Here is a 72,089-nt window from a genome sequence, read left to right on the forward strand (position 1 = left end):
GGGCTAACCTCGGTTGGACAATTTCCATTTAAGGAACAGTAAAAACTTTTACTTATATTTTCATGCTATTGGAGATCAGCCAAATCATCATTAATTCAGCAATTAATTCATACTGCCCAAAGCTAGCCAGTGGCTTCCAGGCCAGATGCAAAAAGGAATGTGAAGGGGTAGTTGTAAATATCACTGGTCAAGAGGATAGCACATAATTTATACAAAGGGAGTCTGAATCTAGAACTATGTTATCCAGATTTTTTTTTTAAAGAGAACAGCAGTTTGTTTTTGTTTTTGTTTTTTTTAATTTGATTTATATGCCGCCCTTCTCCAGAGACTCAGGGCTGCTTACAATGCGTTAAGCAATAGCCTTCATACTTTTGTATATTTATACAAAGTCAGCTTATTGCCCCCACAAACTGGGTCCTCATTTCACCTACCTTAGAAAGGATGGAAGGCTGAGTCAACCTTGAGCCTTGGAGAGATTCGAACCAGCAGTAAATTGCAGGCAGCTGTGTTAATAACAGGGTGCGTAGACCACTGTACTATCAAGGCTCTTAGTTGATGAAAAGTCATGCTTGATACGTTGGAATGTAATTACTTGTGGTTTTTGGACCTTTGAGTCTGAAGTGTAAGACTCCAATAATATAGTAATAACAATAGCAACAATAATTAGTAACTTCTTCAGAATATTGATTGATGTGCTATCAAGTCAACATCAACTCTTAGCAGCCATATACATTTTCTCCATGATGATCTGTCCCCAACCTGATCCTTCAGTTCTTCCAGTGTTTTATTCTTCTCCTTCCTTTCCACTTTTCCCAGCCTTCTCCAGATCTTTGCATAATGTGTCCATAGTTGGATAATTTGAGCCTGGCAATTTGTGCCTTGAGTGAGAACACTGGGTTGATCTCTGCAATGATCAATTAATTTGGTTCCTTAGCTGTTCATACTATTTTCAGGAGTTTTCAAATTTCAAAAATGTCAATACTCTTTCTATTTTGCTTCTGCAAGATCCAATTTTCGCTTCTGTAATGTGTCAAAGAGGACAGTACTGCCTGCACAATTCTGATCTTTGTAAATATGGACACATCATGTCATCTAAATATCTTTTCCAAGACTTTCATGCCTGCTAACTTGTCAGTATTTCTTGACTGTTTACTCCTTTACTATTGATGGTTGGTCCTAAAAGGCAGAAGATATCTACCACTTTAGTATCTTCACTGTCAATGTTAAGGTTGGTTGTTGCAAATGTTGTTGTTACTTTATGTTTAATCTAGACTGTGCTCCTTAACTTTTATTACTAGAACTTGCAGATCCTTTACATTTTTAGCTATTAGAGTACAGGCAGTCTTCATTTAGTGACCACAACTGGGACTGGTAACTTAGTTTTAAAGTGAAGCCAAAGCTATGCTTATGATCTTATTTCAGCTTTCCTTTCATTACAGATTTCTGAAGATTGTAAATGGGAGCATTAGTTATCAAGATACTTTCTCATCACTGTCCTAACAGCAAATTAGGTTGCTAAATGAGCCCTACCTGTAGTATCATTAGCAGGTTGTTGATGCTTCTTCCTCTGATTTAAAGCCATATTCAAATCTAGCTTATTTTAATATAAATTCAGCACACAGAATGAATAAATAAGGAGAAAATATGTAGCCTTATAACGCTATTTTGCTAAGATGGAACCAATCTGTTTTGTCATGTTCTGTGTTGTACTATAGCTTTTTGAGCTGTTTATAGAGTTCTTGTGATAATGAGATGTTCTGGGATTCCCATTTTCATAAGCACGTTCCTCAGTTTGACATGATCAACACAGTCATAGGCCTTTTTATAATCAATAAAGCACATAACTACAAAATTTTAATATTCTTTGGCTTTCTGAATTTTCCAGCCTGCATCAGAAATAATGCCTAGTGTTTCTCAGCCTTTTTAAAATCCAGTTTGAACACCTGGCCATTTTTCCATGTAGGGCTATAATCTTTGTTGGATAGTATTAAGCATTATTTTGCTCAGTTTGAAATCTATTGTACAATAGATTGTATACTTTGTTAAGACTCCATTTTTGGTATCAGAATATTGATTGATCTCTTCCAATCTGTTCTAGTAAGTTCTCCAGATTTGCTGGCACAGTTTGGCTACAACCTGTATTTCTTCCTTTGCTTGCCATATATTCTATTAATTCTTATAGTCCTCTAACTTGATACTGACCAGAGTGCTGATCTAACTTTATCTTCTAGTACTAAAAGGTTTGGTAATATCTTCTAAGATATCTTGGATGTTAACATTTCAACTGTTCATTATTTCAACATACTCCTTTCATCTTCTCTGAATCAGCTATTACCTGTCCAGAGGCATTCTTTTAACATATGATTTCAAAGTTTGAAACTCCTGAATTCAGAGATCTTTTTGGAAGGTTCTCATTGTTTTTCCATGTTTCATTCTATCTTCAGTGCTTTTGTAGCTGATGTGTAATATTGTGTCTTGTCTGTTCTAATAGCTTTCTGAAAGTCTTTTTAAGTTCCTTCCTGAGATGTTTCTTGGCTTTGGATTCTCTTCTCTTCTGGGCAATCCTCACGGTTTGTTTGACATCCAATTTGTTTTCATCTATTTCTTCATCTTTCACAGTGATGTTCACCTTTAACAACTTCTTTAAGTTCATTCCACAATTCCTCTGGGTTGTTTTTTTTTTATCGAAGAGATTCAGGACTTCAAAGCAATTTCTGAAAATTTCATTATCTGCCCTGTCTCTGGTCATATAGCCACAAAAACACAAAGAAGTGGTTGCAAACTTTACTGAGAAGTTTTTGAAGCAAATAGATATAAGTGCAAATTCACACACACACACACACACACACACACACACACACACACACACTGGACAAGTCAAGTCCCCAAACCTCCAGCAAGCTTGTGTTGAGAGAGTTCCAAATCCAAAACAGGAACAAATGAATGTTCAAATGAAATCCAAGGTGCAAGCATTGTAGAAGAGCCATCAGCTGCTTCAGGTGCAGAGTTAGTCACAAGATTTCAAGTCAGGAAGCAAAACATATGGAGTCCTAAGAATAACCTAAATGTATATATCATTTGTCAATACTAGTGGAACTCCATGTATTATTCAACAGTGTCAGGCTGTTAACGCTATTCCCTGTGCAACCCTTTTACTGTTTTCAGTTTAAACACCTATATGTCAGTTATTAGTATTAGAAGTTATTCCTATTAATGTACTGATATAAATGCTAGATTTCACCATAGGAGTGAGGAAGATTATGGTTTTTTTTGTTTTGTTTTAATATGCTGTAATACTGAAATGTTTCAATCTATAAAATGAAATTTCAGTTGAAACTTTTAGCACAAATAATTTCAGTATAACTTGTACAATAATCCTTGGAAAGGAATTAATTTTTTTTTGTATCTATATATAATTTAGTTAGATAAATAAATAAGATCATGTATTAAACTAAGCTGTGCTTTGATATTTTGAAGTCAGTCTTCTATTAATGGATTTCCTATTTTTTTTCTGCAGGAACAATTTTTAGAGCTATTTTAAGCTACTGCTCTTTGGCTTTAATAAAAATAATTTAATTCAGTTCTTCAGCATTGTATTGTTCTTGGCATTGATCTGAGTTTTAAGACATTACTGAATTTACAGAAGAAGAAAAACAAATATATTTCTTAAAGTTATATAGTGCAATGAAGGCTGGGTTGTACTTATTGTACAATTTCCTTCCATATGTTAAAAAGCAATTGCTGAGAAACTCAGCTATAAATTTAAAGCAAATGAAGGTTCCTAGATCCTGGATCTAATGCTCTGATAGCGGCTTTGGGGAAACTGCAGGACTGCCACTATATTTCTTTCACAATATATATTATCCATCAACATTATTTCACTCTTCCTTCTGCTAGTCTGCTTCATTTTATCTGAGACTTGTTATTCTATACCAGGGCTGTCAAATTCACAGCCCACGAGTCAGATGTGTCACGCACTGGCCATGCCCACACCCGGTTTAGTGAAGGGGAAAAAAGTTACGATGTGTCATGTGACTATGCCAGTTTGACACCCTGTTCTATGCTGTGACTGTACTATTCTCCGAAGGGAAGAAACTCCAGTCAGGCTGGGGTATCGGCTCCTTTATCCAGTGTGGACCGGGTCTGCACTAATTTAAATAGCTCCGCCCTCTTGCCCCAGTGTTTCGACTCGGTCCTCGCTGGATGGTCGTGTCTTCCAGTCTCTCTCAGCATTTGGCTAGATTTTACAATTATTTGGCTCATTTACTCTCCTGAATTAGTTCTGGTCCTTTGTTGGAGGCTCACTAATCAACGCCAGCCGGGGCTCCGGCTGGGAGTCTGTCGGCCGACAGATTCCCTCATCGACGGCGTTTTGCCTCCTCCTACGCAAGGCGCTGCGTTTCAAAGGCGATAAGCCCAGCAGCCGTTTTGGGACGATCGGCCGGCTCCCCTCTCTAACTGATCGCGGTAATAGCCTCGAGCTAGCGATCGCGTCAAATTGATCATTGGAGCACTGCCGCTGAGGAATTCAACGGAGCGGAGCTTTGGAGCCTCGTAAGTCTCGGGAGCGTTTTATTTTGGCGCGTTTGGGACGGCGGCCATTTTAAGGGGCGATTTCATTAGTCGGCCTATGGCTGAAAACAATAAGGGCCGTAAACGCCCCCACAAAGCTTCAGTATCCGGCCAGGATCGTTCCATCTCCGATCCTTTAGAAGGCACTTCTGGCTTGCACAAGCCAGCCAAGACAAAAAAGGGCAGGATGGCGTCTTCCTCTTCTCAGACGGCCTCAGCTCCTTCCAGAGAGGAACAAAGGCGCCACAGGGCCATGGAACGGGCCTTTAACAAGGCTTCCTCCGCTGCAAGGCCCGTCTCTCCTGAGCACCACTCTACAATACCTGCTACTCTCGACGAAGCCCGTAGCGTGAGAAGCTTATCTCCAGACCGCCCAGCCCCGTTGGGTCCTGCCCCTCCCCCAGGCAAGGAGCCTCTCTTTCAAACAGAGGCTGGATCAGTTTCTTCGCCCAGCTCCATTCCTCCAGCTCGGCCTCCTGCTCAGGTGGTTGCTCCACCCCCTCAGGACTCTATCCCTCCACTTCCAGAGGCATTTGAGGCCCTCCTTACCAGAGCCATGCGCCAGGGGTTTGCCCAATGCCTTCAACAAGCAGGTCTTCACCCTCCTCCAGCTCCAGCTCCCTCCAATACCGGAGAGCTCCGCCACCTCTCTTTTACGGATCAGTCTTCAGATATTGATCAAGACGAATTGGAATTGGCCGCGGAACAGGCTGCTGCCTCTGAACCGGACGATGCCCTTGACTCCGCCCTATCCGAGGATGAAGGTTTGAGTCCAGACCAATCTCCTTTCATAGGCCTCTTCCGCCCGCAGATGTTCCGCTCCCTACTGTTCAAGGCCATTGCCACCACCCGTTTAGGAGAGGTCCCCCCTCCGGAGGTTTCCCCGACTACTTCTGACCCAGCTTCAGTCTTGTTTGCCGAGCCAACAGTTGCCCCCGAAACTATACCAGCTCCCAAGCTGTTTCTCGATGTCCTTCGTCGTCAATGGTCTCTGCCTGGGGCTGGTCCAAGCCCAAATAATCTTGACAGACGCCTCTACAATGCAGCACCGGCTATGTCCGACCTCCTTCAGCCTCCTACCGTCGATGCCCCAATCGTGGCATTGGCCAACCCCTCGCATCCCACAGGACCTCCAGAGGATGCCCTCCGCCCTGAGGACAAACGTGCAGAGAAAACGTTAATCAAGGGTCATCTCGCCGCTGCCTGGTCTATCAAATCGTCGTCTGCTGCCTCATTCTTCAACAGAGCGGCCCTACTCTGGCTCAAACAGCTCCAAGACCACTTACCTCACCCGGATTCCAGGGTTCAGCAGGACATCAACAAAATTACGGCTGCCCTGGAGTACTCAGCAGATGCAACTCTCAATGCTACCCGGTTCGCAGCCAGAGCCCTCGGTTCCTCCGTTACCTCTCGCCGCCTTCTGTGGCTCAGGGGTTGGCAGGCCGACATGCGCAGCAAGTGGCAGTTGGCTTCTTCTCCCTACACTCCCGGCAATCTTTTTGGCTCGCCTTTAGAACCCCTGCTGGTCGAGACGAGGGATCGGCGCAAGATTCTCCCTTCTCAGCACAGACGCTCCGACACTCGCTACTCACCTTATCCACGGTTTCAGTCCTTTCGGTCATCGGACACCTCCTTCCAAACCCGCTACCAGCGCTCTTCTCAACCACGCTCCTCTCAGCCCGACTCTCAGGTCAGATCGGGGGGTCGGTACCCGCCTAGGCGGCCCTTTCGAGGGGGGCGGGGTCATTTCCCCCGGAGAGGTAGATAGGCCCAACTGGGAGCCTCCCATTGGAGGCCGCCTCTCTCTTTTTTATGATCAATGGCGGTCTTCAATTACTGACGCTTGGGTTTTGTCCTCCATTAGGTCAGGCCTTCTGTTGGAGTTTTCTTCCCCTCCTCCCTCGGTTTTTCTTTCCTGTCCCCTCTCCAAAGATCCTGTTAAGCAAGCTCTAGTTTCCGCTGCTATAGCTCATCTCTTATCTATCAGGGCTATTCAGCCTGTTCCCCCGGATCAAAGGGGTCGGGGTTTTTACTCCCGCCTCTTCATAGTAAAGAAAGCCTCGGGGGGTTGGCGGGCCATTTTAGATCTCAAGGCCTTGAACCGGTACGTAATCTACCGCCGGTTCAAGATGCACACATTGTTTTCTATTTTAGAATGCCTCAGGCCCGGTGACTTCCTATCCTCCATCGACCTAACAGAGGCTTACCTCCATATCCTTATCCATCCCTCCCACCGCCAATTCCTTCGTTTCAACTACAAGGGATCCCATTTCCAATACCGCGCCCTACCCTTTGGTCTGTCCTCAGCCCCTAGGGTTTTTACAAAAATTATGGCCTCCTTGATAGGCCACATTCGATCTATTCCTATTCGTTTACAATTTTATTTGGACGACATCTTAGTGATGTCCCCTTCTCTCCCATCGGCGCACGGTGACCTCTCCACTGTGCTAACCCTCTTACAAAGTCATGGATTCTCCATAAATTGGGCTAAGAGCCACCTCTCCCCTTCTAATAGTATAATCCACCTTGGGGCCTCCATTGACACAATTTCCTCCCAGGTATACCTCTCCCCCGACCGCCAGGCCAGTCTCAAAGCCTTGGCCAAACAGTGCCTTACGCAGGGTTCGGCTTCTCTGTTACAATTATCCTGCCTCCTTGGCAAAATGGTCTCCACATTTGGGATTGTTCCATGGGCCCGATTACATAGCAGAGAACTCCAGTGGCTCCTCCTTCCCCATCAACGATCGGGTCGCAGTTCCTCACTGTCTCGTGTCCTCCTGCCTCGATCGGTCATTTCTTCCCTCAGATGGTGGACTTCGGACGCTATCTCCAAAGGTACCTGTTTCAGGGAGCCGTCCCGACTAGTCCTCACAACCGACGCTAGCTTGACGGGTTGGGGTGCCCACCTCCTTCATCACATGGCTCAGGGCCAGTGGTCCCAGCAGGAAAGACATCACAACATCAATTACCTGGAGCTACGCGCAGTACGATTGGCTCTACTCCGATTCCAAGCTCTGGTGGAGGGCAAAGACATTCTGGTCTTAACCGACAATATGACCACAAAGGCACATATAAACAAGATGGGGGGCACCCATTCCAGAGGTCTTCTGACGGAGACGGTCCTCCTTGGCCGGTGGGCCGAAGCGCATCTCACGTCACTAAGGGCAGATCACATTTCGGGGACAACCAACCTTCAAGCGGATGCCCTCAGCCGCGCCCGGCTGGATCACGGGGAATGGAGTCTCCCCGTTCATCTTTTTCAGGATATCACAAACCGATTTGGCCTTCCAGTGGTCGATCTTTTTGCCTCGAGCCAGAACAACAAGCTCCCCAGATATTTCTCCCACTTTCCGGACCCTCAGGCCGAAGCCACGGATGCTCTCCGCAATCCATGGCCACCAGGTCTCCTGTACGCCTTTCCCCCCCTGCCTCTCATCCCACGCGTTCTCAGGAAGATGCTGGAGGAACAGGCAGAACTCATCCTCATCGCACCTCTCTGGGCACGCAGACCCTGGTATGCGGATCTGCTTTCTCTTTCGATAGCTCCCCACTGGCGCATTCCAGACTCCAAGATAGCTCTCACTCAAGGGGCTCTTCATCACCCAGACCCCGCTTGGCTCCATCTAACCGCGGGGAGGCTGAGCGGTTCCTCCTGATGGAGGCCAGAGTTCCCACCAAGGTGATTTCCACAATGCAGGCGGCTCGCCGGCCTTCTACTTCCCGCATTTATGAAGCCATGTGGCAATCTTTCTCTAAGTGGTGTCGACGTTCCGCCATCGATCCTCTGTCGGCCTCCGTCCTGCAAGTTCTTTCCTTTCTTCAAGACGGCTTTGACTTGGGTTTGACTCCGAACACCCTACGCCGCCAAGTCGCAGCTATCGCCTCTATACTCTCCTGCAATTCTCCGGACTCTATTGCTCGTCACCCTCACATACGCATTTTCCTTCGGGGGGCAGTCAACCTTCGCCCTCCCCCTATTCATCGCTACCCCACCTGGAACCTCAATAAAGTCCTGAACGCCTTAACTCTGTCCCCATTCGAACCTCTCCGTCAGGTGTCCCTCCGTTTTTTATCTTTCAAGGTGGCATTTCTCGTGGCCATAACCTCAGCCCGTAGAATATCTGAACTGGCGTCCCTCTCAGTCCGCAGGGACCTCTGTATTTTTCATAATGATAGGGTGGTCCTCCGCCTTGATCCAGCATTCCTCCCCAAGATCAACTCTAGATTTCATCGGGCTCAAGAGTTAGTCCTCCCGGACTTCTGTCCTCACCCAGTTCATCGATTAGAGCGATCTTGGCATCTTCTCGACGTCCGTCGAGCGCTGAAGATTTACATTTCTCGGACAGCTCCTCTTCGCAAAACGGAGGCCCTATTCATATCCTTTCAGCCTGCTTCCATCGGCGCCAGAGTATCGAGTGTCACTCTCGGTCGCTGGATTAGGGCTACCATTGCCACTGCCTATCAACAACAGCATCTTCCGGTTCCACCCCGCATCACGGCACACTCGACGAGGAGCGCTGCCACATCGGCAGCTTGGGCTACCCAAGCTACCCTAGAAGAAGTTTGCAAAGCGGCTACGTGGACGTCGATCTCCCCGTTCATTCGCCATTACCGGGTGGACTCTTTCGCTTCCTCGGATGCAGCATTTGGTCGGAGAGTCCTACAGGAGGTTCTTCGCCGTTAGAACCGTTGGGCCGGAGTTTTCCCTCCCTGGCGACATCTAGCTTTGGTATGTCCCCAGCCTGACTGGAGTTTCTTCCCTTCGGAGAATGGACGTTGGTCTTACCTGATACGTCCGTTCTCGAGTAGTAAGAAACTCCAGTCAGCCCCACCCCGTTTCCGGCCCTCCGGGTTGATTGGGCGGGGGGGGTCTGGATATTAATTCTCTCTCATTTCAGGTTGACACGACGGTCTGCGCTATGGCCCTCGCCGAAACACTGGGGCAAGAGGGCGGAGCTATTTAAATTAGTGCAGACCCGGTCCACGCTGGATAAAGGAGCCGATACCCCAGCCTGACTGGAGTTTCTTACTACTCGAGAACGGACGTATCAGGTAAGACCAACGTCCATTCTATATCTTCCCTGAACTCTTAATTGTCACTATGCTATTCCTCATACTACACACACACATCACATACATGAATAACAAAATAATGTTCAAATCAGAAAAGCCAGCAGTAAAAAAAAAGAGAGAGAGATACTTTAGAGATATCTATGGGTTAAAAGGATCACACTTTAATTTTGAAGGAAAGGAAAAAGATCCTCACAACAATAACAGTTTGTCACAGGTGGCAGCTAAAATGTTAGCTTCAGGAAATATTATTCAGACAGCTTAAAGCAATAAAAATATATGCAATAAAAATTGTACAAAATGCAGTTATCAATGAAAAATAGATGAAAAACAAATGCCCTTAATATCACATTTCAGGCTAACTTTGTTAGTGATTCTCTGAACATATGTCATATAGTTATTCTTAGCCATTTATACTATAAAATGTATTTATATGTGAATATGTATCTATGCACAAATATATGACATATCTATATATGAACATATTAACACTGAATTAATGTCAGAACAAGCAAATGATAGTTGGAAGATGGAGGGTTTATTAACAGTTAAGATTCTGAGTTAGAAAACCTGAAACTCATCTCTTCATCCTCACCTCCCACATCTGGTTCCCTTTAGTTCGGTACTTCCTCCAGAAATTGAACTGGGAGGAACTCCCAATGTGACCATATTTGAGTGACAGTTTTGATACCCAATCATTATCGAGAGATGGAACAGGATGGAGATTCTTGGTACACTGACAGCACACATCTCTGCCACGTTACCCCTACAACACATTGTTTTATCAAGCTCTTGTCTGTCTCAATGAGATAAAATGGAATTTGCAAAGATTGATTTTTCTCTCATTCAATAGTCTGATGCCAGCAACAGTTCTGGTAATCTTCTACACACCTTCTGCTTTGGTAATCTCCTTTGAAATGAATGGAACAGATTGTGATATTTGACGAATGTTTCCTCTTTTCTGACTGAACGTTTCCAAGTGCTTAGCAGAGGAGAAGGAACAGAATATTTTCCATAGCAACCCCACGATTTATTGATTTGCTTCTTGTTATGAACTCTGCAAAAAAAAATTATTTCACTAAAAAAAGGCCTTTAAAACTTGGCTGCCAGCGGTTGTGTTGCAAAATCCTTATGGAGATATTTATATGTCATCTGGAATGAAGTGCATAATACCTGGATTCTGATAAACAAAGCTGATTTTTTTTTTACTTTATTCAAATGAGTCACTATTTAAATGACATCTTAATGGTGAGATAGCAAAGTTCTCCACTACTGAGAACTTTTAGATCTTCTTCACTTTTATGATGTATTCCCTATTGATTTCAGTGTACATGATGTTGCCAGCTTGAAGGATACTCAGCATGTTTTTTCTGTTATTTTTAGGGACTTGATTATCCAACCACGTGGCACAGAATCAAATGCCTTCTTATCAATCCAAGCTAAATTCAAGTTGGTCTTTCTTCTCTTGCAGTTTTCCAGAATCATCTTGTTAATTGTTCCTCTACTGATTGGGCAGTTTCCTTTCCACCTAGGTAGAAAGAGCTTGTTTTCAACTAGATGATGTTGGATTGCATGAGCTACAACATCAGTTAGCAGTTTGAAAGTTGTTGGTAAGCAGGGAATTGGCCTGTAGCTGCCCGCTGCTGCCTCCTTTGTTGGATCTCTCATTATCAGGTAGGTTTTGCCAGATGTTAACCTATTTTCAGTTTCATTTCCTTGCAGTATGCTGCGGCAATGAGTAGGTGGAGACCAATCAGATGCAATTCATCTTCCCCTGCTACTGACCAATTCTTGATCTTGCCCCTTTCTTCACCATTTCTCTAGTTATTATAAATTCTTTCGACTTCTTTTTATCTGTATCCAAGTTGCATTTTGTCAGGCTTCCAAGTAACACCCCCAAACAATGACGATTCCAAGGCCAGCAGTTCCTCAAAGTTCTATTTTATTAGAGATGTCATATTGGCACATCTGGGAAAACCTGAATCTGAAAGCTCCCAGGTTTTCCCCACCTGAAGGAAAGTCAATGTCCCTTCCCCTGCACCTACATGTCCACCACTTGGTCCAATCAATCCACCGTCCAAACTGGAGATGCCTCCCAGTCATACCATTCTAGGTGCAGGCTGAACGTCCTTGACTCCCACAGAAAAAAAGGTTGTTATGGCTAAATACTTCTACCAACTCCATGCAACCCCCTCTCCCAGTTTCCCACAGACTAAGCGTGGCAGCCCTGAAGATCCAAAAGAAAAGATGGCCTCCAGGGCTGACACATTTTGTTGTATTTCTTTGGGTTGCCCCATATCTGCACCCAGAACTGCACTGTTTCTTCTTTCTCAGGTGTTGATTTGTTTATTGTAACCTATACACTGGTGGTGACAATGATGATGCCTTCAAGCCAGGGGTATTGTTACCTTGATTCCTGGAGATTCCTGAATTAGTTCCCGGACATACATACATACATACATACATACATACATTCATTCATTCATTCATTCATTCATTCATTCATTCATTTATTTATTAGTTCAATTTATATGCCACCCTCCTCCGAAGACTCAGGGTGGCTTACAATGCACTTATAGCAATAGCCTTCATTCTTTTGTATATACCTGCTTATTAGGGCTTTTGGCCCCCCATAAGCGGTGTTTCTACAAAGTCAGCTTATTGCCCCCACAATCCGGGTCCTCAATTTACCTACCTCGGAAGGATGGAAGGCTGAGTCAACCTTGAGCCTGGTGAGATTTGAACTCGCACTAATTGCAGCCAACTGGCAGCTAAATGCTACATAACAGCACTTAGTCCGCTGCACGACCAAGGCTCTTGGCAAAGTTTTTCAGAAGTGGTTTGCCCTTACCTGCATACCAGTATTTAATTTCGTTATTATGCTAGAGGGAGAAAGGAAGATGTGCAAATATGCCAAACCACCCAGAGTCAGTTGGAGCTGAGTGGTGTCTAAAATGAAATAAATACAAAATCATTCAAAAAAATATATAAAATATGGATTAGCAGTGAGATTGAATGCAATAATTGCTTTTCCTTTTTGCCCTGGTTATGTTGACTCACTCCATACATTTGATTCTACAATAAGGGATTTAAAAAACAGCTTAAACTGATCTTTCCAGTAATTATTGCAGCCACTTCAATCGTTCATATATCAACCATCTGGGAATGTGTTCATGTCAACAGTACAGATCTTGCCATTTCCTCTGAAATTAATGCACAATGCACTTGGGATTCAGTTATAAGGAGAGGCAAGTGGGTGAATTAAATTTGTAATGACAACATCTGCACATTAAGATCTATTACCAAAGTGTGGTGCACAAATAACACACCCCATTCAGAAGAAATTAACATTTCTTTCATAATGTTAAAGATACAGAATGTATTCAAAATCGTATTTCTTTGTTGGTTTCAAAAAATACCCATTTCTGTTCCCTGATTTAATAATGTATATTTGGGGTGAAGGATATTCAAAAATGTTGATCAGCTAATTCTTTCTTCTCTTATTTGCATCATTAATGGAGGCCAGTTTATTTGAGTATTATATTCAGTATTTTCTCTTATGTCACAGCAAGTTATATTTCGGCAGACCTTGTATATTTACTACAATGAAGATCTATTTCTATTTCCCTGTTATCCTGAGAGACACATATAAACACTCTTGGTTTTCTTGACCTCTTCTTTAGGTCTTCCATATTTTTTATTTCTCTCTCACCGGGAGGTATACCTTCCACTTTAAATTAAAATGTTATGAAGCTTCAGTGTTCTATACATGTCAACCAGTGATGGGTTGCCCCCAGTTCGCACCGGTTCTATAGAACTGGTAGTAAAACCGGCGGGAGGCTCCGCCCACCAACCCCAATGTCATCAAAACGCTTCTGCGCAAGCGAAGTAAGCATGCGTGCAGGGTCCTGCTACAAACCGGTAGTAAAGGCAAGTAGAACCCACCCCTGATGCCAACTGGAAGAATACTTATGGAAGAAAGAAGTAAAAGGTTTTCAATGTCTATGGAGATTCTCAGTCATCCAGGTCATGGTTGTCTCAAAGGTGCTTTTTTTTCAAGAGGCAACTGGACTTTCTGGTTTTTCTTTGAAGACGTTTCGCTTCTCATCCAAGAAGCTTCTTCAGCTCTGACTGGATTCCATTTTCCACCACCCAGTCAGAGCTGAAGAAACTTCTTGGATGAGAAGCGAAATGTCTTCAAAGAAAAACCAGAAAGTCCAGTTGCTTCTTGGGGAAAAAAAAAAAAAAGCACCTTTGGGAGAAAAGGTGTTCATTTGTTCACTTGTATATCACCATATCAGAACCAACTTGATGCAGTGGTTAAGGCACAAGGCCGGAAAGTGAGAGACTGATTTTTTTTTAAAAAAAATGATTTATATGCCGCCCTTCTCCGGAGACTCAGGGCGGCTTACAATGCGTTAAGCAATGTGTTAAGCAAAAAGACTGTGAGTTCTAGTTCAACCTTAGGGACAAAGTCAGTTTCTCTCAGACCTAGGAAACAGGCAATGGCTAACCACTCCCCAAACAACCCTGCCAAAAAAACTGCAGGGACTTGTTCAGGCGGTTAGTCATCAGGAATCAAAAACTGACTCAAAGAACATGCACACAAGTACATCCATATATCATCATATCCTACAGCTGTGATGGCGAATCTATGGCACGCATGCCACAGGTGGCACGCAGAGCTGTATCTGAGGGCACGCAAACGTTACCTTAGCTCAGCACCAGTGTGCATGCGTACGCCGGCCATCTGATTTTCAGGCCTTCTGAGCCCACCGGAAGTTGGGAAACAGCCTCCGGAGGGCCTCGGGGGGGGAGGCCGTTTGCACCCTCCCCTGGCTCCAAGAAAGAGCCTGGGGAGGGCAAAAAACGAGCCTACTGGGCCCACCGGTAATCTTTTTGCTGTCGCGTGCCAAAAGTGGGAGGAGCGCAGGGGGGGCACGTGCACATGCACGGGGGGGGCAGGGAATGGGGGGCCTTGAATTATGGGTGCGGGCACGTGTGCCTGCAACCCACCCCCACACTTCCCCCGCTTTTGGCATGTGACGGCAAAAAGGTTAGCCTATAGGATTGTCTCTCCTATAGTGTCTTACACTGTACTGTCTGTCCTATGCTGTACTGTCCTATAGGATTCCCCACAGTCATTAACAATATAAAACAGAACAATGTGTGTTTGAATCCTGCATGGTATGGCTTCAAACTATAAAACTCTAGTTCATATCATTGCAAATGTCAGCACTTTTTTGTCCACGAAAGATTTATAACTGCAGGCATTACCTATAGGGATAAATTTGGTTTTATAATAAAGCAGACCCCCAAGCAGACATAAATGTAATATGAAGACAGATTTTTTTTAAAACCCCTTCCAAAAAGGTACTTATTAAAAGTTATAGGAATAGAAAATGACAGAGATCATTTACTTAAGGAGGAAAACATCTTTTTTTTTTCTCTCTGCCCCAGTATTTCTTTTGATAGAGGCAGCTACTGTATATACATTTAACAAATATATACTTAGCTAGTCAGTAAGTCCTTTAACATCTTGAAAAATGACAAAAGTTCAAATACCATACATTTTAGTGTTGTCTACCCATATACTGTATTTAATTTGGAAAAAAAAATCTGAGCAGTTCCTGGCTTCAAAGACATTGATCATCATTTACACTTAAAAGACACATAAAAGTTGTGATGATGAAATGATAGCATAATGGCAATTTTTGCAGCCAGGTGCTTCCCCTGTATCTGTACTCATGATTAAAAAGTGATAAGACAGAAATAGTTTGAAATGCCTGTGCAAAGATAAAGGAACAGGATGTTGATGATGTGTATGGAATGGGAAAGAAAGAAAGAGGAAAATATATATAGAGATGCTTTGAATCCAAGAGGCAGAATAAGGCAACAACTCACATCAGTAGAATCTACCCACCAGCTTACTGGGGCAAAATATGCAGTGATAACTGTTTCAAATTGGCTAGTAAAGAGCCAGAAATATGTTTACTGAGATCTCTAAACCGGTTGATATTGAGAGATAGCAATAGCAATAGCACTTAGACTTATATACGGCTTCACAGTGCTTTTATAGCCCTCTCTAGCGGTTTACAGAGTCAGCCTATTGCCCCCAACAATCTGGGTCCTCATTTTACCGATCTCGGAAAGATGGAAGACTGAGTCAACCTTGAGCCTGGTGAGATTCGAACTGCCAAATTGCAGTCAGCTGGCAGTCAGCAGAAGTAGCCTGTAGTACTGCACTCTAACCCCTGCGCCACCGCAGCTCTTAGATCAGGGAGAGGTACAGTATACTGCGTATAGAGATCCATACTTTAGTTAAAAGCATTGCTATGTATTACTATGTTTAATATTACTATGTTTAATAATAAAACATTTTTACTCCCAATTTCCTTCTTACAGATTAACCAATTGGACTAACACTGGAGGGACACAGATTCAATACAAGTAGTCCTCAATTTACAACCATAACTGAGCGAAACAAGGCAGTTGTTAAGTGACTTCTGCCTCATTTTACAACCTTTTTTTGCCTTTTTTAAAATAAATCACTGCCGTTGTCAAGTGAATCATGCAGTTGTTAAGAGAACCTGGCTTCCCCCATTGACTTTGCTTGTTGGAAGACAGCTGGGAAGGTTACAAAGGGTGATCCCTCAAATTTTGATCATGTGACCATGGGGATGCTGAAAAGGTTGTAAGCGCGAAAAACGGTCATAAGTCACTTTTAAGTTACAGTGCTGTTGTAACTTTGAAGAGTCACTGAATGAACTGTTGTATGTCAAGAACTACCTGTATCTCCTTTCAGCCAGTAATTGTATATGACTGATGCATTCACGCTTACTCTGTCTACCTAACTCACAGGGTGGGTGAGTGTCAGGGTTCCGACCGATGCCCCAATTCTGCTGAACAGGACAAATTGGAGGAGGGAATGTTGCATACAGTGACCTGAGCTCTTATAGAAAAGTCAGGATGTATATTTGACACCAAAATAAGTAAATTAACTTTTTTGGAACACTTGGAAAAGCAGTTTTTTAAAAGTATGCTTAAGTAACCATTTGTGAATATATATATAATAATCCAGCAACTAGATTCCATTTTCTATCTCCATCATTTCAGAACTAAAGTATTGTCTATTTTTTTATTTTGATGTGCTGCAATTAGATTAGCTACGGCTATTGGATCCAAGCTACAGCTTTCTGGACATGCACTAATTGGCAGGATAAAGTTTGAGTTTTCTATGCCTCTTTGCTACCTTGTAGTACAGTCGGAATGTTTTGCAGACTGACTCATGAAGTCTTAACATTAGTACTACTCTCTGTCATAGCCATCTTCTTGCTTTTTTAAATTTATTTACCGCTTATCTCTTTTCAGATTTGTCCTCACAAAATTTGTCATAAGATCCATTTCTGCACAAGTGCATTAACTAAAATCAAAGTCTAAAAGTTAATTTTAAAATATTAACTTTTAGACAAAGTCATGCTTAAGAAAAGATTTAGAATTAGAACATGTCCAATTAAGTAATTTCTCCCCAAAAAAGAACTAAAATAGTTTTTTTTAGGAATTACTCTTTAGAAATCCTTCCGCTTGAGGCCTATATCTTTATACAGAAACTCAAGAGAATCTTATATGCATCTGAAAACACATGGATAAAAAATACAGGACAGTAATAATTTAATTTAAAAGATATATAATTTGGTAATTACCTAACAATATAAGCATTCAAATAGAAGGGAATATCTGTAGCTCAGGGTTGAACTGTGGAGTCCTGAGCTGCAGATGCTTCACATTATCAGTGTTTTATCATTGAGTATTAGTGATGTTACCTAATCGGGTAATGAAACATCTGCAAGAAACAACCAAGCTCAGAGAGTGCCAAGAACATTAATAGCATTTTACTCTTCCCTGGCAGCTTCCTAGGGAATGATTAAAAATCTTGCATATTGAACATGCTGAGAGGCAGCAGTTTAGAAGGCTGATAAAGGCTGATGCAAGCAATATCACTTCAGACGTATAGAATTTACTTTTTAATATTAGAATCAATAGAGATTATAATGCTAAATTCTGAATTCTTGTAACACTTTACTTCATCTTCTAAATATATATGCCAGACATAAGCATTTCTAATCATTACACATGGCTGTTATAAGAATCTTTATTTAATGGTGATGTTTTCATTTACATGAGCCTCTGTCTGAAACTGCTGATACAGTTTGGGCACTGATTTTCTTGACTGGGGTGGGAGGTGGAGAGAACCAAGTAAAATTTGTATAGTCATTCCTATATCTAAAATAGATATTTAATTTTTTAAGATGTTTATCCAGAATGATGTCTTAGCCTGCAGCTATTTTCCAGGTTCCTCCATAGACAAGTAATCTCCAGTCCTTGCTTGGCAGTTTACTGAACCCCCTTTACTGATGTATCTACACTTCAAAAAAGTAAAAATGGGAACCACAAAGGTATGATTAAACCTCTACAGATTAAAAAAACAAGCAAAATTTCAATCACACCATTGCAGCTTCCATCTTGCCTTTTGTGACCATATCAGTGATGAAATCCAATTTTTTTTATTACCAGTTCTGTGGGCATGGCTTGGTGGGTGTGGTGTGGCTTGGTGGGTGTGGCAGGGGAAGGATATTGCAAAATCTCCATTCCCACCCCACTCTGTGATCAGCCAGAGGTGGTATTTGCTGGTTCTCCGAACTGCTCAAAATTTCCGCTACTGGTTCTCCAGAACCTGTCAGAACCTGCTGGATTTCACCCCTGGTAGATATCCCTGGCCCCTTGATTAGGTGCACCAAACACTGTGACTCAATTTCCCAACATTCTGAGACAGGAAACTGTAAAAGCATTCTAGACAATATATTCCAAGACATATTTTAAAAACAAGAGGCTCAAAAATATAAAAATAAAAGTGTAGGAAAACAGTGAAAATCCGGTTTCAACCACTGGATTAGGGACCCCAATTTACTTTATGTCAGATCTTGCCCTCCACCATCCAGAATTGTTAAATGTGGCTTTCAGTCATCAAAAAATTACCCAGTTCTGCATTCTAGGTCTTTATCTGCAAAATAAATATTTCTGAAAATTAATTTACAGTAATTATAAAACTGTCAATTTTGTTAACAAAAATCTGTAACTTGTTTCCCTATCTTTAAGATGAAAAGATGTCCAATTATCTATATCTGTATCTGTATCTGTATCTGTATCTGTATCTGTATCTGTATCTGTATCTGTATCTGTATATGTATCTGTATCTGTATCTGTATATGTATCTGTATATGTATATGTATATGTATATCAGGGGTGGGTTCTACTTATCTTTACTACCAGTTCACAACGGGGCCGTGCTCTTCTGCACATGCGCAGAAGAGTTCTGATGACATCGGGGGTGGGGGCGGGGGGTGGAGCCTCCCACCGGTTTTATTACCGGTTCTATAGAACGGTCCAAACCGGGGGAAACCCACCACTGATGTATACGTATATGTATATATGTATATGTATCAATAACCATACATTTACCCATTGATTTAATTCTTATTCATGATAATAAAAGCATCATGGAGAAAAAAATAATAATAATGTATGTATCAGATTGATCTGACATACAGTCTCAAGTCTTAGCCAGGAGAGTTGTGGTACACACTGAACTTGTATCATTAAAACAGTTGTGATTATCTGTCAGCAAAAACTATTAAGAATCCTTGCAAGAATTAGTAACTGAACAGAAAACAGATTCTTCTTAATCCTCATCAAAGAAAAAATCCTTAATAAATATAACAGACATGAGATAAGAAGAAAGGTTCCTTGGGGAATGAAAAATTAGATAAAAGCCAGGAATTAATGGATGCCATCACAATGTAAATTGGATATTTCAAAGCTCTATCTTGGAATTGATACAGTGGTGGGTTTCAATTTTTTTTTACCACCAGTTCTGTGGGTGTGGCTTGATGGGCTTGGTGGGTGTGGCATGGCTTGGGGGCATGGCTTGGGGGGCATGGCAGGGGAAGGATACTGTAAAATCTCCATTCCCATCCCACTCCAGGGGAAGGATACTGTAACATTTCCATTTCCACCCCACTCCTGGGGAAGGATACTGTAAAATCTTCATTTTCTCCCCAATCCAGGGGAAGGTTACTGCAAAATCCCCATTTCCTCCCGATCAGCTGGGACTTGGAAGGCGGGGCCAGTCAGAGTTTTTCCAACCAGTTCTCCGAACTACTCAAAACTTCGGCTACCAATTCTCCAGAACTGGTCAGAACCTGCTGAAACCCACCTCTGAATTGATACTACGGATAAACTAGCTTAAATCCAATTATTCAAAGAGTGAGGAATTGTGAAGAATCTTGGAAAAGAATGAAGAGAAGACCTAAATAAGCAATAGGTTGAAGGCAAGTCTATAGGCAGTTTTTCTCAAAAAGGACAGCTCAATTTATAAACCAAGAAACCTGGGAAGAAATGTTTCAAATAATTCAAAGTTCTCTGGCAAAATAAATGAAGGTGAAAAAAATCCTCTAAATTAGTGTTTCTCAATCTTGGCAACTTTAAGATGTATCGATTTCAATTCCCAGAATTCCCCAAACACTGGATGGGGCATTCTGGAGCTGAAGCCCACATATCTTAAAGTTTCTGAGGTTGAGAAACATTGTTCTGTTTCCAAGATTCTCTTTTTACTCCCAGAAATATCATTATAGATACCTAACTGAAATACGTATAGTTCTAGATTTCTTCATCTTGTTCAAATATATGAGGCTTGATGGATAGAAACAAAGACTACAACCAGCTTCCAGTTTGATGGATAGGCAACAAAATGGCAAAAGATGGACAGCAGAGAGTCTGTCACAAATATATATTAAAAAACAAGACAGATTTCTTTCTAGAATCCCACTCTCTTATTCTTGTTTCTGAATTCCACTATGCTGGGGCACAAATGTTTTCCAAGATGACTTATAGTCAATAGTCAGTCATTAATTAAGTTGCCACCACTTGTTTTTGATGGAGGCATGTTCACTTTAACCTAGAATCCAGAAAACAAGAACGTAGGATTATGTTTTTAAATAAATGGTTCCAATTCCTCCCTTCTACCGGTGTTAAGGTGAGCAAGTCTAATGGTTTTGGAAAATGAGAGGCTAGTACAAACCCATGGGAGTTTGCAAGGGGAACAAATGAAGGCATTTGTATGAATGGCATTTGCATTTGCATCATATCAATGCCATATCTTATCTATCTGCATCTGACGTCATGACCCAAAACTATAATTGCAGCATTTGTGTGCTTGATATCATTATATATGCATCCCCCATTTTGAAGCCACTAGTTATGGATGCCTCTGGGTACAACTAAACACACATCTGACAACAAATAAATAATTTTAATAAATGCATAAGGTGAATGTTTGAGGCATAAAATAGCTACAGCAAGCTACAGGAGATCTAGATCTAAAAACATGTGTTGACAAAAACACTGATCAGCAAAGAGACAGAAAACAAGTAGAGGAACAGCAGATATAGACAAATATAAAAACACAAAAAATGTATGTCTGTGTTTGTGTAATTACTTGTTTTATTATTTATTTCCTTCAAGTCACTGTTGACTCCCAGCAACTGCCTGGGCTAATCTCAGTAGATTTCTTGGCAAGGTTTTTTACAAGTGGTTTGCCCTGGCCTCCCTCCTAGGCAAGTGACTGGGCCAAGATCAATCATCTGGCTTCATGCCTAAGGCAGGACTAAAACTCATGGTCTCCTGACTTCTAGGCTGTGCCTTAACCACTGCAGCAAACTGGTTCTCTATAACTTTTATACCAGCTCCATTTTACCCATACAGTACTTGAGTATTTGTTCCAGAAGTACTAAGTCTCAGCGTTCCAGAAAGTCCCCAACTCCAAGTAAAACTCCAAGGCAGGCATTTCTCAAAGTTCCATTTATTAGAGAAGGTAAACTGGCACATCTGGGAAAACCTGAAACTGAGAATGTCACTGCATTTTTTTATTTACCAGCAGAGCTCATTATTTCTGGACTGTCAGACTTTCTGTAGTTTGCCAACTTTTGTTATCAGTAACTGATATTACGTGTATCCGCATTCCTTTCTTCGACTTCACTCTTTCCTTTGTTCTCTTGCCAGAAAGGTCCGGCTGAGAAATAGCCGGCATGAACTTTTTCAAAATGTAACTAATTAGATCAGTTAGTTGTTTTATTTTCTTTATAACAAATAAATGAGTTTTCTTAGAATATATCTTCGGGTTTTGTTTTCTTAAAGTATACTTGCAAGGAAAAGGTCTCGATCCACCCCTCGTAATCAAGGTGCGATTATCCCAAAAGGAGAATGGGATTAATCAGCGCCCTGACAGAGAATTCTGGTTTTCCCTCAGTAAATCAAAACCCCAAATCCAGCCTCTGCATCAGTGGTGGGTTGCCCCCGGTTCAAACCCGTTCGCAAGAACTGGTAGTAAAACCGGCGGGAGGCTCTGCCCACCAACCCAGACATCATCATAGGTGAACTGCGCATGTGCAGAAGCGTGTGCGCGTGCACTGCGAACCAGTAGTAAAGGTAAGTAGAACCACCCCTGCCCTGCACCCATCACGTCACATGGCCCAATCACCATCCATCCCAACTAGAGCCATCCCTGCAACCACTCCTCCTCTAGATGCATAACCACTATGACCCTGACCGAAGAGAAGAATGCTATTATGTCTAACTACAGTCACTCCTCTAAATCCCCCCTCCCACTTTCCCAAGCACAAGAAGTTGGCAGCGGGGAAGCATCTGGTGCTAATATGGCTTCCAAAGCTGATACTAAGACTTCTGAAATTTATTATATTCATATCTAGAATATGTAGCTATATTCCCAGGGGAGGGATGTGTGTGTGCAAGAGAAGCATATAACCTCAGTTCCTTTTTTTTTTAATCCATTACTAGAAGCTTCTATTTAGTAATATACAGGTAGTCCTCAACTTACGACTAGAATATTCAAAATTTCTGTTGTTAAGTGAGACATTTGTTAAGTGAGTTTTGATCCACTGTAAGACCTTACTTGCCTCATTTGTTACGTGAATCATTAAAGATAAATTAGTAAGTCAGTTGTTGACCTTGCTTGTTAGAAGGCAAAGGTCATAAATATGAATCATCTGCCAAGCGTCCAAATTTTGATCACATATTCATGAGGATGCAAAGGTTGTAACTGTGAAAAGGTGGTAACTGAAAAATGGTGATAGGTCATTTTTTTTCTAAACAGTTCATTTCTAAATGAAGTGTTGTAAGTCAAGGACTACTTGTATAGTTGTAGACTGGCAATATGCCTGAAATTTTGTCTTTAAAAACAAACTATAAGGAAATCCCTTGATGCAATAATTTTAAACAAATGAAAGTTTAAAACTTTCTGCAAATTCATAGAAGCAGAACCCTTGAAATAAGACTTGATTTAAGTGGGAGGACATTTATTTATGAGCTGCACACATCCTGCTGTCAACTTTCACACGTAATCAGCATCTAACACATCACACACACACACACACACACAGAGAGAGAGAGAGAGAGAGAGAGAGAGAGAGAGAGAGAGAGAGAGAGATCTTGTGTCTGTATGTGCTCACGCATATTGTATATAACTTCTAAATAATATGGGTTTTTGAAGGTCTCAAATTCCATAATTCATAATAACCAAAATTATTTAAAAATGCATTTATAGAAACTCGAGCTGTTAAACACATAAAAAATAAACGTCTCTGTATATTTTCTAAAAATTCTTGCCTCACACAGTCATTGATCTGACTGAGTCACTACAGTCATAAAACATTTCCCAATTAAGAAAAGATGAAAACGTCCTATGCTTCTTACTCAGTCTAGTTTTTCAGATGTCAGCCCTAGCTTCCAGAGCCAACTAGGTGGACTGAGGGAGCTGTGGACAAAAGCATCTGGAATAGGCTAGATGTCCATCGACCATTCTAAATTTCAGAAAGCAATAACATATTCTGGAACAACCTTCTACAATATTAACATTTTGTAGCCTGAAGTTCTTCAAAGACATAACTACTAGCAGAGCTGATTAGGACCTCTGCAGTGTATCATCTCAACATCTGGAGGGCACCAATTAAGCAAGACCCTTCTAGAGAATCAGAGTGTGAAGAGCACAGAAATATATTATAATACTTATCTTGGAGTACACTTTCACTGCTGCTTGGCAGTCAGTCACTTTTATAGGAAAAAATGCTGAAGCACATTTTAAAGACATTATTGGGTTGCATCTGAACCTCTATCATCCTATCAGAACATCACTTCACTGAGGTTCACAGCTATCAGTTTCACTTGTGACAGAAACATGACACATTCTGCTCATTGACAGCTCTAACTAAAATTTAAAGAAAAATGAACCCAAAACATTATTATGATTCACAAAGCCATCACAATAAGCTAGTTGTCACAAAAAGAAGTAATTTAATGAATCCTATGTGAACCTATTAAACTAATTAGACCCAATTAAAAGCTTTGCAAAACTGATACTTCCATTCTGGTCTTTTTCTCAATCCAAAGTTTTGAAAAAGAAACATTTTTTTCCATTTCCCAATCATTTACAAATGGTTAACTATAAATAACTAAACAGCATTAGTTTTCATTAATTTTTGTTTTAATAAGACAGCTACCTTGCTTACAAAAGGCAATTTAAATATATCAGAAGTAAAACAGTTGTTTTATTTATATCTTTTTAATCAAAGAAAATATCATTTTCAGTTCTCTGATTCTCTTCCCAATTCAACTGTAGCTTAGCAAAAATCAAATTTTAGTTTCTATAGATTTTTTTTAGCAATTTAGAAAGGCAGTATATTTAATATAGGGGGTGTGTACACATAAGTTGTTTTCCTCAGTGCTACCATCTTATAGCTCTGCTCAAAATCATATTTAAAAATCCATTTGTTATGCATTCTTTACTGTTTATACCACTTATACACCGGTAAGTCAAAACTGGGAAGCAAGAAGAAGGATTGAGTTTACTTTAATATTTTCCAAGCCAAGTTATAAATTGCTTTTCAATCCCCAGAGAGGCATCTTTAATATATCAAGTCTGAATTCCATTTCTATTGTCTTAGTTACTCATTCTACTGCACCACCACCCCCCACCCATGGCATGCTTTGTATAATTGTGTAATTTAATTTGAATGCCAAGTACTGTTTAACCTAACATGTAGTCTGGCATGGGCAACATCACGGTCGACTCCTGGAGTTTACTACTTTTAAAGCCTGGGTGCATTAACCCTGTGAAAGTCTCCCTTCAGTTATGACATCTCTGGCACCATAACACTGTCAACACTGTTTTCGTACCAGCTATGCATATTTCCAGAGCCTGCGCTATGAGAGGGACCGATTGACCAAGAGGGCACTGAGCTTCAGGGAAAAAAAAACACAGCATTATTCTGACACCTGCAGAAAGAACCAGGAGACCAGCTGAAGACCCACTACAAATTTATGCTGCAGGTATCTAAGACACCTTCCTTTCTTCCAGAGAGGACCCTGAATGTAGAATGGGGGAAGAGAGTCAATACTTTTCTCTTATTCATTCACAAAAGCTGGAATTTCCCCGAGAGGAAGCAAAGCATGGATGTGCCACGGGAGAGGAAGATCTCCGGCTGATGCTCTCCTGCCACAAGGCTTTCCAGACACCACCAGCTGGTCACCAGCCCAACAAGCAGCATGGGGTTGGCAAGGTAGAGCCATTGACCCCATAAATGCTAATCTAAAGCACCCCCATCTCCCACCCACCCACCCCGGGCACAGAAGCTGTGCCATCCCAACCGGGCTCCCAATCTTTAACGCTTAGGTGGGCATGGCTGTCCTAAGGCAAGGGGGTCTACTTAACTAACTACACCATCCGGCCCCAGATCTCTAGCTGCTGCATTTCATGCAAGGAAGGAAGTCCAAAGGCCCCCCTCCCTTCCTCCGGGCGAACGAAATTGCTTTTTCTTGGTGTTTGTTTGTTTCTCTCTCTCTCTCTCTCTCTCCAAAAATGGGTCAGGAGTCGTAGGCTTTAAGGCTTCGGGTACTGCGGTTTGCGCAAGCGGCCGGCCGCGTTAATCCACTCAGCCCGGGTCACTGGCGTAAAACTCCCGAGCGCCATTCTCCATAGCCGAGCGCCGGGCGAGAGAAGTCGGGAAAAGCCAACTCGCCACTGCCGTTGGATGCGCGGGGGACGAGGTGGAGGGGTGTCTTCTTTTTCCCTCCACCAGCAGCACCCGACCCCCTTTCCACGCCGGACACTCTCGCGTGGAATTGCCCAAGCGCTTTTGAAGCTTCGAGTTCAGTCGTTCCCCCACCTTCTCTTCTCTGCCCGGCCCCTGCCGGTTATTTTAACCTTTTCTGACAGCCCCGCAAAAAAACAAAAACAAACACCTTATCCTATACCCCCGTTATTCCCCCCCCCACTCTTTCTCCACACGGCCGACCTTCGCTTCTTCCCTTCCGATCCCCTCCTTCCAGAAAAATCAGCAAAGTGGCCGGAGAACCGAAATTGGGCACGCGGGCGCACCGGAGAAGCCGGAGCCGGAGCTCCGCGCGTCAACGGAATATTAGTAAACCCTCCAGCCTGAGGCGGAGGGAGGGAGGGAAGTAAAAGCCCAAGAACATGGCGATACGGTGGCCAGCGAGCCTCCCGAGAGGACTCTCTCTCTCTCTCTCCAAGCTGAGGAAACTATCCCGACCGGGTTAGGAAACCGGAGCCCCGCGCGCGCGCGCGACGAGTCCCTTCGCTTTGTCTCCAGCCCCGTCGAGCGGACAGCTCCCTTGCTTGCTAAGCCCTTTCGAGCTTCTGCTAAAACGCCTGGAAGCTTTGGCTGCTTTGGGGTAACCGCTACGGACAACCCCCCCCCCCCCCCGCTTCCTTCCCCGCCCCTGCGACTTCAGGGACCGAGAGGAAGACGGAGGGGAGGCGGTATAGAAAGCCGAGAAAAAACTTACTTGTGCCGTGGAGGCGCCGGCGGTGGAGAAGAGCGGGAGGGTGGGGTGGGGGGCGCGTTCGTCCGCTTGACTGCTTCCTCGCAGAAGCTCGCTCAGCTCAGCCCCGGCAGCCAGTCAGAACGAGCGAGCGCGTGCGCCACGGCCCTCTTCCCAGTTGAATGGGATTAGCCGAGCGCGCATCCCGGCCTCTTGGAGCCGCCGAGCCAACGTTCGGGCATGCTCAGTCGGCTGACCTTCCCCGTGTAGAAAGTACCATTGAAGTGGAGGGAGGGAAAACGGGACGGGCGGGGGGAGGGGGGACGCAAGAAGGAAAGAAATGGATGCTACCATCAAGAGGCGAGCTAAAAATAGACGAGGAGGAAGGAAGGGGGGAATTGCTGGAAGTTAAAGAGACAGGAGCCGAGCTGAGGACTCTCTCTCTCTCTCTCTCTCTCTCTCTCTCTCTCTCTCTCTCTCTCTCTCCTCTGATGTCAGGTTCAAGCCTGGCGTGGACCAATGTAGCAGAAGAGCAGGATGTTCTCCTCACTATAAACACTATATGAGCACATCTAGAATGGTGGTAAGGAATGGTCATTAAGGAGAGAAAATCCTATGGTTGTATTAAAACTTATATGAAGCATTTGTATGTGAATAGAATAGAATAGAATAGAATAGAATAGAATAGAATAGAATAGAATAGAATAGAATAGAATAGAATAGAATAGAATTCTTTATTGGCCAAGTTTGATTGGACACACAAGGAATTTGTCTTTGGTGCATATGCTCTCAATGTACATAAAAAGACAGGATACATTCATCAAGAATCATAAGGCTCAACAATTAATTATGGTCATAGGGTACAAATAAGCAATCAAATCATACAAGGAAACAATATAAATCACAAGGATACAAGCAACAAAGTTACAGTCATAAGTGGGAAGAGATGGGTGATAAGAAGGATGAGAAGACTAATAGTAAAATGCAGATTTAGTAAATAGTTAGAGGGAATTACCGTATTTTTCGGAGTATAAGATGTACCTTTTTCCCACTAAAAAGGGGTGAAAATGTAGGTGCGTTTTATACACCGAATGTAGCCCTACCACCCACTGGTCCCCACCCTTTGGCCTCTGCCTCGCAGCAGTTACCGCTTTGCAAGCAAACAGCAAGAAAAAAACAGCTCCTTTCAGCTTCAGCACAGTCTAATTAGCACAAGTTGATTGGATTGGCCTCCTGACTCTCAGCTGATTTGCTCTCAGCTGTTTTGTATAGGGCTCTGCTGCTTGCTGCAAGGAGGTAAATTGCTGGAGCAGATTTTTTTTTCCTTGTGCTAGTCAAGCTATGCTGAAAACGAAAATGAAAGTAAAGCAGGCTGTTTGCTGCAACAAGGCAAAATTGTGCAGAGGCAGAGGGAAATTTCTTTTTCTTCTTTTCCTCACCAAAAAAGGTAGGTGCGTCTTATATTCCAGTGCATCTTATACTCCGAAAAATATGGTAGTTGTTTAGCAGAGTGATGGCGTTTGGGGAAAAAATTGTTCTTGTGTCTAGTTGTTTTGGTGTGCAGTGCTCTATAGCGTCGTTTTGAGGATAGGATGTACTGCAACTTTTATTGTACACAAAATGGCAAAGCAAGCCTCTGGTAACACATGCCATGCAAAAAAATACATGTAGGTAAGTATCTTCTCTTTCAATTTTCTGAAAGAGAATTTGGCTTCACAAGTAACATTTTTTTATTTATTTGGCATTGAGTTAGCAGTCCAAGGTAATTGTCCTGCATTTCATTAATCCTGGATGTCCTATAGAAGCCACAATGACCCTACAGGAGACATGATGCCATTGTATTAGTGTTATATAGCAGGTAATATTATGCAAATTGCATGATTTATTTAATTTGCATCATGATAATTGACATATGATGTTGTTGGCCCCTTGCAGATGCCAAATGATTAATTAATGGTCTTTCTCTCTAGATTTCTATGCTTCAATTAAATCACAAATAAAGACATTATGGCAGAATTTGTGTCAGGCAGAAGGAAAATGTGCAAATTCAGGCAAAGTTAACTTGCTAGAAAGTTGTACAACAGAAAATGGCACCCGGTCTATCTCTTTAAGAATAATAAACATTAAAAACACCATGAAGAAAAATATCAAAGAAGTTGCAGGCATAAGGTAAAAAAAAAAATATGAAGCAACTATGTAAGGGAGCTAATATTAGCTCAATTGAACTTTGGTATAGATGGACAGCGTATGGTTTGTCAAATTGCATAATCTGTTCTCATAGATCAAGTTTATGCTACCAAAATTCAATGAAAATAATAATCCTTGATTTTCCCATTGTATATTTATGAATAAGAACTTAAAGAGAAACATTAGACTTGTGACAGGATTAATGCATTCATTTTGAGCAAAAACACTTGACCTTTTCCTTCCAAGTTCATAGCCATCATACTTCCCCTTAGACACCAATATAAATAAATTAAGTTTGACTCCTATCTAGAAGAAAATTGTCTATCTTTCAGTGTTGTTTCATAAATAGAGAAGATCATTCATTCTTGATCCAGTCTGGTATACCCAAGTGATTCTAATGATATAAGCAGTCATAACTAAAATATAGTCGTATTTTAATATTTTACAATTTCCTGGATGAATGTAGGTTCCAATATGTTTCATAAGCCCTGAAATCTATATAATTTTTTTTCTTGGAGACAACATCTGTTAGAGCACAGCGGTGTCAGAGATTGACCTTTGTTTGTGAAACTCTTCTTGGGACAATCATTTCTATATGGCTCCCTTTGTTCTCCATATTCTAGAGAAAATGCAGTGCGCACTTTAATGATGTATTTAGCAGTCATGAATAAGAGGAATGCTTAATTTTGTGAATTCTATTTGTAGCCAAGTTTGTCCTGGTTTAATTGCAGTGCTTAAGAGTTTGGTTTTATTTATTTATCCATTGTTCTGCTTTTTAAAATAATTATTTTTAATACCCCTAAAAATAAAAGAATAAATTATTTGCATTGGGAGCATGGACAGATGAGTAAAACACATTTGTATTCAACAGGAAGTGATTTCATTGTGTGCAAATCAGAGGTGGGTTTCAGCAGGTTCTGATCAGTTCTGGAGAACCGGTAGCATAAATTTTGAGTAGTTCAGAGAATCGGTAGTAAAAATTCTGACTGACCTTGCCCTCATCTATTCTCTGCCTTCCAAGTCCCAGGTGATCTGGAGGAAATGGGGATTTTGCAGTAACCTTCCCCTGGATTGGGGAGGGAATGAAGATTTTACAGTATCCTTCCCCTGTCATGCCCACCAAGCTACGCCCACCAAGCCATGCCACACCCATCAAGCCACACCCACAGAACCAGTAGTAAAAAAATTTGAAACCCACCAGTGGTACAAATAGTGTGTTCTATAGCAGCTCTAATAAATGGTATACAGAAGGCAATTCAGGTTCAACTTCTGCAGTTAGAAGAATCAAGTTATGGAGAAAAAACGTGGTTGAGGAATAGTAACATTATCAAGCACAAATCTGGACTGTTGGAAGAAATATCCATCTGGTTCAGCTCCAAGTCAGGAGAAAGACGCTGGAAACATGGAGGCCGATTGGAAAGATGATTTAATGATGAACAGAACCACCAAGCACATGGTTCTGGTGCAGCTGACTACATGTAGTTGAAAGTGAGGAGTTTTTATTCGTTCTCTTGGGCTTTGAGCTTCCTGTTCCTGTGCAAGAACATGTATTCTATTGGCTGTTGTAGGGATCATAGCTGGCTCTGTAGGTTGTCTGAGCTCCCAGGTTTGGTTGAAGTTTGGCTGATGCAATGAAGGGGCTTGTTTTTTTTTTTTCTTTAATTTATATGCCGCCCTTCTCCGGAGACTCAGGGCAGCTTACAATGCGTTAAGCATTGGGCAATTCCTATTGTGGCTGAGGCTGAACAAAGGTAACCCTACCTTTGTTTAGACTTTGCTGCAAAGAATTTGCTTAAAGATGGAAAAATTCAGCACTATCCACAAAGAGTAGTGAAGATGATGGAACTATGTTGACTTCTTTGATCAGAGAAAAGACATTTGTCTACATTTAGAGCTGACAAGAAACCCCTTGTCGGTTTATTGAATAAAACAAAAAAAAAATGAATTTAGGATTTATGCTATTTAATAATTAAACAGGATAGATTATAGAAAAAAGGAAGCAGCATTGTTACTATGATATCAGAGGTAAATTTATAATTTTATTTATGACTGCTGTAAAGAAAATCAGAAACTATTTCTTTATATATTTTTTTCTTTTCTGTTGTTTTTACTTTTTTTCTTTCTTCCACTTTCAGCTTTCCCTTTGATTTTTTTTCTTACATTATATTGTTTTTTATCTTCCTTTTTAAAAAATAAAGTTATGCAAATTGTGCATCCTGCTACAGCATTATTGTTACTGGAATAGCAATCACAAGGAATCACACCAAGGAGTAAACTGTTCGGTTCTCACAGCCTAAAATACACTAAAGCAGGGCTCACTCAGGCTACAGTCTCATTTAAACCACAGCTATTGGAATTCTACCTTTATTTTTATTAAAATGTATTCCTTAATGTATACAGAGTACTAAAGCATTCTAAGTAACTCAGCTATCTCACCCTATTTTTCCTGCCCACTTCCCTGTCCTTGAGTCTGAGGTTGCTAGAGCTGGCACAAAGCAGAAGGGGTGAAAGAGAGCTGACTTTTATTTACCATATTTCTGATCACAAGATTATGGAGGTTTAGTAAGGGGGGTGGAAACATCTCCCACTGTTGGAAGAAATGTCCATCTGGGTTCAGTTCCAAGAACTGAGAAGAAAGACACTGGAAACATGGAGACTATTTGGAAAGATGGTTTAATGGTAGACAGGACCAGGTGAGCGAGAGGGAGAGAGATTTATACCCTCTCTTAGGCCCCGCCTTGGAGCTTCCTGTTCCTATGTAAGAAATGTACTCTGATTGGTTGTCAGACTCTCATGGGGTTATGCAGGCGTAACTTTGTAGGTTGTCTTGAATCCGAGCCCTGGTTGAATCTTGCTGGGTGATGATATAATGAAGGAGCTTTGGGCAATTCCTATTATGGCTTAATGGCTTTGTCCTGGTTTGGATCTTGAGTGAGGGCTAATCTTATCATGTTGTGAGGGCCATGTCTTTTGTAGATAAACTGGCCCAGCCTTTGTCTTGTAGATAGGTTGGCACCAAAATATCTGCTGTGGGGGGCAGGGAGCTGAGGCTCTAAGTTTATGTCTTTAGAAACATGTTTCTCCTTTAGGGAAAATACAATATTCTGCCTTTTTAGTCTTTCCTGGACCTAGAATATTTCATTTTTCTAGGAGAGGGATGGGTGCTTACTTCCTACACCACTTTTCCACTCCATACAAGCTCAAGCAGCCTGTTATCATTCTCACAGCCTTTGAACCCTTGCACAAAATGAAAGCAAGTCTTAACAAATCACAAAACTCTCTCAAGAGTCCTTCTGCCAGATACTAGATGTTTCCTGAGCTGCTCACTAAGCAGTGGTGCTTGGTAGGAGGACAGACAAAATCAGGGAATCCACTTCCCTTAAGCTAATGGGGCCAATGCAAAGTCTTGTCAGAATACAGAAAATATATTAACATTCTGAGTACAATGGGTAAATGGGTAATACATATTTGACAGTTATATGACTACTTCCAGATTGAAATTTTAGCAAATTACAGTAAGCCCTCACACAGACAGGGACGGGGTTTGTTGGTCTTCCTAAATATAGCTTGTTTAACTATGTTTTGGCTGTTCAATTGTTAAGTCATGGCTGACTCTTCGTAGCCCCATGGATCATAGCATGCAAGCAATGGTGGGATTCAACCAGTGTAACAACCGGTTCGCTGAGCACACGCTCACGCAGCGCGTTTGAAAACAGCTCTAAAACTTACCTTCTACTGCAGCCCCGGTGAGTAAAACAGCTGAGGTGTGGCAATCCGCTCTGCCGCACCTATCAGCTGGGCTTCAAACAAAGAAAATTTAGGTCAGTATAGCGCTGGGGCAAATCGGCGGGCCCACCTGATTGTCAGAGCGAACCAGTTCGCTCTCAGCTGATCGTCAGAGCTACCGGTTCACCCAAACCCGTCCAAATAGGCTGAATCCCACCCCTGCATGCAAGCCCCCCCATTATCTCCCCAGTTAGCCCAATTTTTTTTCATTGTGTCAATCACACCATCTAATCACCTCATCCTCTGCCATCCCCTTCTCCTTTTGCCTTCAATCTTTCCCAACATCAAGTTCTTTTCCAATGAGTGTTCTCATTTGCTGGCCAAAGGATTTGAGCTTCAGTATCTAACTATGTTTTATTGAATGGGTTTGTATATCACTAAGCTAAAAACAAGCTAATGTGTTTACTTGAAGCATAAACCAAATTGAAACATATTAATGATTATCACAATGTGGCATTTTGATTTTGGTTTGGTGTGAAGTATAAGTTGATATTGGTAAAATGAGGTTGACTGGCAAACCATGATTTATGATTTCACAAGATAGGCAACTGTGCTTTATCATGATCAATAACCTCAATCCATATCTCGGCCAAATGTAGTTCTAACTGGAATTATGTAGGAAACAAGAGAGGCTATGGACATTAAGTTCACCTAACTCTAATTTTTAAATTATGTTTTGTCAAAAGAGGAAATGTAAAGATGAGCACCAACACTGTGTAATGTAATGTGAGTGTTAGATTACTATGTTAAAAATAGCATAGAATTCTAATAGAAGAAAATTTGGACCATTATTGTCATAGAAGTACCAGTTTGAAGACATTAAAATGCAACAATGAAGACTAATAGAGTAATAAACTTGCTTCAGTTTAACAATAGTTATAAGTAATAGTTATATAAATTTCTTAATTTCACTATCAGTATTTAGCAAGTGTTGCTAAATAAGTTTTTTAGAGGCATAACAAAATATTTTTATCTGTTCTTAACTCACAGATTCCCAGATTCTATTCCTTAAATGATGCTGGAATTGAAGTGAATCAAAAAGGCTGCACAGTTTATCATTCTCCATTATTATTGAAGCTTAAAAGTGGAAAAAATTGTGATTGTTGAATGCCCTTTTCTGAAATTCCAAGGACAAACTGATACGAAAACCTCATAACTTCTGTAATGTGTTAGCTTTTCCTACTTATTATGGTAAAGACATCATTTTCATTTCTAACTTTTTTTTACATATTTTAGAGACTGACTTTAGCAGAGCACATAGTCATGCCCATTAATTTAGTTATAAATACTGCAAATCAATGTCAGATTTTTCTCCACAAGTTAAATAAACCACATTATTATTTCAATTAAGTGATAATTTTTACATGGCCTTTCTTTATTATAATATTTCCACTAGTTCATAAACAGTTTATTTATTCCTGAAAATAACAAAAATAGAGAGCAATGTTTTCTCGCACACTTTTATCAATACTCATAATGTTAATAATATATAGTGTAATGTAATGTAATACCATACCATGCCATGCCATGCCATACCAGAATAATATAATATAATATAATACCATATCATATCATATCATATCCAATACAAAACAATAAGTTTCTTCACAAATTAATATTAGGACAATATCAAAAAAAATATGAAATATCATATCTATTGTTACATACATTTTCAGTGCATATATAACATGAATATAAACTATTAATTATTTTAGGAATTATGTACAAAGATAATTCCAGAATGCCAACTGGATTATATATGTTTTAAGGAAGTTTCAGGCATAACTAGTAATGTAAAAGTAATTTACTTTAAAACAATATTTTATTTTAGTCATGGCCTGTTTTTTAAAAGTCACATATTACCCTTGGATCAAAAATAATTGCCCACACTGTCTGTATTAGATCAAGATTAAATTCATTTGAGAGTCAGATGGGCTTCTAAATATTGTTGCCAAAATCCTTAACGTTATGATTGCACTAAAGTTTGCTTCTTATAATAAATGCCTACATTTACATATTTTTTTTTAAAAAAATACAAGCTTTTAATCTAAATAAATTTAATAAATATATCAAATAAATAAATTTGAAGATATCTGGATTTCAACTGCCAGAATTCTCTAGCCAATGTGGTGACTGTGGAATTCTGGGACCTGAAGTCCATATCTTCAAACTTCCAGAATTAAAAGACAGACCTTGACTACCATTTCTTATAGATAAATTCTTATAATGCATTCAGAGTATCTGTACAATTGTGCACTGGCAATAAATACAGAATTGTTGTTTAACAAACATTAAAAGAACATCCCCATTTCTGAGGAAGGATATTACCCTATTTTTGGAATTTCCATAATCATATAGTTAGTGACCATTGCAAACGGAATAATGAACTAAATGGATTCTTGATCTGGTACAGTAAGACCTTTTACCTATCTAAGTTCTATGAATTCTGACAATCATTTACTAAATCCCATATGTCAACTGTACCCAATTCAGAAATGGGTATATTTGTCCCTTCAAAGGGCACAGAGACTTAGTTAATCATCTAAGAAGTATCTGTTCAAACAACCCTTCTGTGTTCTCTGGAAGAGATATTAATTTTATGAATATAAAAGGGGTTTTCTGGATTAATGTACCACAAAGCTGAACATCTATCCTGTCATACACAGTGGAAGGCTTTAAGCTTACTTTTCTATCCCAAATAAATGAGGATTCACTGCTAGCGATCGCTGTAAGCCATTATACTTCCTTAGTTTTTCTCAAGCACAGTTCTGATTGGATTTTTATAAAGATAATGCCAGTGATTTATATGCGCAGTAGAAATTTCATGATGACATATTTAAAGCATCTAACTGCAAAGTATACAGTTGAATCCTACTACAATGAATGAAATGCAGTATATCTGATTTTATCATTGTCTACTTGCTGCATCCACCCATCCAATAAATAAGAACATAAATAAGAGTTCCTGTTTTCCGTGACAAGATTCCCATTGGCAGGTTATAAATGACATGCTAGAAAGGATATTCTGAATGTTCCTCAGCATTTAAATGCATTAAACTAAGGCTGAATGACTGAACAAAAAGTGAGATATAAGTAAAAATAGTAATAGTAGTGATAAAGTACCTAATTTACATTGCTATAGACTAAAGCTAAATGTTTGGAGAAATTTGGTATTAGTCCTACCATACAGCAATAGCAATAGCACTTAGATTTATATACAGCTTCACAATGTTTTACAGCCTTCTCTAATCAGTTTACAGAGTCAGCATATTGCCCCCAACAATCTGGGTCCTCAATTTACCGACCTCCGAGGATGGAAGGCTGAGTCATATCCTTGATATAACCTTGAGCCATATCAGGAAACCAAATCCATAGGAAGACTAAAAGTACTTATATTGAGTCTGGCTATAATATAATCTTACAACTCTGTTTAAATAGCGGCAGAAGTCAATAAATACAAGTTCATCTTTTGGCAACCATAAGACCAGGAATATTATTTATTTATTTATTTGTATCTTGCCTTTATTATTGTCATGAAAAACTCAAGGCAGTAAACGTATCCAACACACCTCTTCCTCCTATTTTTCCTACAACAACAACACTGGGAGGTGAGTTGGGCTGAGAGAGAGAGTGTGTGAGTGGCCCAAAGTCTCCCAGTGGCTTTCATGGTTAAGATGAGACTCGAATGCACAGTCTCCTACTTTCTAGCTGGTGCCTTAATCATTAGACCAAACTGGCTCTCAATATTATGCATTGTAAGAAAAATAAATTGACATGAGTTAATAAACAGGAGGAAGGAAAGTTACAGAAGAATCTGTGGATGGATGGATGGATAGAGGATGGATGGATGGATAGATGGATGAATATATGTTCAGGTAATCCTCATTTAGTTACCACAGGATCAGCAAAAGGTAATACTGTACATGTCCATACTTACTGCATCTGCAGGTTGCCATTTGATAGCCCTGTTTATTTAAGCAGCATATTGTTTTTATGGAAGGATGCTTGGTTGTTGGGGCCCTATGACAAATTTGCAATTTAAATTTGCAGGATAGCTGTTGACCTCCACTTTAATTTGCTTACAGTTGAACTTTGGTTGGACAAGTGCTTTAGAAACAACAGACACCTGCTTTGCAAAGTTATCCAACTTGTAAATCTTAAGGAAATACCATATTTTTCGCACTATAAGACACTCCAGACTATAAGACGCACCTAGTTTTTGGGGACGAAAACAAGAAAAAAATCTGTCTCTGCCTCCCAGCAATTTGCTTCCTTGAAGCAAACAGCAAACTGGTCAGCTTCAGCACAGCTGGATTTAGCACGAGCAGCTGATTGGTGGTTGGATCGGCCTTCCGGAATGCTGCTGATCAGCTGTTCCAAGCTGCAGGAATTGCTGCCGCCTATCGCTGCCACCTATTGCTGCCTCCGTGTGCCCCATTTTCAGCCTACACGCATCCTATCTTTGGCCTGTTCCAGGTGGCGGCAATTGCCACCGCCTATTGCTGCCGATGCCATTCAGCAGCAATAGGTGGCAGCGGCAATCCTCACCCCATGGAACAGGCTGAAAACGGGACATGCAGAGGCTGAAAATGGGGCACGTGGAGGTGGCAATAGATGGCGGCTATGCGCAGTGGTGATGGCAGCAATGGGCAGTAGCAATCCCCACAGCCTGGAACACTGATCAGCGGTATTCCGGGAGGCTGATCCAACTACCAATCAGCTGCTCATGCTAAATCAGGCTCTACTGAAGCTGACCAGGCTTTTTGTTGTTTACTGCAAGGAGGCAAATTGCTGGGAAGCAGAGGCTGAAGGATGGGGGCTGGCGGGTGGGCGGAGCTTCAGCAACGTTTGCTCTATAAGACGCACAGACATTTCCACCCACTTGGGGGGGGGAGTGCATCTAATAGACCCAAAAATAAAGTAGATAGGATTTTTTGCACCATCAGCCCCGTCACCTAGAGACTGGATCTGATTGTTGAAAGCTACTAGGGAGGTGACAGGAGGAAGGATATGGGCAGTTGAAATGGGCTAGATAATGAGATGATGTCTTCATATAGAGAAAGAGGATAAGCTTAAAGAGGACCTGAAAATATATGAAGTGGTGGAATTTTCAGAAAGTGGTCTGCAAGCATAGAAAGGCATGAAGAGATATACTGCATGGTGCTGATGTAAACCAGGTAGAGACACATTGATTTTCCTTTTTTCTCTGGTGTTTTAATTTCTTTGATTTACTCTTATTCCGTCTTCTGCACGTTGCATAAAACTGCTTATTCCTAAAAAGGAATGGTGTGACATGTATGTATGTAAAGACTTGCTTGTTGTCACAAGAGAAATAAAAGCAGTTGCAGATAAAATCTTGCAATAAAAGTGATTACAAAAAACAGAAAATGCTATGGATGGGCTTCTACCATGTTTCCCCAAAAATAAGACCCTGTCTTATATTTTTTTGAACCCCGAAATAATTGGCCTTATTTTCGGGGAGGTCTTATTATTTTGGGGCGCGTGGAGCAAGGTGGGGCTCCTCTTGCCGTTTTACCTGATTTCCAGCTCTGTGTTTAAATATTTTTGGGGAGGGCTTATTTTTGGGGGGAGGCTTATTTTAGTGCATGTGCTCAAAAGCCTAATTGGGCTTATTATCAGTGGATGTCTTATTTTTGGAGAAACAGGGTATATTGATTTTAAACTAGCATATCTTTATTTATTTTTCTACAGCATTTCTTCCACATTCTCTGTCATCATCAGGTTGTTGTAGATTTGGAAGGGGGACAACAAGTTTTTATATAGAGAAAAGAAGGATAGAGGGGACATGATAGTCATATTCCAGTATTTGAGAGGCTGCCAGAAAGAGGAGGGGATCAATTTATTTTCCAAAGTACCAGAAGGCAGGACAAGAAACAATGGATTAAAGTTCCAGAGGTAGTATTCAGCAGGTTCTGACCAGTTCTGGAGATCCGGTAGCAGAAATTTTGAGTAGTTTGGAGAACCAATAAATACCACCTCTGACTGGCCCCGCCCACATCTATTCTCTGCTTCCCAAGTCCCAGCTGATTGGGAGGAAATGGGGATTTTGCAGTATCCTTCTGCTGCCACGCCCACCAAGCCACACCCACCCACCAAGCCATGCCATGCCATGCCCACCAAGCCACACCCACAGAACCGGTAGTAAAAAAAATTTGAAACCCACCACTGTATAGGATCTCTTGCTTGAGCAGGAGGCTGGATTAAAAGACCTCCAAGGTCCCTTCCAGCTCAATTCTGATTCTAATTCAGACAGGAAGCCACATTAATAGACACTTGCAAGTCTGAAAGTAGAAACATATCATCACTTATTACTTTTAGCAGCATGATCCATTAGGGCAAATCCTAAATTTCTTTCTTAAGCTACTGGGGGCTCCTGCCTCTCTTCTCTGATTGTTTCTTAAGGCAGCCTTTCTTCTCCTCAGTTTCCCAAGATGTGCAAAAAATCAGTTCTTAGAGGAATGGAATTGATTAAATCAAGGAGATAAATAGACATATAAAGATAAATAGACATATAAAGCCACAGCCTGTTATTTTATTAGAAGAATCCCATTGGTTTGCAATGGAAAAATATTTTCCTTTGGCACCTGGCATTCCTAAACTGTCCCTCCTCTTTAATTTATGAAATATGCTTTCCTCCATGTTTCACTGCTTTATTATTATTATTATTTATTAAATCACTATGCTCCCATCTCCCAAACAAGGTTACTCTTTCTTGCTTTATTTTTCTCATTTTGATTTCTGAAGAAAAACGGGTGCAACAAGGGACTGAGGTCCATTATCATATAACCTTTATTTATGAATATGGATGCTTACATCATCAGTTGCTTGTGTATTAGTCTCTCCTACCCTTTTGAAATGAATAAATATGAGTGTATCTCTTTTGTTGGGTGATGTCTCTCTCAATTTTCTGTGGGAGGAATCCCACTAGCACACATTGTTTAATTAATACTGCAGTGAGTCTTAATGATTTCCTTTGGGTCCTGTGTTTGGATTCCACAAAGGCCATCCACACATTCTCTTATAGCTTTCTTCTTAAACTACATACTTTATGTATCATAAAAGTAAACAGTGATGCTCATTAATGGAATTCTGAGACCACAGATGCATTGATCTACAACTCTCAGGAACTACTCCCAAGGTGAGGCCTTTAAAATTGTCTGCTTCAGGGGTGTCAAACTCAAGGCCCAGAGGCCAGTTGCAGGAAGCCGTTGCAGCTGAAAATGGAGCTCTGGAGCCCATTTTCACTGGCAGAGCATCTGGGCCACCACAGGTGCCCCCGACGTGAGTGATGTCGTGCTGGCCACACCCATCTCGGGGCCCCAAGGGCAAACACAACCCTGATGCGGCCCTCAATGAAATCAAGTTTGACCCCCCCTGGTCTATTGCGTCCATATACAAACATCAAATTTGACTTAAAATTTATTAACTACTAGTTGAATATCGGTGCTCCGCTATGAAACTACGTGATCGGGCTTGATAAACGACACCGTTTGAAAATTAATGAGTATGATCGGCCTCTCCTCTCCCTTCTCTCCCTCAGCCTTGCCCCACAGAAACGTCTCCTATCCGATCCCCTTCTCTCTCTCCGGCTTGCCCCACAGAAGCCTCTCCTGTCCTAGCCCCTACTCTCCCCCAGACTTGCCCCACAGAAGCGTCCCCTATCCTATTCTCTCCAGAATTATTTTCAGGTTGGGAGGGGGAGTAGAATGTCTAACTAGCATCAGAGCATGTTAATAATAATATAAGAAATACTAATGATCTGATGGTCATTTTGAAAAATCCTTTCTTAGCGAGCACCTAGAAGCCAAGAGGAACATATATGTCAAATTTTAAGTTTGTAGGCTTTATGGTTCTGGAGATTTCGTGATCGCAGCGTGAGTGGTTTTTGCTTTTAGATAGATTAGATAGATAGATAGATAGATAGATAGATAGATAGATAGATAGATAGATAGATAGACAGACAGACAGACAGACAGACAGACAGACAGACAGACAGACAGACAGATAGATAGATATGCAGTGGCCATCAGAATCCCCAACTCTTTTCTGTCTGCTGCTGTCTGTAAACAGGGACATCCAATATTTATGAGTCCCCATTTAGTTTAAATATTCACAAAATCTGCATTCGTGTACTAGGTATCATGGTTTCCCGTAGTCCTTTAAAACAGACAAACCTAGGAAACCAGAGCAGGTAGATCAATCCAAAGAGATTGGGAAGAGTTTGTCCAGAGCTTTTTCAGCCCATACTTCAGGCTATCAATAATAGATGATGTAACACTGAAACGATAGGGAGCGGCACTGAAATAATCTGAAATAATCTCTCTGAATCGGCTTAACCCACAAAGAAGCATGGATCTGTTGTTTAAAAGAAATTTCAGTTATTCAAAAATAGCAAATATGCCAAGGATGATGAGGGAGCAGAAGAGAAAACAATCCCATGGATATCAGGTTAATGTTGAAGTATTGATCACGGAGCTGACTTCTTAAACAGGAACTCGTTTGTTCTATTCCATTTTGATGAAAGCATTGATGGAAAATGCACTTCCCAATGCCAAGATTTACTTGAGACGCTAGTAAGACAAGCTGCTTTGCTTACATCTACAAAAACAAAAGCGCTTGTAATTTGACAGCCATGTCTTTAAAAAGAAAAGAAAAGAAAAAGCAACTGACTTCTATTGATTAAATTGGTTATTCCCCTTTTAACAGTTGCACAATTGACAATGTTTTTTTTTCTTTTAAAAAGAATCCTTTATTTATTCTGTTATTATTTTTCTTCCATTCATAAGCGAAACTATTAGGCACAAAAATATTGGTATGAACTCTAGTATAGAGACTAGAAATGTTTACAAAGTTATTTTGTAACACATAAAATGAATTTGGGCACCCAGCTAAGAGATATCAGAGGGAAAAGCTGAGTTTAATTAATATTTGTTCTATCTGAGTCACAAATAGTTATGGAAATTTCATTTCTCTTTTATTTAATTATACTCTTTATAAGTATATGTTTAATCTGTAATTATATCTTCATTTGGCTGTTCTGAGCTAGATCCTATACTCTACAGCATTTCATAAACTCTGGTGAATTTTTACTTCTTTATCTTCTATTTGATCTTATTAGCGCTCCCAATATTTCCTTGGTTAACGTGCCAGCCATGGCTTGGATCCAAAGTCAATCTTTGCAGCAGAAATATTCTCTCTACCCAAGAAAGCTGTTCTAGCTTGCCTGAAGGCAATGAGGAAACTCACCCCGGATCTGTACTGAAAAAATGGAAGACTTGCAAATAAATATGTTCTCCTGAAATCCATGCTGTGGCTTTGTCAGATATTCCAGTTCTTTTGTCCATGTTTAAAATGTCTACCCATTTGAGTTTAAAGTTGATCCATCAACAAAAATGTATATAGGGCATATTGGACTCTCTAAAAATACTTCTCCAAGAATCAGAGATGGGTTTCAGCAGGTTCTGACCAGTTCTAGAGAACCGGTAGCAGAAATTTTGAGTAGTTCAGAGAACCGGTAAATACCACCTCTGACTGGCCCCACCCCCATCTATTCACTGCCTCCCGAGTCCCAGCTGATCAGGAGGAAATGGGGATTTTGCAGTAACCTTCCCCTGGAGTGGAGAGGGAATGGAGATTTTCCAGTATCCTTCCCCTGTCACGCCCACCAAGCCACACCCACAGAACTGGTAGTAAAAAAAATTTGAAACCCACCACTGCCAAGAATGTATTTAAAATGATAAATAAAGGTGGGGGGGAGTTTATGCGGGAAGTGTAAGAAATTTAAGGACATACTAACACTCATGATCAAGTGATTATTTAGTATGTTTTGGGTATTGTGTGTTAATATATATTTGTACACTTATCAGAAAATATTTAAATTTTTAAATGTTAATATATATACTAAAGCTGTTCAACTGTAGCCTGTAGGCCTCATGTAGCCCTAGACTGCTAGTAAGGCTGCCTCACAAGGTCATAAACTTTTAACAGTAAGTTTGTTGTTTATAATACACTGACTACATTATATATTTTATATGTGGCCCAAGACAATTCTCTTCATTCAATGCAGCCCAGGCAAGCCAAAAGTTTGTACACCCAAGTACTTTGGAATTTGAATGCTTATCAGATATTGTGGTTGTACAAAATATGGAGGTGATGACAAAAAGAGTTACCGTATTTTTCGGAGTATAAGACATACCAGAGTATAAGACACAGCTTAGTTTTTGGGGAGGAAAATGAAGGGGGGGGGGAATTCTGCCTACCAAGTATTCATCTGGCTAGAATTCTTAGTCTGGTCAGCTTCAGCACATTAGTTTGCTGGTTTTTATCTCCTGCTTGGGATAAAAAACAGCTTCCAAAGCACAACTGATCTTTGGAGAGAGAAGCAGTGAGAAAAGCAGGCAAACCATGGAGATCGCTTCACTCGCTAGCACCTTGTTAGGGTTGAAAAAAAGCTTCGAAAAAGCTACATTCAGAGTATAAGACGCACTCAAATTTTCAGTCTCTTTTAGGAGGGAAAAAAGTGTGCCTTATACTCTGAAAAATATGGTATATTAAGAAATGGGGAAAGTGATATTATTCCACTTGTTAAGGAATGATTATTCAAAACATGTAATCTATCTGTTTTGGAAAAGATAAAATTTTTCTACCAATCAAGGGATGCAGAATTTCATCTTATTATGGCAGAGATTTTGTGATATGTTCCAATAATACATTCTGCAATATTGTTGACATTATAGTAGCAAATTCATTGGTAAACTAGCAACTACTGATAAGTATAAAAATATATTTTTCTTTAATTTATATATCACTGAAACGATACCACTTTACCTTGCTTCAGGTACTGTATGTGAATAAAATAAGATTGTAGATATATCAGGGGAGAGGTTGCCAGAGAAGGCCCATCATCTAACCTACACACTGGATATTTTACAAGAAGAATTATCAGTCATCTCTAGGTGTTGTGGCCCGCCAGCAGCCAGTGGATCTAGCATCAGATTCAGATAGTGAGGAGGTTGGGGAGGAACATGGGCCAGTCCTGGACTCTGGGGAAGGCTCTGATGAGGGCTCTGCGTCGGAGGCAGAGAGGGGACCAGGACCGTCTACCAGTTATCAGCTGCCTTTGGAGTCAGACATCAGTGAGGCAGACAAACAGCTGGAGCCTGTTCCCAGTGTGAGCATGCACAGAGTTGCCAGACGAAGGGAACAACTAAAGAACAAGTGTCAATTTGGGAATAAAGCCACAGGTGGATGATGAATGGCTCCTCCCAGAGGGAATAAAAGAGGAGTGAAAGGGGAGTGGCGTTTGCAGCAGACAATTAGTTCATTATTGCATTCTTGCCAAGTATTATGGCATCTGAAAGATATTGGCCTGGCCACTCTCCAAGCCTGATAAAGGTCGGTACTTGTGAACTATCTTGAAAGACTGTGGGAGAGGAAAGACTTTGCTGGAGAGAAATTTACTGTAAATTAAATAAAAGGGGTTTATCGGGATGAGGACTCGGCTTCGTGCTGCTGGGGACGCCTAGGTCAGAACACTAGGTAACCAGACTAGATAGTCTAAAAGTGTTCCATGAGTGCCTCTCCTTTTTTCTCAGTAGCTCAATTTTGGGAGATACCATTTTGCTGGCACACTCACTAGCTAAGGTTGCAATGAGTAACCATCATAGAATCGACCAGGTGATCATAATTGAAGAAAGATACATGAGGACAGAAACAACACTGGGTTGGTTGGTTGGTTGGTTGTATATTGAAAGTGATTGGAAGCCATTTGATTAGTCACATAAATGCCAGCAGAATTTAGTAGTCCAGATTTTAAATTTGGACTCAGGAGATCCAAATCTCCATTGACTATAGACCTCACTGAGTGATTTTGGATTAATTACTCACATTTTGTAGAGGGCATCCTCATTGGCACTCTAATGAAAAAAACAATCTCTTGCCAGATCTAATTGGTTCTCAAGTGGATTTTCATTCATGACGAATTTCCCCCGAATCCTACGCACTGCCCATTTCATCTTTGAATATAGGAATGCACAAAGCTTGTATTCTTTCAGACGTCCTTTCCTGGACTACAGTATCTAGGACAGCAATAAGTAGCCTCATGATCTCTTGATTTTCCTAATCCTCTGAAATCCTATCCAGAAATAAACTCATTATCAGTAGTATGGATCACACGTTGTGCTAATTTCTTTTCCTAATTTTCTTAATTGTGAGCCAGGCTACTAGAGTGAGCTCCATAAGCTATCAATAAAAATATCCCAACTCAGCATTATATGTGAACACAGCACTGAAGAATTTAGGAGCCAGTCAGCCATGACCCTTTCTTAAAAAGGCCTGTTAGTGGTGGTTCTTTTTAAACTATGCATGCTCTTATTTGAGTCTAATTTGTTTTCAGTGTATCACCCTTTCTTTTTAAAGAAACATTAACAAGTGTTAATGTTCATTTCCAAGCAAACTTTTGTATTAGAACAAGATATTTATTCCTGCTTCAACTGGTGGGGTTTTTTTTTAATTTGATTTATATGCTACCCTTCTCCGGAGACTCAGGGCGGCTTACAATGCGTTAAGCAATGGCCTTCATACTTTTGTATATTTATACAAAGTCAGCTTATTGCCCCCACAAACTGGGTCCTCATTTAACCTACCTTAGAAAGGATGGAAGGCTGAGTCAACCTTGAGCCTGGTGAGATTCGAACTTACAGTAATTGCAGACAGCTGGTGTTAATCACAATGCTTTTAGTCTGCTGAGCCACCAGGCCCATAATTGGGCCTGGTGGCTCAGCAGACTAAAAGCATTGTGCAGAATATTGTTTGCAATCTCCCTAAATGTATTGAGTTTCCTATATATATTTGAGGGGAGGGAGGGAGGGAGAGAGAGAGACCGACAGACAGACAAACAGAGACAGAAAGAGATAGAGAATAAGCGAATGTTCAAGAATTTTCGGGTCATCTATAAAGATGCCTTCTGAAAGACACTATAGAAACAAGTTATACTCACTGAATAGCCCATCTTTATAAATTCAAAGTTATTTCCACACATCCACAGGCATATTTAGTGCACAAAGGTTCAGAAGTATTGAAAATAAATATAAAAGATATTTTCTGATTTCTCTTAGGCTACTGCTGACAAATAGCAGGAATCTGATAGAGAAGGATTTACTGACAATAGTAAAAGCAAGCCATGGATCAGGAAAAATCTTTTCATAAACGCTGAAGAAATACTTGAGGTAAAGCAGAAGGTAAAGGAATTTGCAGGAGTACTATGATCCCCATCAACATCACCCTTACTGCAATTCATTGTCACTATCGCAGTTATCTCCCACCCTTTCTCTGAGAGATCAAAATACTTCTTTATTACTCAATATAAAATATCTCTTATAGGTTTGTGAGATAGGATGGGTTGGAATAATTAACATCCACATTCTTCTTATGAGTTCCATGGCTGAAAGGGACTTGAACATGGATTCTCTTCATCCCAGCTCAATTCTTTAAACCTGCACTTTTAAATATCAGATTGTGGAAGGAATTCTTAGGTTGGGAATATATAAGGATTGTTTAAACTGGGAAACCAAGAGTTGTTTTAAAAATATTGTGAAGCAACCACATCAACCAGGTTTGATAACCTTTTTTTGGAAATTACCATTGGTAATCCTAACATTTTTGTTCTCATGACAATTTCCCAAAGTTTCAAAAGTTAGTCTTGCAAGGAAGAGGAGAATGATCCCTGTCATCTGATTGGAAGATGCCCTTCAAGTGTGTGATACATGAAGGGAGATTAAGGGATGTTATCATGTAATTGATTGCACTTTATCCCTAACCTTACCAAAATGTGACTTTAACCTGAGAATAACAGTCACACACTATTTAAATCAAAATGAATTAAAATTAAAAACAAATTAAAATGTAATTGGGATAACCTCTGGCTGGTATTATAACCATTCCTTCTTTGAGCAGCATTCTCTGATCTCATTTAACGATCTTAATAATAAATTTGAACCAGCTTTCTTGACATATCCAGAAAGAGCTTCGTTATCAGGGCTTATGTTTGCACTATTGCCAAAAGCAATTTGGTACTGAGAATCTAAGTAGAAGCCCTAATTTAAATACTATAGCTGCAGTCCTCAAATAGGTCCCAATGGTAATTAGGTTGGGAAAAACCCATCCAGAATTGGGGGTGGGGGTGGGAGAGCCAAACATTAATTAATTTTAAAAGGTGATTATTTATCTGTGAGTTAATAGCAATACCCGACTGATTGCCTATGACAGGAACAGATGTAGCTGAGCATAATTTGATAAAAGTTAAGATAGTGATTCCACTTTTGGCATGGCGGTCATCTGCAATGAAAAATATCCCCTAGCTGTATGTCTACGGAGATTTGTAGTCATCCAAGTCATGGCTGTCCCCAGAGTGCTTTTTCAAGAGGAACTGGAGTTTCTTTGTTTTTCCTTGAAGACGTTTTGCTTCTCATCCAAGAAGCTTCTTCAGCTCTGAAGTTACAGAACTGAAGAAGCCTCTTGAATGAGAAGCAAAATGTCTGTCGAGACCCCTCGACACATCGGCGAATATCAGCGATCCTGACCTCGATCTCTGGATCCGCAGCCGGGCTCGTGCACTCTCCAGCGGCACTACGGGGGGGCCGTGGGCGGCGTTGTATAGTCACGGTGGTGAAGGGGGGTGTTAATTCAGGCACACAGGCGGCCGGTCACCCCTGCGGCCGGGATAGGGATATAACTTTAAAACCGCTCCGCTCCTGCGGAGCTGTGGCGCATGCGCCTTAGCCACCCAACCCGGAAGGGCGTTTACTTTGACGGCGCGAATGTTTAAATTGCGTTGGGAGGCAACTGTTCCCAACGCCGACTTTGTGCTCAGAGCACTATTGTCACCCGCTGTTGCCGTTGTGACCTGATCGGATTAAAGACTACATGCACACAAGAACTGGCATCCGAGTCGTCGTTTCCTTTTGGGTAAAACAGCGAACGGGGGGTGTGACAGAAAAGTCGGCGTTTGCCTTTATCCGGTACGAGCGGCTGGAGCGTGTTGAGCATGGCGGAAGGCACGACAGTCGGTTTGCCGGGGATAGACGACGTTGCGGCAGAAGACGTGATGCCGAGCCCCGCAACAGACAGCCAGGAGGCGGTGGCGGAGTTGCCGGTGGTTAGACCCAAGGAGAAGCCACAGCCGTTGGCGGCGGTGGAGACGGAGGGGCCTGCCCCGAATACTGGACGGCTTGAAAAGGGGGAGTGGTGGCAGAGCCCCGCCGTTACCGGGGCCAGACAGCTAACACCCCAAACCAGCGAGCCTTCCTTCCAGGGTTGGAGGGAGAGGCGCTGGCTGGAGGAGGATGAGGCAGAAAGAAGCCATTCTACAGGACTAGGGGCTTCTACTTTGGATGTACTCCGTGAAAAGTTTGGCGAGGGGAGCTTTAGGGATGCCCATTCGTGGCAGCCATGGGTGCCTGCACAGGACACCTGGCAGGGGAGGGGGGAGTCTCGGAGTAACGCTGACTCCCGCTTCCGTCTAGCCAGCCCAAAGCTGAGACTCGATAGTAGAGGACCGTCATTGCCTAGTTCAGAGTCTTCGCAAGGGGGGGACCAGTTAGCTCCTCGGCGTCGGGGTCAGGCCCAGACGGGTCAGGCCCAGACGGAACCCCGTGGTCAGCCAGGACAATATCAGGGGGGAGTCGCTTCTAGGGCAGACCAGGATGCTCGATCCGGGGCCCCGGCTCCTATTTGGGCACCCGCAGTAAGCCAAACCCACCAACGGTTTTGGGGCCCTCCTCCTCTACAAGCAGCCTTTGATGGAAGCGCGGACAGAGTGTCCCTGTTCTTGAGCCAGGTCCTAAGTTATATAGACTTATATGGCCATCTATACCCATCACAATGGGCCATTGTGGTTGCTATTACCTCCGTCCTAACGGGTGAAGCAGCGGATTGGGTCGCTGATCTTCACAGCGACCACGCCAACGAATTGACGGACGTAGGGCTTTTCCTGGAAGCATTGCGCTCGCGCTTTGAGGACCAGTCGAGAACACAGTTGTTGGAAGGGGAGCTAGTGGCTTTACGTCAGGGTGGACGGCCGGCAAGGCAGTACGTCAAGGAATTCCGCACTGTGGCTGGTCGTCTAAGGGCCTGGCCTGAACGGTTATTAGTGCATCAATTCCGCCTGGGTCTAGATAGAGACCTCAGGCAAGCTTGCGTGTATAGAGGATTGGGTCCCAAGCTATCGGACTGGTTCCATGCAGCAGTGGATTTAGACGTCGGGTTGAGAGAGTTTCGGACCCGTGGGGTGGCCAATTTTCCCCCACTAGCACGGCGTAGTGCGGACAAGCCGCTAGGTCCTCCGGCAGTCGGGGTGTCAGCTCCTCGCTCCCTAGTACCTGTGGGACGGGGCTCGATTCGGTGTTTTCGCTGTAACCGATTAGGCCATCGGGCAGCCGAATGCCCATTACCAGCAATACCATCTGCCAAAAGTACACCAGCGGTGGCTAGAGGACGGGAACGAGCTCGTTCTTCGTCAGATTGGTCTAGGGCCACAACACCAAGCACAACCCGAGGGCCTCGAATGGAAGCGGAGAAGTCCCACGAGCAGGTTGCCGTCCCGGAGGTCTCTGACAGCAGCGATGAAGACGCTCCTGTGGACTCTATGGTGAGTGGTCCAATACAACCGTTTGTTATCCCTATTACACTCAAACATCCCCACACCCGAAAGACAGTCCAACAGGGCGCTCTGATAGACTCCGGGTGTACTCGGTGCCTTATTCGGGAGGCTGTAGCTAAAGAACTAGGTCTCCGTATACTGAAATTGCCCAACCCCATTCGCTTTGAACAAATGGACGGCTCTTTATTAGGTGGGAAACCAGCAACTCGGATTACTGAATTAGTCACACTAGGCATCGGAGAACATTGGGAGACCATTCAGTTTATAGTAGTGGATACTATAGTAGAACCCGTAATATTAGGTCTCGCATGGTTGGATAAATGGAGGCCTACTATATGGTGGGAAGGGGGGTTTCGGCGAATTCGATTGACTGTAGGACCAGAGCCGGAGCCAGAGGCACCAGTGGACCAGAGGAAACCACAGGTGGGGGGGTTAGTCAGTGCGACGCCACCGGCATACCCGGATGAGTATAAGGATCTGGAGGCAGTGTTTAAGGAAGAAGAGTGCGAGGTGTTACCACCCCATAGACCTACTGACTGCGCTATTGAGTTAAAACCAGGTGTTACTCTTCCCAAACCACGGATGTATGCCATGACGAGACCAGAATTAAAAGAGTTAAGACGTTACATTGATAAAAACCTGGCAAGAGGCTTTATCCAGCCCAGCCGTTCCCACTTGGCTGCGCCAGTGTTATTCCGGGAAAAGAAGGACGGGGGGCTCCGCCTGTGTGTGGACTTCCGGGGCCTGAACGCTGTCTGTGTCGAGCATTTATACCCCCTTCCATTGATGAAGGATCTGTTGGCTACTCTGTCAACGGGGAAGATTTTTACAAAACTAGATCTTCGTGAGGCCTATTATAGAGTGCGAATAAGGGCTGGTGATGAATGGAAAACAACGTTCAATTGCCCGTTAGGGAGTTATAAGTTTCGCGTCATGCCTTTTGGGTTACAAGGGGCCCCAGCTGTGTTTATGCAGGTCATAAATGAGGTGTTGCATGAGCATTTATATCGGGGGGTCCTTGTTTACCTCGACGATATCCTGATATACACCAAAACAATGGAGGAACACGTTGCATTGGTGCGCCAGGTGTTATCAAAACTGCTTCGAGCTAAATTGTTTGTTAAGCTCTCGAAGTGCGAATTTCACCAAAGAAAACTCGACTATCTGGGATATCGCATCTCCGAGAATGGGGTAGAGATGGACCCAAAGAAGGTGAGCACGGTCCTAGAGTGGCAAGCACCCACGACAAGAAAACAGTTACAGAGTTTCCTTGGGTTCGCTAATTTTTATCGGCAGTTCATCCCTGCCTTTGCGCACATCGCTCTTCCATTAACCAACCTCTTGCGGACAAAAGAGTCGGGGGTGAAGGCAAGGCCAGGCCAAGTGCTCTGTTGGACTCCAGATTGTCAGAGGGCGTTTGAGGCGTTGAAAACATTATTCGCACAAGCGCCTATATTGCGGCATCCAGACCCCACTTTACCATTCATCGTGCAAGCAGATGCGAGTGACGTAGCAGTGGGCGCAGTTCTTTTACAAAAAATCCCAGAAGGGGAGTTGCATCCATGCGCCTATACGTCACGCAAGTTTTCCGTTACTGAAAGACGTTGGGCGATCTGGGAGAAAGAGGCTTTTGCGGTACGATGGGCATTACTTACGTGGCGACATTTGTTAGAAGGTAGTGGTATTACGTTCGAAGTATGGACGGACCATAAAAACCTAGAAGCCTTGCAAAATCCCAGACGATTGTCTCCGAAACAAGTTCGGTGGGCACAATATTTTCAACGGTTTAACTTCCGGTTACGATACCTCCCGGGAGGACGGAACTTTCTGGCAGACGCTCTATCCCGTCTGCCACAATATGACAGTAAAAGAGAGGAAGTGGTACAGGCGATATTACCAGACAAACAACGAGCATGCCAAACGTTCTATACAGGATTAGGTTCCACCTGGAAGGAGGAGCTGCAAAAGCAGCTAACCATGGATGCTTGGTGTAAAGACAACCAACAAAAGTTAACCCAACGGGATGGACTTGTTTGGGTGGGGGATAAACTATATGTTCCCGAGGCTCTGCGACAATCCGTTTTATACAGGTGTCATGATACTAAAGTAGCTGGTCACTTTGGCTTTCAAAAAACGTTACATCTGGTGCGCCGCCAATTCTGGTGGCCACGTTTTAGGAGGGATGTTGAACAGTATGTAAAAAGCTGTAAGACGTGTGCTGTCACCAAACCCCGCACAGGAAAACCTCTCGGCCTCCTACAACCTGTAGCTGAGCCCACACGACCCTGGGATGAGATCGCAATGGATTTCATCGTCGACCTTCCAGAAAGCAGTGGTAACACAGTAATATGGACCGTGGTGGACCTTTTCTCGAAGCAGGCCCACTTCATCCCGTGTTCCGGACTGCCGTCTGCTCGCAAGTTAGCCAGAATGTTTATTTGGCACATCTATCGATTACACGGCCCTCCTCAACGTATTATATCGGATAGGGGTGTTCAATTCACTTCAAAATTTTGGCGTATGTTTGTAAAGTTGATAGGGTCGTCACAAGGATTGAGTTCAGGGTTCCATCCATGTACCAATGGAGCAGCTGAAAGAGCCAATGCGCTAGTAGAACGATACCTACGCTGTTACGTGTCCTATCAACAATCTGACTGGTCCGAGTTGCTCCCCTTTGCTGAAATAGCTTACAATAATGCTGTTCACGGAAGCACTGGGTATACCCCTTTCCAAATAGTGTCAGGGAAAGAATTTCCCGCAATACCTGAGCTAGAGGTCCAGAACCAGAACCAGCGAGCACCAGATAGGTGGGCTACCCACATCTGGAAACAATGGCCACATATACGAGCAGCTTTAAATAAAGCGACAGAAATGTACAAACGTCAAGCAGATAAAAAAAGGGCCGGTCATAAACCGTTTGTAGTAGGGGAGCAAGTCTTCTTGTCTACAAAGTACCTCAAACCGCGTATTCCCAGCAAAAAACTGGGGCCGAAATACCTAGGCCCGTTTCCCATAGTACGGGTCATCAACCCTGTTACCGTAGAACTAAAACTACCACCATTACTGGGTAAGGTCCACCCGGTCTTTCATAGTAGCCTTTTAAAGCCGCTTGATGCCATCCGGGACAATCTACCCAGACCTGGACCAGTAGATGGAAACCGATACGAAATAGAAGAACTCCTGGACTCCCGACATAGGGGGGGCACGATACAGTATCTAGTTAAATGGAAGGGGTACCCATTCGAGGATGCCTCATGGGTCAAGGCTGATAACGTGCAGGCCAACCGTCTGATTAAGCAATTTCATACGCACTATCCACATAAACCCAAGCCGTAGGGGAAGGGTATCGGTGTCTCAGTACTTTTATTAATACTTCCATTTCTATGTTCCAGGAGCAGCCCTGGTAGGGGGAGCCGCCTGTCGAGACCCCTCGACACATCGGCGAATATCAGCGATCCTGACCTCGATCTCTGGATCCGCAGCCGGGCTCGTGCACTCTCCAGCGGCACTACGGGGGGGCCGTGGGCGGCGTTGTATAGTCACGGTGGTGAAGGGGGGTGTTAATTCAGGCACACAGGCGGCCGGTCACCCCTGCGGCCGGGATAGGGATATAACTTTAAAACCGCTCCGCTCCTGCGGAGCTGTGGCGCATGCGCCTTAGCCACCCAACCCGGAAGGGCGTTTACTTTGACGGCGCGAATGTTTAAATTGCGTTGGGAGGCAGCTGTTCCCAACGCCGACTTTGTGCTCAGAGCACTATTGTCACCCGCTGTTGCCGTTGTGACCTGATCGGATTAAAGACTACATGCACACAAGAACTGGCATCCGAGTCGTCGTTTCCTTTTGGGTAAAACAGCGAACGGGGGGTGTGACAATGTCTTCAAGGAAAAACAAAGGAAGTCCAATTGCCTCTTGAAAAAGCACCTTTGGGACATCCACCAACTATACTTCATATCTGGTGTAAAAATATAACATTTTGTAAAAAGGAATGAAATAAGGTGCTCATTCTTTTTGCAACCCCCTTCTGCTATATTCCAAAATATCAAAATATTTCTTTCTGGGTGTTGGAAATCATTCCCTAAGGAATGGCTTCTTATATGTTTTCAATTTTGCCTTTGAGAATGAAGAGAATGAGGACCCAGTTTGTGGGGGCAATAAGCTGACTTTGTATAAATATACAAAAGTATGAAGGCTATTGCTTAACGCGTTGTAAGCCGCCCTGAGTCTCTGGAGAAGGGTGGCATATAAATCAAATTTAAAAAAAAAAAGAGCAAATATGTTAAATTATTTTGCATTACAATTTCGTCTTGAATTTTAATGATTGAGTGATGGGTTTTGGAATGAGTTACATATCTTACGCATGTTTGATCATGTATTTGTAGCTCTCTAGAATTCATTACACTTGTTAGGATACATGAGGACAACCAAGCTGCTATAAAAATGGCAACAAATTTAGCAGTTAAAACTAGAACTAAGTATACTGACATTAGGTATCTGAATGTTCGTCAGTGTATCCAAAGCAACATGGTTAAGTTGGAATATTGTATGTCAGAAGACAATATAGCTGATAATTTTACCAAAGCGCAAGGTGCTATAAAACATAGAACGTGTTGTGACAGCTATGGATTAAGAATCTAAACTGTATATATTGACCTGTCCAAAGGGGAGAATGTTAGGATATGGTTTGAGCCTAACTATGTTGTACAGGCAATATAAGTGTACTGTTACTTTATCTGTATATGTATTATGTGGCTTTAATGCTGAGTCATGCTGTAATCACATAATTACTGGTTGTAAGAATATTTAAGCGAGGTACTGCAACGTGTTCAGTTGCTGCTATGATATGCTGTTGAGAGGTTGCTGTCAGATGTAAATGCCTTATTCTCTATTGTGTAAATAATGTATATATGGGACATCAGGGGTTAACTTATTCTTTGGATTTTAATGTATTCATAATTTACCACTCCCATTCCTGGCTCCACCCCTTGTATATATAAGGAGCCACCCTCACCATTTTCTTTGCTTCTATCTTGAATATTCAGCGAATATAGAATGCCTATTATTATTAAAGAGAAATATATTTAAATCTCTAATTCTTATTATCTTTATTGAGTCTGATCCTGAAAATATTGCAACAAGCTGGTAGCAGAGGATGGTTAATTGACTCAATAAATAATTAAAAATGTCTAAGAAAGATAGGCCCAACACCAGGGCCTACAGCAAGGAAATAGAAACTGAACAAGAGATGATCAACGAATCCACTAACGCGATTTCGAGAGAATCCGAAGAATACACCACTGAAGAAGAAGAACTGATAAATGAAAATAATGACCAGGAAGAAACCGAAATAGAAAATAACGAACTCAGGTCAGAGATATTGAAGATACTAAAAAGCCAGAAGAACGATGAAAGCCTCATCGCGAACCTCCAAGAAATGCTGAAGAACAACGGAGCAGCGAGAGAGAAAAACGTCGTTAAAGAAAAACCCAAAGATCAAAAAACTGTGAGTGAAATGAATACTGAGAAAGTCGTTGTAAAAAAGAAAAGATGTGATCCCGCGCGAAATTTTGAATGGCAGCCATCTTGGTTTCAACGAACTTCAAAAGAGAATGGAGCAGAGCCAATCAAAACGCTCAGTTCAAAATTTCTGGCGCGAAAAACGCTATCAGACGACGAAAGTGAAAAAGAAGACTCAAACTCTTCAGAAGAACCAGAATCAGAAAGTGAAGACGATTTAACAAAGTCTCAAGTAAAGTCAGCTATGAAAACGCTTTTTGCTGCTTTTGGGCCAAGATTGAAAATTTCCAAGGCACCAACGAAGAAGCAAGAGATCAAACCGACAACTCGAGACCTGCACGCTCCCATCCTGACTTCGAAGGCGACGACACCTGAGCCCAGAGAGCCATGCCGATTCCGTCCTACACCGCAGACCGGATCAAGTGCCAACGCACACGAAAGAAAGAGAAGAGCTGTCACCACCACCAGAACCCCTAAAACCGAACCAGAGACCGACTCATCTGAAGAGGAGCGGAACGAGAGAGCTGAAATGGAGAGAACCTTCCACGACGACGCCAAGGAAGAAATGAGCAACGCGCATGTGCAAAGCTACGTAGACGGCCCCGAAAGACTTGAACTGGCCAGAGAACCGCGCAGACTCGTTGCGAGCATCCCCATGCCGTTCTGTAATTTCCTGCACTTGCGAGACCACGGACTGCCTCAGGTTGTAAGTAATGGACAAAATAATGTGGGGAACTTACCCAGTGACTTCCCAAAACTTAGAATTGATGGCATTAATTTACAAGAGTGGTATCAACAGCTTCAGGTTGTCTTTATGAAAGAAAATTTACTATTCTTTATAACTAGTCCTCCAAGAAGACCTTGGACTTTAAAAATAGATTGTTTACATCATAGAGCATTTTTCATAATAATATCTAGCGTATCTCCTGCAATGTATCATAGCATCAAATCAAACCTAACTGTGTCAGAAATAATTCAATGCATGTTTAATCTATTTCACAGCGATAGCGTAGCTACAACTACAAGAATGTCTAAGGATTTCTTTTCTTCTAGAGTGAAACCAGGGGTTTCTATAAGTGAGCATTTGATATCTCTAAACAAAATAAGAGCTGAGCTGCAATTGAGGGGGGAAGTGATTTCAGATCAAACAATGAAAAGTGTTATTATCAATTCACTTGATCCATCATGGGATAGCTTTATGTCACACTTAGATACTATTAATTTAGGATATTTAACCATAGAAAGTCTATCTAACAAATTGATAGCAGAAGACAATTCAAGAAAAAATCGTTCCAGTAATCAAACAGAACACAAATCTTTTAGGAAAGTAGCTTTCCAAGAAAAATATAATGAAGCCTTTAGATGCCACAATTGTGGGTCCAGGGAACACAGTAGAAGAGACTGTCCCAAAGTCTCAAGGGAGAGACATAGGCCAGAATATAGGAGCAAATACAATTATAGACAGTCTTCCACAGATAGACACAAATATAGAAGCCCACCAAATTACAGAGAAAGTAGAGGGGGTAGAGAAAATTCAAAAGAGAGAAAATCTGGGTCACTAAATGGACTAAACAAACAAGAAAACACCAAAACACAACAAAATGAGAACAATAATTGGCTTATTGATTCTGGTGCAACCAATCACACCACTAACAACAAAAGTATATTATCTTCATTTACAGAAGATAAGTTTGTGATAAAGGTAGCTAATCAAGAAAAGGTTCAAGTATTAGGCAGAGGAAATGTGACCTTGCCTGGTTTAGGTAAAATAGAGGGGGTATTATTAATCCCAGAAATACCTCATAACATACTAAGTGCTATAAAACTAAGCAGAGATTCTGACATCAATATAGTTTTCTCAAAGGGGAAAGCAACTTTAGAGAAGGACAAAACAAATATAGGCACTGTGATGATAAAAGGAGGTCTACCCTATCTGATAACGAAAGAAAGATGGTTACATAACATTGATTCAAATATGGAAGATTGTATTGAAGCAGATGATGAAAATGTTAGTAACAGTGACAATGATGAATGTAAAATACCTCATGATCACAAAAATACACACAATGAGAAGAAACCAAAAATAGGTAAACCAATTCATGATGAGTGTGCTCACATCTTACATAGGAAGTTAGGACATGCAAGCTTTCCTGTAGTTCAAAAAATGACTGAACATGCAGAAGGTGTCAAAATAAAAAATTGTGAAAATTATTTGGAATGCTCAGTATGTAAATCCACCAAACTAAAAACCAGTCCCAGACCAAAAAAATCTAACAGATCAACTAACAATATTTTTGACTTAGTACATATGGATTTAGTTGGTCCATTAACTCCATCAATTACCTATAGAAAACGTTACTTTCTAACAATAGTGGATGATTATAGTCGCTATGGTTTTGTTTACACATTAAAGCACAAGGATGAAACCTTTCAGAAATTTAAGGAATTCTACAAACGCATAGAAACACAACATAATATCAGAATAAAACAAATTATGACAGACAGGGGATGTGAATTCATGTCTAAAGAATTCTCCCAATGGTTAAAGGATAGGGGAATGCTACATTTCACGTCCAATCCATTTTCTGCGTTTCAAAACGGGATTGCAGAGAGAAAGAATTCCACACTACAAACCATGATTAGATGCACATTAGAGGATGCTGGTTTAGGCAAACAATTCTGGTCAGAAGCCCTACATTATTCAAATTACACTCAAAATAGAACCTGGTCCAGTATTGTGAATAAGACACCGTATGAGGTGATGTACAATAGGAAACCTAAATTAGCACACATGCACATATTTGGAGTCACTGCAGATGTGCACATACCTAAGCAGTTGAGGAGAAAGGGAGAAAACGTATCCAGAAGATTAAGATTTATGGGATATGAAACTGGAACCAAAGGATACAGATTCATTGATAATAATAACAAATTTATAGTCTCCAGAACAGCTGTGTTTCATGAGCAGGCCAATTGGTCTAAACTGCACCTTAATGAAATATTTCCAAATAAATGCAAAGATGCGATATCTTGCGAGGAAGGGACAATAGAAAATCAAAACATTAACAAAAATAAGAACAAAACCAAAACTTGGACAAATAGTCAGCATAAAATAAAGACAGACACATTAACAAAAAAGGAAGCTAGATATTTGCACGACAACCATAGCAAACCTGAAAGAGCTATTAGAAACAATAGAAATCAAATACCAAGTAAATACAAAGATTACATAATGCATATGAATGGAGAACAAATAACACCTAATACATATGAGGAAGTATTAAAACTCCCTCGTGAAGAAAGAGAAAAATGGGAACTAGCTATGAAAAAAGAGATGGAAAGTTTGCAAGGATTAAATGTATTCACTCCTACGATCGCACCTAAGGATAAAACAATTATAGGTACCAGGTGGATTTATAAAATTAAGAACCTAGAAGGAGGCAATACTTTATACAAGGCTAGACTAGTTGCACAAGGTTATGCACAAAAATATCCAGAAGATTATACTGACACATACTCCCCCACGGTGAGGACAGAGAGTGTTAAAACAGCTCTAGTAGTAGCATCTGCACTCAATCTGGACGTATTTCAATATGACATACAGACTGCGTATTTACACGCAAAACTAGATAAGGAAATATATGTAAGAGCACCACATAGTCAATACACTAATAAGAATGAAATTTGGTTATTAAACAAGAGTCTATACGGATTAAAGCAATCTGGCAAGAGATGGTACGATTGCTTGGTAAAAGTACTAAAGACCATGGATTTCAACGCTACCACTGCTGATAACTGTTTCTTTGTAAAAAAGAGTGATGATCACGTTGAATTTGTATTAATTTATGTGGATGATATTTTATATATAGGAAAACACAAAGAGAGCAGAGAAATCTTTGTAAATAAGTTAAACGAACATTTCTCGTTGAAATCTCTAGGTAAAGTGAATAAATACCTTGGTGTACAAATTAACAAAACTAGAAGGGGATTCAAACTTACTCAGAAAGATAAGATCATTGAACTTCTAAACAAATGTAATTTAAACAATGCCAAAACCTGTGACACTCCTATGCAAACTGATTTCCTTAGAAACACTGATGAGTCTTCCCCTGAATTTAAAGATAATACATTTTACAGATCAGTTATAGGCTCACTCCTTTATATATCTAATTGGACCAGACCAGATATTGCATTACCTCTCAATTTATTGTCAAGATATGTTAGCAAACCAACCATGTATCATTGGGAAGCTGTCAAAAGAATTCTAAGATATTTGAAAAGTACATTAGATTTTTGTTTAGTATTAGAACCTAATAATGACAAAGAACCAAAAATTACCTGTTATGCGGATGCAGATTGGGCTGGTGATACATCATGCAGAAAGAGTACTTCTGGTTATATTTTTCTATTGAATGATTGTCCAGTTTACTGGTACACTGGTAAACAAGAACTGGTAGCCACTTCAACCACAGAAGCGGAATATGTTTGTTTATCCAAAGCTGCAAATAACCTTGTATGGTTCAATGACTTGATCTCAGATGTTTGGAAAAAACCTGCATTACCTTTTGTTGTGCATGAAGATAATAAAGCAGCCATTGAAATATCCAGATCCGATGCCATTGGACAAAGGTCCAGGCATATTGATATAAAATTTAAGCACGTGAGACAATTATCTCAAGATGGATTCATCAAAGCAATACATTGTGATACTTCTGAACAATTAGCTGACATATTAACGAAGCCTTTACCTTCTAAACAGCACAAATATTTAACTTCTAAATTGTATGTATTATATTGTCCTGAATCTGAATGTAATTGGTGTTGTATAGCGAACCGGCATTTAGAGGGGGATTTGTCAGATGTAAATGCCTTATTCTCTATTGTGTAAATAATGTATATATGGGACATCAGGGGTTAACTTATTCTTTGGATTTTAATGTATTCATAATTTACCACTCCCATTCCTGGCTCCACCCCTTGTATATATAAGGAGCCACCCTCACCATTTTCTTTGCTTCTATCTTGAATATTCAGCGAATATAGAATGCCTATTATTATTAAAGAGAAATATATTTAAATCTCTAATTCTTATTATCTTTATTGAGTCTGATCCTGAAAATATTGCAACAGTTGCTGCTATGATGCTGCTGTTGATGATGAAGCTGTGATGATAAGCTACCATTGAGAGGAGTTGTTATCTGCTAATTATCATTGGATGGATCTGCAACCATCGTGGTTTGTGAACCAGAGTGAGTTTGTTATTCTAACCAACTACTGTTTGTTGAGTAAGAAGATTCTGTAACTACTGGACTGATTTACTGGCAAAGACTTGGAATTTGTTTAAAGACTATGAGACTGTTTTTCTACTATAAAGTAAGCTTTTGATAAACCAGTTTGCATAACTCTTATTCATTGCTCTCAGCAACGTTTCTCTGTGCAATCTACTCTGCTGGTTGGTAACACAACAACAATAACCTTAACAACACTCTTAGCCATATGATTGATTTCATTTTGACTTCCATTGTTATTTCTCCACATTAGCTGTTCAAAGTTGCTCCTCACACATGATGCCGTTTGAAAGTCAGAACATTTGCAGAATAGCTGTAAAGGGAAGGCTGAGTCAACCTTGAGCCTGGTGAGATTCAAACTTACAGTAATTGCAGACAGCTGGTGTTAATCACAATGCTTTCAGTCTGCTGAGCCACCAGGCCCTTTATTTAAGAATAGTTAAAAAATGGACCGTCTAGCTATTCATTCACTTTCAACAAACTTATATTTTATTCAACACTAAGTTATCTAACTAGTTTTTCAATATTGTGGCAGAAAATACATAATAATATTTGGGACTCGGCAAAGTCAGAAAATCCACTGAGTATTCAAGTCATCTTTGCAGTTTTTCAGATCCATTTGAAAATGTCTGATTCAACCAGCCAATGCCATTTTCTTCAAATGTTTGACTCAAAAAAGTTATTTGGTCAAATCTCATTTAAACCGAATCACCCATTTGAAGTTTCAAAACATTCCTAATATAAATCATGCCTTTGTGGATTGTTCACAAACCATGATTAAACAAGGCACAAATTAATGCTGTATATGAACAGGTCAAAGAGACACCTTTTTCCATTTATTGTATCTATGTTTCCAGATCATCTTTAGATTGTAGCAGTTCTGGAAAACATGCAGAAAACTTCAGTGGAAAGAAGAAAACTACCATCCAGTGTTAGGTGTAAATCTTTATCTGACCTTTGTAGGCTGTATTCAGAGAGAAATTGACTGACTTTTTATTATAATTCCAGTATACCCATTTTATAAAAAGGAATATTTGTATTCCAAGGATATTTGAGAGAGGCAAGGTACATACAATAACCAAAGGGCAGCTATACAAACTAAATAAAACAGTGTGACATTAAATATTAACATATACAGTATGTACCACTTAATAACCACACTTCTGTAAAATATTACTGAGAAAATTAAAAGATAAGAATCGTTCAACAAATATGCTAATCATTGTGATGAAGTACTAATCTTTCAATGTCTGAATCAGGCTTTTGATAATTATCTCTCTGGCAAACGAAAAGTTCCACATTCTTATTATTAAGAAAATATAATTAATAATGATGGATCAGACTTGTGAAAAGCTTTCTTTTCTGTCTAATGCTGTCATTCTTAGTTCCACTGGTCAGGTGCCTCTATAAATAATCATCTTGTGTTTTATACATTCTGTGAAACTGTCTGAAGAATTTCAAGCAGGGGTTGTTGTTAACTTAAATTGTGTTTGAACACTTATATAATGTGCATGTGAGACAGAAGCTGTTCCACATGCGTCATTAGATTTATCATGGTTGAAATATTTCTGATAACAATGTGATATGATAATATAGACTATACTAAGGGCATATAAATTTTGAGTTTTGCGTGACATGGAAAGGTTCACACTCTAAAATTAACTTTTGTTTCACATTTTAACTTTCTATATTTGTGTGCTGGTTCCTAATAACAAAATCTTACCCATAAAAAAACTAATATACAGATTTTTTTTGTTTGTTCTTCATGTGCAGAAAGGAATGTTCCTGAGGTTTTGTTGTCCAAAATTATAACTCCAACTATTGATTAAGAAAAACGCAGCAGATGACAAAAAAAAAAAAACAGAAACAAAAACAGATAAACTGATCAGGTGAGTTTTTCAAAGTTGGGAGTTGTAGATTTGGTAGATTTTATGAGATTAAATATTTCTTGAGTTTTATACTGCAAAAAAAAAAAAAGAAAACTGGGGAAGGGTCAATTTGGAATTCTTAAAGGGGTGTAATCATGGCATATTTTGAGGATGCCATTTTGCCCTTTACTCCTCAAAAATGCACCGCCGCCCCCCCCCCAGTTCCCCCCAAACTATAGGCCAAAATGGAAGGAGCTGTCTTCTTCTGTCATATCCGTCATTGGACATTGGCGATCTTGTTGGCGATCCTATTTTTATCAACAGCCACATGAAAAAGTGCTGCTGAGTTTTGTCCAAACCAATCCCTTAGATTTTGAAGCTATGGTGTTCTTTTTCTGCCTGGACCTCATTTGCCTTCAATCTTTCGCTTTTAAGATTAAGTGAAGGATGCCGTATTTTTCCAGGTGTCGCATCACATGTCCAAAGGGAGCTCCAAAGGGCCATACTTGGCATCCCCAATATAGGGCAATGAGCATTTCCACAATATGCTCTACAAATTTTCCATGCCATCAAAGAGTGTTAAACCTTGGGGCAATCTAAACTATTTTAAAAAATAGCCATTAGGGCTGATCAGTAGATTTAGGCCATTATTCAATGTGACACTTCACTCCTGGGGAAAAAGAATAGGAGTCAAGCAGGAAAAATATTCTGTACCCACCAAAATGGTCTCTTTCCCAGTCTTCAGAAAACCCATGATTAGCCTAGAACCGTGATGGCGAACCTATGGCTCGTGTACCCAAAGTGTCAGAAACCAGAAGAGCTGGTGTTCCATTTTCCGTCGTGAGCATGCATAACCAGAAGACTTGCTGGCCAGTGTGCATGTGCGCACCGGAAACCAGAAGTACCATATCCGGCGCGCGCATGCCCCCTGGGCAGCTCCTCTTCTTGGTAACGGTCCTGATGACCCTCACGCGCACGCGAACCGCACACTCATGCACAAAGTGCTCCCTTTTCATCACTCGGTGCTGAAAGTGCGAAAAGGTTCACCATCACTGGCCTAGAAGCTCTTCTTAGTCTTAGATTTAGGGGCCAGACTTAGCCCGAATGTTACAGATGTGATAGAACAGGATTTCTCAACCTTGGCAAATTTAAGATGAGTGAACTTCAACTCCCAGAATTCTGGATTCTGGCTGGGAAATTCTGGTAGTTGAAGTCCACATATTTTAAAGTCACTAAGGTTGAGAAACATTGCTCACTATCTCTTATCATGTTTTCTCTAAGGACCTATAAAACACTGCCCTACACTTCTTTTAAAAACCAAGGTCAGTATTCTAAATATATCCTAAATGGATTATGTCATCATATATGTACCGGTGATGGATCAATATGTTATTTATGATAAAACACAGAGGGAGGAATCATCTGTAAATGCAAATCAATACCCAACATAAAAACAGACTAACAGCTGCACTGATAAGATATCATGAAGGCTTGTTAGAAATAAATTGCTCTAACTGCCACTTGCTATTTTTAATCCCAGCTAACAGCGCGAAGATTGCTAGAATCAATAGGGGTACAATATGGCGCCAAGAGTATTCTATCATACAGCATTCAAGATTCAGATATATCACAAGCTGGAGTCCAGTGAAATAGAGATGTTCAGGCAACAATAAACTTTAGCCCAAAGGATCTACAGAGCTTTAGACATATTTATTTTCTGCAGTACCGACTGGTAAAATAATGCATATAATAAATAACTATGGCCTCCTTAAAGCAGCAGAGATATTGTAAATCAAAGTGTATCTTGTTGCCAGAGGAGGAAGTGGAATTAGAACAATCAATAGTATCAGTAAAATTTAGATTTATTGATGTATCATAAAATTTCAGATACAGACATTTTCCCAGCTCTGGGTGATTTGAGTCCACATTAAAAATAGGTAAAGTCAGTAGCTTCAAGATACCCAACTATAAGGAAACACTTTTCCTACTGATCTGCTGAACAAAACAGTATCTGAAAGCTAGAGAGGTTGTGAGGAATATCTGATGGGAAGATTTTTGAATTTACACACAGCACTGGCCAGGCATCTTGAGTATATTTTAAAATACATTTTCAGCCGTGGGTATTTTTTAGCAAAGAGCATGGCTGTCCAAGGAAATAAGTCTAATACTATTCGTTTTCTCATTGAAGAAATAATAATAATTTTTTGAGTTTCTGCAGAGCATCATCTGAAAACAATTCCTTTACAGTTTAGAGTTTTCAAATGGACAGTCCTTGCTTCATGATTTCATTAAGACTGTGGTCCTAAACACACAGTGACTCTGGACCAGGGGTGAAATCTACTTACCTTCCTTACTGGTTCAGAAGTGCACGCACATGCACAGAAGGTAAAGAACACATTACTTCCTGGTTAAAATCAGGAAGTAACAACACCCAGGTAGGTAGGTGGAGTTTTGTTCCGCCATCGCTACTGGATTGCTGAACCACCCGGCACAATCGCTACCAGATCGCCCGATCCGGGAGGATTTCACCCCTGCTCTGGACATACCAGACACTTGAGCTAGTCAGTTGCTAACCCAGTTAAATCTCCTTTTCACTAACTCCTGGCCACACACACTCACAATAATTTGGTAAAAATCACAATTTGGGAATACAAAGCTGTACCTGTCTGCTTGAAAAATACCAAGGATTTAATAAAATTGTACCAGAAGTAGCCTGCAGTACTACATTCTAACCACTGCGCCACCACAGCTCTTTTTATATCCTTTATATATCATATCCTTTTTCTGCTTTTCTGTGATTGTTTGCAGTGTCTTTCTATACAGCAAGGAAGGAAGAGACTGAAAAGGAAAAGTAGTTGAAAGTAGACATTTTTTTTCTCACCAGTGTCAAATGAGGCAAGCTTTCTTAGAATGGAAAGGGAAAGACCACATCAGAAGAAAATGTGCTCTGTTTCTGCTTCTGTTTTTTCTAGGGAATAATGGCAGAGTGAAGATTTGTGAAGATTTGTGGCAAAAGACAAGGAAATGACACTTAGCTGCCAGTTGCCTGCAATTACTGAGAGTTTAATTCTCACCAGGCTCAAGGTTGACTCAGCCTTCCATCCTTTCAAGGTAGGTAAAATGAGGACCCAGTTTGTGGGGGCAATAAGCTGACTTTGTATAAAATAGAACATCGCTCGGGGGGCCCAAAAAGCCCTACTAAGCAGGTATATACAAAAGTATGAAGGCTATTGCTTAATGCATTGTAAGCCGCCCTGAGTCTCCGGAGAAGGGTGGCATATATAAATTGAACTGATAAATAAACAATAAATTTATTTTATTTTTATTTATTTTATTTAAATTTGTATACCGCCCTTCTCCTAGTGGACTCAGGGCGGTGCACAGCCAAATAAAGTACATTGGCTCCTTCAACTGGAAGGAGAAGACTTTATCCACTTCTCTGGATAAAGAGAAGACACGAGATTGCCCAAGCTGTGCTCCATATAATAGTTTCTCATGTGGAGATTGTAAAGCAGCAATCTCCAGAAGGTGGAAGAATCAAGACCTGAATGAATTTGCCATATTTGCTCCAGCCATAAAGGATGTTAAGTTTACATTTCACTTGCTAACAATTTTTGGAAATTGACTATTTATTGCTTTAAAAAAGTTGGACATTTTCAGAACGATAAGTTTAGGAATACACTGGGTGAATAGAACTTAGAATAACAGAGTTGGAAGGGACCTTGGAGGTTTTCTAGTCCAACCCCCTGCCCAGGCAGGAAACCCTACACCACTTCAGACAAATGGTTATCCAACATCTTCTTTAAAATTTCCAGTGTTGGGGCATTCACAATTTCTGCAGGCAAGTTGTTCCACTTATTAATTGTTCTAACTGTCCTTAGTTATAAATTGCTTCTCTCCTTGATTAGTTTCCACCCATTGCTTCTTGTTCTACCCTCAGGTGCTTTGAAGAATAGTTTGACTCCCTCTTCTTTGTGGCAACTCCTGAGATATTGGAACACTGCTATCATGTCTCCCCTAGTCCTTCTCTTCATCAAACTAGACATACCCAGTTCCTGCAATTGTTCTTCATATGTTTTAGTCTCCAGTCCCCTAATCATCTTTGTTGCTCTTCTCTGCTCTCTTTCTAGAGTCTCAATATCTTTTTTTACATCGTGGCGACCAAAACTGGATGCAATATTCCAAGGTTGTCCTTACCAAGGCATTATAAAGTGATATTAACACTTCACGTGATCTTGATTCTATCCCTCTGTTTATGCATCCCAGAACTGTGTTGGCTTTTTTGGCAGCTGCTGCACACTGCTGGGTCATATCTAAATGGTTGTTCACTAGGACTCCAAGATCCTTCTCACAGTTACTACTATTGAGCAAGATACGGTACCTGTGCATTTTGTTTTTCTTCCCTAAATGTAGAACCTTGCTTTTTTCACTGTTGAATTTCATTTTGTTAGATAGTGCCCAATGTTCAAGTCTGTCAAGATCCTTTTGTATCTTGAGCCTATCTTCTGGAGTGTTGGCTATTCCTGCCAGCTTGGTGTCATCTGCAAATTTGATGAGTTCTCCATCTATCCCCTCGTCCAAGTCATTGATGAAGATGTTGAAGTGCACTGAGCCTAAAACAGAGCCCTGGGGTACTCCACTGCATACTTCCCTCCATGTAGATGCAGTTCCATTGAGTATTGAATAGCTTCAATTCTTTATGTAAGAAAATGAAGATGTATTTTTATAATTATAAGTTTTGTAATTATGAATTTTAATTAAATTTAGAATTTAATAAAAACATCAAAAAGCAAGACACGGTTTTGTCTTTAGAAAGTCTTAAATGGATTAAGGACTCAAAAACGTTGAAATATTGGATTTTGGAATATTAGAATATTTTTGGAATATTGGATATTGAGACTTTGTAATTTTAAATAATGCATTTGTCAACCCTGAATTTTACTGGAGTGTGGGATTGTTTGTATTCTGGGGAGTTCTAATGTTAATTCAGTCTGACACAGTTTTGAGCTGGAGGAAGATGGAGTCTTCAGTCACTACAGCATAACTAGCCAATGAGTCATGCACAATCCAATGGCTCACTGACCGGAGGAAGAGAGAAGTGCTAAGCAACCAGCTGTCGTCTTGGTTGGACAATGTGACCGATTGTTTTGGAAACTTGAGAAACTGAAACTTATATTGGGGTGAAGAGCCCGGGAACTTTAGTACTGGCTTTTCACCAGTAGCGCCAAGATGATGTATCTAAATAAATTTGTTCTTTGAGGAAAAGCAATGCCTCAAAGTTTGATTTATAATGGGTGCAGTACTTGGAGCCTGACATATTTGTGGGAAAGAATAATTGTTTTTGATATTTAAGACATTATAAGACAATCAACAATCAAGTTTCCCAGCCAGTCTCGCAATCGCTAGCCCCCCTCCCCCATCCAGCAGCAGTCACTTACTTACCTGCTGAGAAGGAAAGGGAAGGGAGATTTCTGATGGTCCCTCCCAAATTCCCACGAAGAAACTCAATACGGAAGTCAGCAGGAAGTTGGAAACCACTTCTGCTCCCACTGCATTTTTGTCCTGCTTGGTCATTCTTTTTCTGTGTTTAAGTAAGGAAATATCTCTAATCTATTAGCATTTAAATTGGCTTTAACTGTTTTTCTACTTTAACTGATATTTGTGAGTTTCTTTTCTTTAAAGGAGAAACTCTCAATTTTTGTCATTTTAAATTTTAATCTTTTGTTTGCATTAGGATATTGAGACAGCTTTATGACTTTTAAATGTGGATTCGCCTACAGCTAAGATTTGAGATGTGGAATGATGAATTTTATATACCCTATATTAATTAACATTATTTTAAGACTCTGGTCTTTTTGTTGATACATGTATTGGAGAAGACATTGCTTATTGGATTTATCTATAGTAAAAAAAATGAGTTATGGGATGAAAACTTTTGTATTTGTTAATTAAGAGGTGGTGAAAAGATAGTGAAGTAATTTATACTTGTGATGGGATGGGAAGTTACTTTTTGGGTTTTTAAAGTTTTTTTTCTTTGCTTTTTCACCCTTTTTCTTTCTTTTTTAACTTGTACTGTCTTACTACTGTAATCAAAATTTTTAATAAAATTATTATTAAATAAAATGTGCACCTTTCTATGTGGAAGATAAAATGAACAGATGTTTTCAGGGACCAGTTATGTTTAGAGGCAGAACATTGAAAAACCAAATGTGCAGGTATAGTAGGTGGTACGTCGCTCAGCAGTAATAACTGTGAGAGGGACCTTGGAGTCCTAGTGGGCAATTACTTAAATAGGAGCCAGCAGTGTGCTGCAGCTGCCAAAAAAAGCCAACACAGTTCTAGGCTGCATAAACAGAGGGATAGAATCAAGATCACATGAAGTGTTAATACCACTTTATAATGCCTTGGTAAGGCCACACTTGGAATACCGCATCCAGTTTTGGTCACCACGATGTAAAAAAGATGTTGAGACTCTGGAAAGAGTGCAGACCAGAAGACCTCCAAGGTTCCTTGCAACTCTGTTGTTCTATTCTAACCCCAGGAAACCATTTGTAGATCCATTGTAACTTTTTAAGTCATAGCCAAAATTGCCTTCATGTTTCTTAAAAAACATCCCTTACCCACTGGTATCCTTTGTATCTTATGAGAGCAAACACCGTTCTTTGAGTTCAAAATGAAAAGGTCCTATTGTAGTAAATATCTATCTGGCTGCACTTAGCCTTGTTACAGAGCTGGTAATTTAGAGCTATCTATTAACCAGTGTAATGACCTTTAATATTGATCCTATTTGCCATCATCATCTCAGCATGATTTAGAATAACAATCCATTAGATTTGTTGTCTGGAAGCTGGTTTATAAGGAAAAAATACAAGAGACAAACACACACACACACAAAAACATACACAGAGGACGTGGGAAGAGGTTCTCATTTTCTAGTTACTGAGTGAGGAAAATCTCATGTTCTTCTCTTCGGTAAGTCAGATATTATCAGTCAAATCTGCTACGTTCTCAAATTCATTATACACTTTATAAGACATGATTATGCATTACAAACTTGAATCAATGAGCAGATTCCTGTTTTATAGTAATGAGCCCCATTTTTTTTAAAAAAAAGGAACAATAATGGAACAGATCAAAGGCCTACTTATTCAGCATTCTGTTCTCCCAGGGCAAATCAGATTATTATGGGAAGACTCTGAGCATAACATCAACCAAATATTGTGCGAAGAGATTCTGCTCCATCACAAATCACTCGGCCTCAGTTTAATTCAGTGAAAAGGGCTCCTGGGCATGTGCTGGGCAAAGTGGGGCACAATAAACAGAGTTTAACGTGGTCTGTTTTAAATTTGTAAGGAATACATATTCATGTTAACCTAAAGATTCTGACTGTAACGCTTATGAAAATATTAGAAAGAATTTTAGAAGAGAAAATGAAAGCCTAACGTTTGCAAGAGGTAATGGACTTTCCTTTCCATAAACAGAGCAGAGGGTTGGTGTTTTATTTGTCTCCACACTACTAATACTGGTTTTACAAAGTGGCAGAAATTACAATCCTTCCACAAATAATGGATAGTATCATTTCTCAACTGAAATTTCTGTTGAAAAAATGCAGTTTTGTGAAAATTGTCATTTCAATTAGCATCACCAAGCCATTGTTCAGGTGATATAAAACATGTGCTTATTACTGCTATTTTGTCATAATGATTACTCTAGTAGAGCTTACTAGTTGGAGAATAATCATAAATACAGTACTAGTCTTCCCAAGGGCATTATTGGAAGGAAATTGCTCCACAGCTAGGCAGAGGATAATCCACATTTTCCTCAGTAATATTACAGAAGTAAAACTATGTCATTTTTTGCCAATTATCAAACTGCAGAGGAAATAATGTCCAAGTAACTTGTCAAAATGCTATATTTGGTAAGATAACCAAGCTTCTGTAAAGGGAAGGAAAATAGATACAATTCACCTCTAATAGGAAATTTCTATGGAGATTCTCAGTCATCCAGGTCATGGTTATCCCAATGGTGCTTTTTCAAACGGCAACTGGACTTTGTTTTTCTTTGAAGACATTTTGCTTCTCATCCAAGAAGCTTCTTCAGTTGAGAAGCAAAAGGTCTTCAAGGAAAAACAAAGTCTAGTTGCCTTTTGATAAAGCATCTTCGGGACATCCTCAAAAGAAAAGCAACTTCCTCAAAATATAATTTTCATCTGGTCTTCTGACTCTGCCATGCCAAAATAGCTTATTTTCACACACTGAAAGAGTTCACATATTTTTTTCATGATTTACTTAACCATGATTGTTATTTGTAGTGGTATATTTGAACTTCTCTTGATTTAAACAGAGCTCAATACCTGATGGATATGTCCATGGTATGTTATAGATAGCAGCATAAAGGTATTTTGCCATTGGCTTCTTTTAGAATGTTTCTTTCCCAATCTTACCCATAGTTCTTAAATGTTCTATTGGTCTTCTAACTAGATCTAGATATTAACCAGGTCCAACACAACAGTCCAACACAATTTTACTGAAATTGTGCTTGGTAAATAAACGAGTGCATATAGATCTTGTTTACTTAACACTAGGAAAGAGAAGGAGAAGCATTCTATTGGGTGTTATGGAGATAGAAACATCAAAAATAACATCAACACCATACCATTCATCAGCACATCAGATGGAGTGCTAATGCCATCATTTCACCACAGCTTCATGGATGGTATTGTGGCTAAATATTTGTGCCATAAATACAATAAATAAAAAGGCACATGGAGTAATCTTATTTAGGTGTCAGTGCCTGAACTATTTGACTAGTCAAGGGGTAGAGCTACAAATTAAATCCTTCCATCAAAAAATCTAAAGGGCCGTAAACATGTTCAGCTAAATATATTGTAAATCCTTTAAGTATTTAGAAATTCTTAATGAATGACTGAAAGCTGAACTATAAAGAGCTTGAGAATCTGCATCCCTATATTTCCTCAAGCTCTTCTCATTGATATCTTCAACTGGTAGGTATTTTTCAGAATACCTACCAGTTTGCAAAATTCCAGATCTACTGAAGAGTTTTATTCAAGTTTGAGGATCTCCTTGTCTACAATGCGAAAGAGAAAGAAACTGGAGGAGAGTAAGATGTGAGGAAGTAGAACAATCTATAACCACTGCAGACATCAGCATCTTTGCAACCATCAGAGTCCCACAGGTTGGATTGAACTGAATTTTTAAAATCTTTTGGGGGGAATGGGTTTTAAAGGTTAAACTGCAAGGTTTAAGAACCTTGCAAGAACCTCTGCAAGATTTAAAGCACCAACAGCATCTCTTAAATATCTGAAACATCCATTAATTGCTCCAAATTTGAAATCCTTTTGTCCCTTGACAATCTTATCTGAATGAAAGAGATATGCAGGGGTGGACTGCTGGGGGTTTGCAGGAGTAAGGGAGAACTTCTAGCTAAGATTCTGTGCAGTTCAGAGAACCCCCAAATCCCACTCCTGGCTGGCCCTCCCTGCCCACCCTTCCCTTCCCCTCCCAGGAGTCCCCATGGGGCCCATTTTGGATGCAGGTAAGTGCAGGGCGCGCACGGAGACTCAGGGAGGGTAAAAAATGGGCTGTTTCCATCTTCCAGACGGCCTCCAGAGCCTGGGGAGGCCATTTTAGCCCTCCCGGAGGCTTGAGGAAAGCCTCCGGAACCTGGGGAGGGTAAAAATCCCCCCCCCCGTGGTGCAGGAGGCCGACTAGGCCATGCCATCATGCCCACGCCCACCCAGCAACTGGGCAGAGAACCTCTTGCTAAAACTTTTGAAGCCCACCCTTAGAGATATGTATATGTGCAGAAAGTTACCCTACATGCCTGGAGAGCTTATGGAAAGAAGGTGCATATGATTAATAATCTTGAACTATTGAGGTCCTAACTTTGTATTAGCCAAATAAGTGATCCTTATTCAGATGTCCCTGCTTGATGCAGGGCTCTTGAAAATAAAACCAAAGCATTTCAGGAATTAAGGTTTAAGGAATATTGATAATACAGGATAAAGATAACACGTACATCCATCAATAGGTTTTGTCAGTTCAAGTCAAACAGACCTGTTTGTCAATTCAATAACCGGCCATCAGTCATTCTAGCATTCTTTCAACTAACTTTTAAGTAACTTTTAAAACTGAATATAGAAAACATTCTTAGCCCACACATCTCATAGGGTTGTTGTGGGGAGAGAGGAAA

The 72,089-nt window shown here is 40.8% G+C and overlaps 1 long non-coding RNA gene across 1 annotated transcript; it reads left to right on the top strand.

The window, feature by feature from the left end:
- Positions 1-24,995: 24,995 nt before the first annotated feature.
- On the top strand, positions 24,996-41,810 carry LOC139315661 (uncharacterized). The gene is made up of 4 exons (XR_011600295.1): positions 24,996-25,101; positions 25,194-25,331; positions 27,052-27,136; positions 41,666-41,810. It is a non-coding gene; the product is annotated as an uncharacterized lncRNA (long non-coding RNA).
- Positions 41,811-72,089: the final 30,279 nt, after the last annotated feature.

Source organism: Pituophis catenifer, unplaced genomic scaffold (genome assembly GCF_029215685.1).
Source record: "Pituophis catenifer annectens isolate HBS135680 unplaced genomic scaffold, rPitCat1.0.hap2 SCAF_3, whole genome shotgun sequence".
NCBI lineage: Eukaryota > Metazoa > Chordata > Lepidosauria > Squamata > Colubridae > Pituophis > Pituophis catenifer.